The sequence below is a fragment of the Trachinotus anak genome, unplaced genomic scaffold, assembly GCF_046630095.1.
Source record: "Trachinotus anak isolate AG129_WGS33_773 ecotype Australia unplaced genomic scaffold, CSIRO_AGI_Tana_v1 ptg000012l, whole genome shotgun sequence".
Classification (NCBI taxonomy): domain Eukaryota; kingdom Metazoa; phylum Chordata; class Actinopteri; order Carangiformes; family Carangidae; genus Trachinotus; species Trachinotus anak.
In genome coordinates, this window is record NW_027273863.1 from 15367190 (window position 1) to 15436410 (window position 69221).

Below are 69221 nucleotides of genomic sequence, written 5' to 3' on the forward strand. Positions count from 1 at the left end.
AAGTGTGCATTTCCTGAAATCCCGAAACTAGCTGCAGTGACGGTGGAAAGTTATTTATTCTACTTCAGTTACTGTCTGTTCACCTTCATTTCAAACACCATCACTGAGGTCGTGGTAATTCCTCAGAAATGTGCACTATCAGCAGCCGTGTTCATCGCTGCTGGCAGATTACCAGTAATGGATCATGTAAATTCATGGATGCATCATTATGACAACTGTTTTTTTTTTTAATTTTCAAAAAAGTCAGTATGTTTTCTATTGTGAGCATCTTAAACTTAAACTCTCCCCACCCTCACATCATGAGGCCATTAATGCTTCACCTACAGAGACATACAAATGTGCAGTGGTTCCAAAGAGGCGGCGCAATGTTCAAAGACCCGCCAATAAAGCTGCAATGCATCAGTGTGTGTGGGAGAGAATTAATTTGTAATTGACGTCATGAATTGATCGTAGCTGCTCGTAGTTTGCGGGGACTGAAGCTCCGGATCATTACAATGAAGCGTCTTGCTTCCGTGTGTACACTGACGTACAGTAGCAGCCTGTATCCAACCCCTCTGAGCGCTGCTGAGAGAGACGTGAACATCTGTGGGACTTCAGAACTAGAAAAGACAGGAAGGTTTCCAAGTAATATTGGAAACTTATTTGGACCTTAATTGGATCAAGAACAGGTTTAGTCGATGCGGATTTAAGTAGTTCACCACTTACTCGACGAGGTAAGGCATTTTTTTTTTTTTTTTTTTTTTGGTCATAAGATAAGATTAAGTGGAAGGCTATTGGAAGAAATTTACATATAAATAGTCAAAGGCGCGAATGAAATTTATACTATAGTAAGACACCATTTTTCTTTCTTTAGATAGCTGTGTTGCATCCATTTTTACTGAAGCTCCTAAACATCCATCACCACAGGCTATAGTGTTTTCTTGGAGCTAATTAAGCCCGTGAAACAAAGCGTATTTGGAGGACTTTTGCGCCTTTACGCACAGAGCCTCTCAGTTTAATTAATCAAAATTATAACTAAGACAAAGTACACCGAAGACTTATGACCGACACATGCAGTTCTGTGAGCTGTGACAGTCTGTCTTAGGTAGATCTACAATATTGTGGAGTTTTTATTGCGATTGTTTATTTATGCTGATTATTATAATAGCGAATCTTTATCACTTTACTGCCTCATGTGAAGGAAATTAGAGGGTCAGGAGGAGGAGATTTTCATTCATTTGACTCTTTTATATTGGCAGACATATTAATTTATAGACATCTATATTTCTGCTGTTGAGCTCATGTTTTTGTTTGTTTGTTTGTTTGTTTTTTTATGTTGATGCTTGTAGATTTGTAGAAAATGTATTCACTCCATATAGAGTGATTGCATTGTTGGTTACTGAAACACCTAACCAAACACAAATGAGCATGCTGCTGGATTAAAATTTGAAGTAGATTGGATGTAATTTAAATATAAAAAGTAAGAATCTCAGAGTATCATTTTTGGACACATCCTACAAACAAAAAAAACTGAGAATTTTGTTCTATGCATTTTCTGTAGAATTGGAGGCATTCATTATTGTATGTAAAAATGTTTATGCAAACAGCTGTGTGGTTCAGCAGCCAACAGCTAATCAGACAGTGACAGATTAAGTCAGATAATGTAGAGAGGAGAGACAAGCATTGTACACACTCCCACACAGTCTCGCTTAATGCTTTGAATTTGTCCATGTCCATGTCCCTTCATAAAAGCAATGATAAGTGCTGATACACTACAGTGTTCATCATAAAGGATAATTCTCTGAATGGTTAAAGGATATTTATGCTCTATGAAGTATAATACAGGCATTATAGTAATAACCTGCCTCAATCTACAAGTCAGACATTTGTATGTATAAAATAGACATATGTATAAAAATGTCTTTTATAGAGGTCCAGCAAAATGTGGTTTCTGAACTGCTGCTTGAATGAAGAAAGCATGCCAAATACCAGGTAGAATTTGAAATACTGCGAGATCCAGGGTACTGAAAATGTAATAATGTGTCTGGCCACAGGAACAGCACATGAAAATACATTTTCCTGTTAACTATCATTAAACCACTTGTTCATTGACCCTCGTGTCATCCATTGATCCATGTCAGTCCGTCACCATCCGACTTTAGCTGCTGAAGCAGAATGAAGATATGGAAGCGGAGAGTGTTGATGATGTGATCACATCACATGTTCATGTATGACAATCACAAGGCAATCACAAATGTTCCAGATCATTGTCACATGTGAATGTGACAAGTTTCTTTTTTTTTCCACATGAATTTGAAATTTCACAGCTGAAAAAAAAGGAATTACATGGAATAACTTAGATTTCTCATGTGAACAAACCTTTTGACCAACAATGCTGCAGAAGATCAACCAGCAACACTGTCACTGCAAACAGCCGGCAATGCAAGATAGTTCTGAGTACATACAAGCACTTTAGTCTAATCTGCAATACTTTAAGGTCTCCTATACACCTATACATTAAGTAATGACGGTGAGGTGAAATGATCTGATTTGCAAAATGTTCTACGGCAAACAACCTGTTGTACATTGGCGTCTGCAGCAGTGTCTTTTTTGATTCGATCCCTAACATTGCTCTTGAAAATCTGCCCGTTTTCAGATGGGGCTGTTATATGAGGACACTGCATTCCTCTCCAACATACCTGTGCCAGTGGATATAACGGTGGCTGTGGTCTACTTTGTTTTCGGTGAGTAAAGTCCACAGAAATGAACAGTCCATTAAGGAGTAAATAATACTGTCAGTGAGTTTTCTAATCATCAACAGTAACCATGTAGCTGTAGGACACACTGTTTGAAGGAAACCAGAAAGACACATCTCTAATATTAGATTTATTTTGTGAATTCTGATTTTACAATACCAATTTAAAGATGGCAGTTTATTTCCTAATTACTTTGTTTTGCTTTACTTTAAACTTCCCATTAGTGGTTCTGAATTTTTTTTTACATCAAGGACCCTTAAACTGTCACAACTTAGACCAGATAGAAATTAGACCACGGGCCCCCATTCTGTTCAAGGTTCACGTTTATTCATGTTCTTTTTACCTTCAGGCACAGCCGGCTGTTTCCCTGTTTCTATCTCTATGCTAAGCTAAGCTAATTGGTTTCTTGTTTTAGTCTCATAGTCTCCGAGAGGTATCTTCTCATCTGATTCTCTGCAAGAAAACAAATTAGGGTATATCCCTAAATATTGAACTATTGCTTTAAAGACGCAGTATGACTCTGACAACTTGTTGAGACAGAACGCTGAAAAGCCAAAACTGATTCCCTGACACTTTTTACTCTATTTTCCTGCAGGAGTATGTTCACTGTTTGGCAACAGCACCCTGCTGTACATATCCTACAAGAAAAAGCACCTCCTGAAACCTGCTGAGTACTTCATCATCAACCTAGCTGTTAGTGACTTGGGCCTGACTCTGTCCCTTTACCCTATGGCGATAACGTCAAGCTTCTACCACAGGTACTACACCCGGCACCGACTGCAGCATGAATAAGTAGCAAAGCGAAGAAACAAAGACAAAGTGGTTGTTCTCACCACCGGAAAATGGGATACTTTCATGTGAAACGTGCGCTATAAGGAAGAATGTTCATAGGTGCTGCTTTTAAATCAGACCCTCTTTCAAATTTCATGGCTGATTTAAATATACACGCTTGGTTAGCAGTGTGACTGCCTGTGAGTTCACAGATACAGAGTGTAGTGCTCATGCTGCTCTCCTCTTTTCCCTCTCTCACCTTCTCCCTCATTGATCTTTCTCCTGTCTTTGCTTTGCACCGTCCTCTTTCTTTCTCTCACACCCACTTTCCCTCCCACACAGGTGGCTGTATGGGAAAACAGTGTGCTCCATATACGCTTTTTGTGGCATGTTGTTTGGCATCTGCAGTCTGACCACTCTAACCCTGCTCAGCATGGTGTGCTTTGTGAAAGTATGTTATCCATTCTATGGTAAGTCTTAAGATGATATTTTAACCACTGAAATGACACGAAATGACACAACCATCACATCCCTAATGACTGAATGTCGATTTATCTGTGGAAGAAAAGGAAATGATAATCCCTCTGTGAAGCACTGCTCATTAGCTTTTCTTTGATTACTGACAAGTCCAGGGGCTGCACTCGATAAGCATTACTTGTGATGCTGGTTGATGCAGTGCAATGGGGCCTTCTATTTGACCTCAAGGAGTGTTTCTATTCAATTTAAGCACCTAAACTCTATTATTCATTAAAAATAAAAAATAAAAAAAGTGAGAATTATGTTTATTATTTTTAAGCCACTTAATCAATCATTGTAGATTTTCTTTTGAAATGTGGACCGTCAAAAACATATGTCGTCATTGCAATTACTGCATTAATTTTAATGCCTTGCTGTGTCACTGGTTCTCAAATTCTCAAGGACCCCTAAACTAACACAAATTAGACCAGATAGAAATTAGACCACAGACCCCCATTTGATAAACTTTTGTCCCAAGTTCCCCATCTGATAAGATTTTTGCTTTTAGATGTTTTCATTACAGAAAGTGTTTGAAACCCATGACCAAAATAGTCATACATTCTGTTGTTTTACTTATGGAAGGAATTATAGTGAAAATAAATTATTCAATTTTGGAATCATTTATAGTAATTAATAATAATAATAAAATTATACATTTTTCCATTTCATTTTGCTGGGGCCCACAGGAACCCCCTCAGTGATCTCTGGGGGTCCCAGGACCCCACTTAGAGAACCACTTCTGTATCTGACTTTCTGCATATTCACAGAAGCACTCACTTCATTACAACTTGCAAAGAGTCTCAATGTCTACATATATTAGGATCACTCCTTATTCAATCACAGCTTCTTGTATCAGAGGCCTCTCACCTATTGTCTCAGACTAACTAGAGGCTCATGCTCCACCTGTGCCAGTGTGACAATTAGCAACTCCAGATAATTACCCATTATTCCTTTAGCACTCCAGCCAACTGGCCGCCAAGCTGCCTCTCACCATAGAGAAAAAGCTTCTGGCACTAGTCTATGCATTTGCTGTGACAAATCTCCGATCAGAAACACACCAGGTCTGGTCTGCTTGCCTCTGGCTGGAATATGCCCAGGCTGCAGTTGAAAGCCCTTGTGACGGCAGTCGACACAATTGATTGAGGGAGAATTATCCTTATTTCCCCTGTCTTTTTTTCCTAGCACAATTATGATTTGCCTGGACTGGATACACTCTCACACTGCCGGCCTCCTATTCTGCTACAAGCTTGCCTTGATTCCTCCAGCTCTCTCCAGGTCAAAGGAGTTTTATCTGAGCCTTACGATGGCCTCATGCATGTAGTAAGCAGAAGGTTTCAACACAGACATATTAATGACCAGTGCTTCAGGTCTAGTGTGAAGGTATCAATCATCTTCTCTCCAGCTTTCCTTTTTAAGTTTGTTATGCAACTGCAGCTATCTCTTTACACCAGCACAAGCAAGGGCAACCCCTTCAATGCCTTCCAGCTAAATGTCTGTGTTGTTATCCCTATTTGAATGAGTAGCCCATTTCCCCCTCTATGGGAGCAGGCTGTTGGCCTCCCTTTCAGTGTGGCCATTCAGAAAAGCATAAAAACACTTTAGCCTTTAGATGTGGTCAGACCAACACTGTGATGTGCTTCTGGGAACAGGTGGGGGAGGGCATTCATATGAAGAGACATCAGCAACTCAGAAAACCGGGGTTATTAAATTACCTGAAAAGTTCCATCACCATATATATTGAGGCATACATTTTCTGGCATACATTTTTTGGTTTTTGTGCCAGAAACATCCAACTACATGACCAATAAAATATAAACCTGATCTGTTTTCACGTTTTCACAGGAAACAGATTTAATTCTGTTCACGGCCGTCTGCTGATTGCCTGTGCTTGGGTCTACGCCCTGTTATTTGCCTGCTCCCCTCTGGCCCACTGGGGGGAATATGGACCAGAGCCTTATGGAACTGCTTGTTGCATTGACTGGCGCTTGTCCAATCAGCACACCACAGCCCGCTCTTACACTGTGGCGCTGTTCGTCTTCTGCTACATCCTTCCATGCTGTGTTATTGTAGCATCCTACACAGGCATTCTGGTTACAGTGCATGCATCCCGCAAGACTATGGAGCAACACGCATCGAGGCAGACCCACATGAGCAGCATCCAGACAATTATTGTCAAGGTAAGAGGAAAGTAAACTCAAAATATCACTTCCATCACGCCTAAGATATCATTTGGCTTATATACTATTAATTAGTATTAATTAAAACTTTTACATGCTCTGCTAGTCTGTATTCTACATACTGAGCTAGAGATAACATTTTCCACAAATAATCCTTTCAAGGAAGTCACTAGTTTGTGAGCTCCTTCACTTTCTCAATCTCTTTTCACCTTTACATGCGTCTTAGCCTTATCATTACCATGCCACAGATAAGAATAGTGTGACATCTGAAACTTAACTGAGAGTGAAACTCTTCTTTTACTTCACACTGTGATCACTGGTACAAATCTTATACGATTCATACATCCAATCTGTGTGAATCAGAAACTTTAAAACAAATAAAGATCAGTTGATCTTTGATCAGTTAGAGCCATAATTACACTGCACCGTTATGCAGATAATGTGGTTGGGGTTCAGCTGTAAATATCAATGTAAACTCATAGAGACCAGAGCCCTCTAGAGAGTTCCTCATTCCTCCATTTGTTGAAAAAATTGGCAGTGACCTCAATAGATCCTCTAGTGATGCAGCTTCTCATTAGCAGAAATTGGCTCTGGTTGTACTGTGATGGATTATAGGCTGCTTCTGCCTTAGCTGACAAATGGTCATCATCATATACTCTTCTCCGTAAGAGTCCCTCTGACTTATAAAACAATGCTTTATGCCTGTTGATGTAGAGTCTGCCTGATATTGGCCTTTCAGGTTGTGAAGATAAATGCCCAAATTCAGTGAGCCATACCAGACAGTCATAGTTTAGTTTTTATCTTATCCTTTCAAAAGATAAGTCAGGTGATATTCTTTATTTGTCTCATTGTCATTAAATCCAGTGAAACCCCCAAAACCAACAATGAATTAGTCCTACTAACAAGTATTGCTTGTGTAGCCAAAACATGGTACAGCTCATGCCTCTGTGCTGTAAATCTCAATTTCTGTCCAACACATCAGCCACTCTCCTGCAAATGACCATGAACATAGGCACTGTTGAATCAGTCCCATACCATATCCTGCTGCCGTAAATACTCACTAGAGCACCAAATGTGTATTGTTCCACAGCTGAAAATAGTCCCCAACAAATACACAATTTACTCTAGTTTGACTCATGTTTGATAAAAGCTGTAGTGCCCAGATGCTTTAGAAAGCTAAACATGATAATATGAATCCATGGCTGAGAGGCACTGACAGCCAGGGGCAGCTAGAATGAGAGACTTACTAATGCATGGTTTCATGGGATTGGTTGACAAATTGATAAATATATAGAATTACACCAGACTTATCCTCTGAATGTACTGTTATGTGCAAAACACCAAAAGTGGAACAGTTTTTCCAAAGTGCGTTTTTAAAGGTACACTTTTTTCGTCTGTGCTCTTTTTCCTGCAAGCTAAGTGTTGCTGTCTGCATTGGTTTCTTTGCGGCATGGAGTCCATATGCTGTGGTGTCCATGTGGGCTGCTTTTGGACACATTGAGAACATCCCTCCTCTGGCATTTGCCATGCCAGCCATGTTTGCCAAGTCCTCCACCATCTACAACCCAATCATCTACCTGATTCTGAGGCCGAACTTCCGCAGGATGATGCGCAAGGACATGGGTACTCTCTGTCATGGATGTCTGAAGAGCTTCCTCTGCTTCCAGGGCCCAGCAAGGTGCTGCTCTAAGCCAGAGATCAGGGTCAGACTTCGCACAGTCCACAGACAGACCAACCAGTTCCCCTCATCCAACTTCTCTGCTCAGCCTCCTGTGGCTGCATTAAGGGATCACAGCTGTGAGAAGTGCAAGGATGCTTTCGAATGCTTCAGACACTACCCTCAAATGTGTGGTGTCACTAACCCAGCTAATGGAGACTCATCTAAGGATCAAGACACACCAGTTCCCCAAACACATAAGCAGAACACTCAAAGTGTGTGCCACAAGAAGTCTCTGCTGGCCACCATGTGTGCAAAAAGGACTTCAGAAATAGACAACCTTCATATTAATTTAGAGATGGTCCCAGGGCATGCGAAAGTGGCTTGGCCCTGATTTTTCTCTCAATTTCTAGAATGATGTTTACAGAATAACTTGACATATTTTGCAGGTTATGTTAATTTCAGGAAATCTTATTCAGGAACGTATATGCCCCCAAAGTTTTTGGGCAATAGCCATATAATTTACTTTTTTGTTGCCCTCTATGCTGTGGTATGATAGAACAGCTTAGAGGGTAAATGCAGCTTTAATTTGAGAGGTGTTTTATTTGCAACCCAACACTTGTTATCTTAACTTTTTTAGGTATTGCAAACTATTGTCCACATGACTACTTTTCTGCTGCTTCAGACATTCCTTGAAGAAACACTAGCATCCTCCATCTGGAGATAATAGTGTCACTCTAAAACCGCAAGTATTTCTCTATATCTTTAAGTTTGAAGAAAAATGTTAGGTCTTATTTATAAACACTGAAAAAAAGAATCTAACTGACATTAGTTTCTGATTAAAATGTTGCTTAATTTTGATTGGTGCAAGTGCATCATACCACCTTTTTTCAAATTAGCCCCACCCACTCCAAATAACACCGAGAAAAACACAACTACAATAATCTGTGATGTGTTCATTAAAACTGTTTTAACATTGACAGAAAATAGCGTGGTCATGTTGGATCCATGACTCATTGTAATAAGCTACTTGAGAAAACAAGATTTCAGGGCCTTTGACGGAGCAGAATACTGGAAATATAACCATTATACTATTTCGCCATTTGAAACAATATGTTTTCGTGTATAAAAGACAAAAAAGTGAAATGCAAAAATATGTTGAGATTCAGAGTGTTTTTTTCATTCCTATGGCTAATGGTATCCTCAATTAAAGCTCTACTCTTTCAACATATTTTTGGATGAGTGCTGTGCAAATACTTGTGGATCTTATTAAGTGCTTGACATCATTTGTATTGGTTACTGAGTTAAGATGCATCTGTTGAAATCCTTGGTCGGGTTGAAATGGTGATGACTCTTCTTTGGTTAATCATTACAGCAACATACCCTGTACGTGTATGTGAGAACTGAGAGCCATTCATTTCGAATGCTGGTAACACTTCCTTTACTATGCCAGCCCAAGTATTGTTTACACTTGACAAATGCAGGTATATAGTTTATGGTGCTCGATCAATTATCTCTGTACACATTGGGCAGAATGGCAACACTGCTGCATAATGCCATTATTATGGCATTGCACAATGTCTGTCTACCTGTATTATTAGAACTTCAAGTCATTCTTTATTACTTGTACAATGAAAATAGAGTATTTCTTTGCCCGCTTAAGTAATAATACAACAGGGAAAAGGGACGAAAGACAAAGAAAACAAACCAATGCATCCCAAATGATGCAGCTGTAGATAAATTCATTCATCAGTGTACACAGACTTCTAAGTTCATGTTGTTTGTAATTGTTACTGTGTGTTAATCTGCTGTATAATGTGAACATGACTGGAATGTGATTTGGGCAAGTACTCAGGACCAAATCCATCTTTGACAACATCTCAAACTATTATTTCAGTTTCTCAGATGCTCAAAGAAATGTTTTCTTTGCATCAGCTGATACCATGGGCCAGCTGTTTCATTTAATCTAATTAAAATATCTGTTTCACCTTTTTTTTAATATCTTGTTTCTGTTGTATGTCTTATGTTGCAGGCCATACTGCTTTTGATGAACAGAAGTAGTTAATTAGATTTTATCTATCCATCAACAGGGAGCCAGGGTAACAGCAACTTTAAAATCTGATGGAAGATGGATTCAATTACTGTTAAGAAAACAGAAGTCCTGCCCAGAACCTTATCATTAATCCTTCATGGCATGAGGGGATTTATTTTCTTGTGTTCAGTGAAGAGATTATTAAACTCACCGGGTTAAAAAAAAACCCATGCCATTTGATTTACAGAAACATATCATCACCACATCTGTAATCCATTAAAACATTAATTAAAATGTGATTTCAAACTGTCTTTTTAATGACATCAGTAAAAGGGAATGTGTGTCTTCCCATTGAGAACATTTGGATGATTTAAAGATGATTATCTGGACCAAAAAAATAAAAAAAACTGCTTCTTAGATTTTTATGTGCAAAACTAAGAATATACATTGTTTGTGTATTCAGACAAAACTCTTAGTAATTATATGCAGAGCTTTTGTACAGTGCAGATTATAGTTTTAGTGTCATTTCTGACTGAACACAAAAGATGGGTCAAGCATTACACATCGCATTCAAACCTATTGCAGTAATATTGTGGGTTCCGACCTGTTTTTACTTAGTGTCGACTTGTGGACCCTGACCTACCCTAATCCGGTGGGTGCTAGTGGCTTGTAAGTGACATGATAGTATGACAGTATGAGTCTCGCGATGACTTAAAGCACTGTAAATGTGTTATGTTTTTAAAAATACAATATATTGATATCAAGCAACAAGTTGCAGGAAATTAATTATAAGATTGGCAATAAATGCTAAACTTGAAATAATAGTCAGCATGAATGAAGTTTAGCTGTTTAGCTCAAAAAGTTAAATAAATGAAATGCACATTTGGAGTTTTTGAAACATGTGTACACAGTTTATTCAAAATGTCAAAAATGGCTTTCCAGTAGATCCAGATTTGGCAAGGTCTGTGGTTGGAAAAGAGGGGGTTTACTTACTACTTGGTGATACTACATATAAGTGTTGTGTATTGTGAGCTACATCAAGACTGTGATGACCAGTATGTAAAGTCACTGAATTTTTGATATGAAAAAGAACAAGACATGACAAAATCTCTGCGATAGAAGTATCCTGTAATCCAAAATACTTGATACATTCAGTGCAGCCACTCATTCGCTTACATCAACAAGTCCACACACTGACAACTCAAATAAGTTGAACTCATGAATCCACCATCTACTGACCCAAAGGGACACGTGGATTACTACAATATGAAACACTGTACTGCAAAGTCTTGTACAATTGTACTTTTGTACAATTTGCATGGCATTTTTCCTATAACTCTACTAATGTTTTCAGCTTCTTTCAGACTTAGCTGTTCTGTGATTTAGTCATTATGTTTGTGTTTGGCTGGAATAAATGGTTACCACGCAACATTTGTGTTCACTATTCTGAACAGTCACTGTGTATTTCATAAAGCCATCATATAGAGTACAATTTCTGAAAGACAAACACTTGACAATGTTAAAAATATTCCTTTTGTAATAATTCTTGCTGTGATTTGCTATATTTAATGAAACAGGCATACGATTAAGAAAAAACAATGCTGAAGGGTATTTTGCAATACTTGCAAATTACAAAATGAGCAATTGTTTTTTATTTTGAAATTGCATGATTACAAGGACCTGAACCCTGACCCCTGTCAATCTCTTCTGCTCATAAAGATAAGCTTGTTAGAAAATCCTGCTGTAATTTGAAAAGGAAGCTATTAAACTACTATTGAGTCCATGTGATCATTTTATGAAAAAGAGTTACTACCAGAGAGTGTTCTGTTGTCTACCAAAGACAATTTCCTTATGGAAAGAGTAGTTCACCTCTATGAGGAGAGCAGGACGATATCTCAAACCTTGGCACATATGATTATTTTTTTTTATTTATTTTTTTTAACAATTTTGGTTGAATTAGCGACCAGAGTTATAAAGTCATTTAGAAGGAATGAGGCAAATCTTTCAGGTTATGAGACTGAAGAAGAAGAAGAACCACAGCTGTCCAGTATTTTCTGGATGACATCTACCTTTATGTTTCCTGTAAGAGCTCGACAAAGCTTCCCAACTGTACAGCCAATACTTCCCTCCTTCATTTTCCAGCGCTCCAGCATTTGGTGCACCATCTCTGGCAGGCCGTCACGGTAGTAGTCGTGCTCTATGGTCTCTATCTCCACACTGGTCAGACCCAGGAGCCGTGCACAACGCTTCCACTTGGACCCAATGTTGTCTCTCAGCAGATCCAGGTGCTCCTCAGTCACAGCATGGTCCTCTAAATGACACAGTGAAGATAAGTATATAAGGGTAGTGATAAAAGCGCAACTACAGAAAATACTGTTGCTGTGAACTACATTAAAATTCAGTGTCTGCACTGCTCATCTTGCCTTCATAATTGCATATTGCATTATCAGCTTTTGAACGTGTTTTTGCTTATTACTTAAAAACTACCAGAGCTCAAGCAATTTTTGAATTAGTAGATTAGTTGATTGAAAAACAATTATCAAACTATCTCGAGAATCGAACGCCAAACATTTCATTTCTGATTTCAGCTTCCTAAATGTGGGGCTTTGATGCTTTTCTTTGTTTTGGGATCTGGACAATTTTAACAGCCATTTTCTGTCATTTTATAGCAAAAGCAATCAACAAAATTGCGTGTGGATTACTCAATAATGACAATAATTGTGAAGTGCAGCCCAAAGAATGAATAATCATGTTTGCAAACTGAGTAACAACAAAACTGTACAGACATATTATCAGTTCCAACATAAAAACACATTTTTAAGGTTTACCATATTTCTGAATGCCGTCTTTGAGAGAGTTAGCCAAGCTGTTAGCAGGTGATAAACTATGGGAGGAATCATAACCTCTGATTGTCATCATGTTGTTGCTCCCAATCTGGATCCCCCTGGCATTCTGAATGAAAACAGATCCTGGAAGGAGCACAAAGCAAACACACTTAAACCACCTGAAACACCTCAGGCTGCCAAAATCGGAATTTGCTGATGAACTGCTCCATCTTGTACCTGGATCTTGTGGCAAGCAGCTCTTGGAAGAGCTCAAGAGACGTCCAGGAGTAATGTCAGAAGCACATGTATCAGACACTGGGTAGACTGGACAAGACTGCTGGCGGTCGTAGTGGGAATGTGGATGTTGCTGGTTTAACTGTGGTAGTGAAGGAGTGCTGGCAGACATTGGCAAGTGCGACTGAGGCGGTATGGTAGAGTTCATGGACTCATAGAGACCAGCAGTAGGGCGATACCATGCGTCTTCCTGGCTCATGGGCTGCACTGGCTCAGCTTTAGTCCAGGAATGGACAGAGGATACAGATGGTTTGTCTTGGTCTGGTTGCCTTGCAGTGTGATCTGAAGTGCTAAAGTGGTTCTGCAGGAAAGGATTTGAGCTGATGTGATGGTAGCAGTTAGCAGGGTCAAGGTGGCTCTCACAGTTGTAGCTACCATATTTGTGGTACTCAAGCTCCCGCTGCAGCTTCTCATCCAAAGCTGAATTGCTGTTACTCATCTTTGCATCTGACTCCACCGATGGCTCATACTGGATGTTATGCATGTCCTCAATACTGGCTTCAACTGGCACAGATACACTTCTGTCTGAACTCACCAATGGAGCTGGGCAATCTGCAAGGTGAGGAGAGGAGTAAAGCAATAAAGCTACTCAGTTCTTCTGAATAATAATTCAAGCATTTTGAACATTTAGAACATTAAACGTAATGCAGCACGCAAAGGTGGGGAATTAGAGTGTGTGTATTACATCTAGGCCATCACAGCTGTCAACAGTGCTCACCTGCTGAAAAACATTCATTGGTCAGTGATAAAGATTTCATCTTCTCAACAAGTTCATCCGGGCCTTCATATAATTTCTGTATAAACAAAAAAGTCACATGGAGGATCATGAAATAAAATACAATTGTATTTATTTGTCTGTTTTTCAAATCCACTGCTTAGCGTCTTCACCATGCATGTAGAACATAATTACCCCATCAAATCCTAAAACATATATATTTACCCTCAGATGAACTAAATCTTTCTCCACATGTGGTTCAAGCTTTTCCATGTAGAAAGGAAGGAACAAGTCGTAGCCCTCTGCAAGAAAAGGAAGAAGGAGGAGAAAGGATGACAAGAAGTTCTACATACTAAACTGTGGGGGTCAAACACTGAGTTTGAAATTTTAAGTTTACATCATGTATAACTGTACAACAAAGTGGCAAAAAAAACAAAAACAACTGAGAGCAAAAGTAATGCAATGGCGTCCTGAGAATCCTTAAATATTTGGGAGCTAAAATAACAAAAGCTCATGAAACTGATGAACCATGAGATTGGGTAAAACTCATTCGAGTACCCTTAAATGTTGGGCGTTGCTTTGGATCTTGACTCCAGCACTTCTTCATTAGCTGAATTAGTTCGGCAGGCATGTCATCTGGTAAGAGGTCCTCTGCTGGTCGGTCACCGTTACGAACACACTGGCTGATATGGTCTTCACTCCTGGCATCTGGACATAAAAAAAAAAAAAAAAGAGACTATGATTGAGGTTTACTTTGTGTAGTTAGGGGCCTGTTTTACTACTAAAGCAATTTATCAGACCTAACTGATTAATTATTCATGGATATAATGTGTTGAGTTATTAGGACTGGAGCATGTTTTGGCATCCCAACTCACTTGCATAGGGCTCTTGCCCTGTGAGAATGACCCAAACCACGATCGCAAAGCTGTAGACATCAGACTTCTCAGTGGAGGCTGTATGTATACTCTCCAGGTGCTCAGGAGCCATGTAGCTCAGTGTGCCGGCACCTCTCTTCCCAGCTGATGGGCCTATACGACTCCTCCTGCGAGACTCCTCCTTTGTGAGTTTGCTCCATGTCTGACAGGTAGCTAGGCCCAGGTCAGCGATCTTGATAAAATGAGGAATAAATACTTAGATAACCATTTGTACATTCATGCTGTAAGAATCATAAATGTGTCATGGGGCTTAGTGAGTAATGTACCTTAATGTGAAAATCCTTGTCCACTAAAATGTTATCTGGCTTGATGTCTTTGTGTATGACACGTCTCTCTGTGAGGTATACCATTCCTTCCAAAATCTCTAAAATGATTCGGCCCTTGATGGATATTGGCACAGAGACCTAGGATCAGGGAAAATTTAGTGCATTAATCCTTCAATTCGTATGAAAATACCTTGAGTTATTTGAGGTTGCAATGTGTGGATGAGAACTAGTGGCACCACAGATGTTACAGTGAATTAATCTTTCCTTTTTCAGCGTGACTACAGATTTTAAACCTGCTGACCGTTTCTAGCATGACCAACAGGTTGCCTCTGGGGATGAGTTCCATAACTAGTGAGCAGTCTCTATCCTCCATGATCACGCCCAGCAACTTCACCACTCGCTCGTGGTTCAGACTTGCCATGATGTTGCCCTCCTCCAGCAGTGACTTTTTGCTCTCCCTGGAAAGTATAGCAAACATAATGAGAACCAGATATCTGCCAGGCAAGTGGCATAACTTGCATCACTTTGAGTCTTCTAGTGGGTTTAGGGCCAGGATGTAGGGAAAGGCCGATCTGATATGCTCATACCTTTTTTTTTTTTTTTTTTTTTTTAAGCACACCAGATATCAGTCATGATGTGACTGACCCACATAAAATACATTGTGGTTGATCAATGGTTTTATACATCAATTGTTTCTGCAGTTAGTTACAATAATTCAGACAAGTTGAATCAGTTTTCATCACCACAGAAATCAACACCCCACTGTTATCCTACATAGAAATTATTACAAACATTTCCCTACAATGAAGTACAGACTTTACCATTTAAGAGGAGCACTTGTATTGGATCAGCACTTGGTATAAGTTTATAGCTACGTTTAGGTATTAGTATCAGGAAAGAAAAAGCTGGATCATTCCTTCCCTTGCAGTAGATATAGGAAATCAGAAAATGAAATCACATATCCCATGTTCGGCTGCAACAATAATATGACCTAGGGCTGGAAGATATGCAGAAAAAAAAAATTTAGCAGATATTACTATTACAGTATGAGTCACAATTTCAGTTGCATTTTTACTGAAAAATATAAAAAAGGTTGATGATGTGATTTTTGTTGGGTCTTGTACCAAAAATGCATGTTCCTTTACATGTGGAGACTATGATTTTTAGCCTGAGGCATCTCCGTAGCACCACAATTCTTTATCTATGGTATGTTGTGAGACATTTCACCTTCAACAAAAAAAAAACAAAAAAAAAAAAAAAAAAAAAACTGCAGCTCCTGCGATTCGATATTGCTCTTGGCCATATTGTGATTTTGATATTTCCGTTGATTGTTCAGCGCTAATATGAAGTGAGTTTCTGAGGAGATGGCCGGTAAATGTCAGTAGATTGCATAAACACAAAAGTTGTTGCTGACGTTGCTGTTGTTGTTGTTGTTGGCCTGGAAAACGGATGTTGGATCAACATCCGCCTTTCAGATGAACCAATACGTCTAGTCTATACAAAAAGGAAGTACTTAGAAATAGAAATCAGTGCATGCTTCTACTTTGCGCAAAGCACAGAGATCATAAGACACCCACTGCTACAACACCAAACCAGACTCACAATTTTTTTCCTATACAGTCAGCATTCTTCCATCTATGTCTTATAATCATACATTTATATCCTGTCAAAAAAAAAACATAAATCAGCCTCACTGAGCTTTACATGAAGACCCTGGTTATAGTCTCCGGTCAGACACATGACTCAAGTTACCATTTGGCGAAGGGGAATACCCAGCGTAGGAACAGATGGACAGAGGACTTACTCATTGCGAAGAGAGCCCGTATACATGGTCTTCAACACCACCTGGCCGAGGGTCACATGGTAGCACAGGTAAACATCTCCAAACCCCCCGTAGTCCAGGGGCTCTTTTTTGATGAGATCGGCCGACCTCATGTGGAGTGAAGTCTCTGGCGCCGTGGCCATCCCTGGTGAGAGGTCACAACAAACACACCTCGTCACGCCAGATAAACACCCGTGGCACAGTGGCCGACACCTGCGTGCGGGCCCGGTCGCGGGCGCAGCTACACCGGGGAGCGACTCGACCGTGCGCGACAGTCAAAACACAGCCTGCGGACGCAACTTCGAGCTAACGCCTAACATCTCCCAAACTTTCGGGCGGCAACACAAACTCTGTCCTTGTAACGCCAGCCCAACCTCTTCGCCCGAAATAAAAACAACGCTGTGCGCACCATCGCGTATCGCTATCGCCAAACAAGAGGAGGAAACAGTTACCTGAAAGGGCTGAAAAGTCCAAGTGAGACGCTTTCTTTCTCTCAGTTCCGGGATTTCCTCGATGTTCAAAACCAAAAGCTGATAGGCGACATAGAAACTACAAACAGCCATAAAAGTCGATATCAGAAACAGACCAGGACGACTAGTAGATTCAGATTTCTGTGGCCAAAAGGGCCTTAAAAAAAAAACAAAAAAAAAACACCCTCCATAAGAGGACACAAATGCATGACATGGGATAAAATTGTTCACCTTTAATCTTTTTTTCCCCCCCGTTTCAAATGGGTTTCTGAGACACAGAAATCCTTTGGAGGAGGACCATTGTGAATCTAGTCGTGTGACATTGTTGCCACCTGCTGGTAAAACGCGTTATTGCAGATTAAACAACCATAGCAGGGCCGCGGGGAGGCCAGTTCGAGATTTGATGGCGATTCTATCCCCACATCCAGACAGTTTTCATCTGTGTCTAAACAGCATCTGCCATCTGAGAGACCAAGACTTTTACAAAACCTAAGGCAAACTGCAACAAAGGACAACATACAAAAATTTCCTATCATCCTATCAAAATCATGCCTTAGTCTTAATTAAAAAAAGAAAGAAAAAAGAGAGAGGAAAAAAAAAAAAAAACAAGTTCATTGATAAAACAAGGTTAATGTGAAACTAGAGCGGGAAACCACCTGAATTGTAGCCTCAGCGTGGGCGATGAATGACATGTAAGGCCTACATTTTGGGCAGCCTATCTGTGAACACCCACACTAGAAATTCCTCCTTTTGCACACTAAAGCCACAACAAAGCAGTATCATATTTACCTGTCTTGTATCGCCTTGCTTTTCTGGTTTACATGTTTGTTTGTTTGCCTTTTTCCCCCTGTCATTATGATGCTGGTAATCGTTTGGTAATTTAGAGAACCTTTCATCATGAGGTTACAGTTTACTGCGCACCATAATGTAGTATTGAACAAATCTGTAATGCAGACAAATGTAAACTATATCCGATCCGCAATTAAAATGATTTTACTGATTTTGAGCTGAGTTAGATCAAGTATTCAGCCCTATTTTCACTCAGCGCCAATGATCATATTTTGGCAAACTATGGGTCCCTCAGTGGTAAATGAAACACAGCACTATCTACATGCATGCAACCGACTTTATTGCTAACAGTGTGAGTTTTTCAGGTAACTTAATGAGGCAAACACAGTTTTAGACGAATTCATTATTAAGCTACTCAAATGAAAGGTCGCACTGAAAAATCTCACAGGTGAAAGTGAGAGGAGGAGACTAAAGTGTGAATGTCAGCATTACTGATGAAGGAACAGGGTCAGTCCATGCACTTTTCCAGTTCACATCATGATATAAGAGGCCAAGTCTGCAGCAGACACCTCCTCCCATTCAGGCTGTAGTCTGGCAGTCACGCACTGACCCATATAGAACAACAACAGATCACCAGGAAGTTAAACCAACTGACACCTGTGGTGTAAATTTGTGGCCTGTGTAAATGTGTCAGTGTTGGGCAGTGGGTAGCAGTACTTCCTGTTGATGTGATGACTGTCAGAACAAGACTGCCAGGTGTCATACTTTCTCGGTAATGGCACCACTGGAGCCGCCTTTGCTGCCTTCCTAATGCCTGCCCCAGCCGTCTTGCTGGTTTTCTGTTCAGCTGACTTCAGAGGAGATGTTGAGGATGGAGGGGGAGACTCCTCAGGCTTGATGGTGTGCTGCAGAAAGGCAGTCTGGGTACCCTTGTCTTCCTTAATGACAAAAATACAAGCTATTCATCCAGCTGAGTCTGCAGGAATTAGCACAGCTGAACACTGTTGGCCTGCTGCCACAGATCCATAGGTCTTGAATTGTCTGCCATTTCTCAGAAGAGGCTGATAGCCCAGTCCAGGTGGTCACTTTCACTGGCGGCACCAGTGTCTGTTCCTTTCCCGGAGGTTTGAAAAGCTTCTCAGTGGAGGTTGTTGTCCTGATGTCCCTGTCTGGTAGTTGTTCTGAGTCTTTCCCAGGTCCCTCAGGCAAAGGTGGATCGTGAACAACCTTTTCCTGTGGTGTCAAGTCACAATTGATGTTCTGAGGGTAGAAGGGGTAATCATCCAGGCCCCATGCCCTTACTGCCACTGGAACTGTTTCCCTGCTTCTGAGAAATGATTTGCCTTCATTTGCAGTTGCAGACAAGGTACCGTGGACACAGTGGACGATTCCCCACTCCCCCTGGAACCGGTGAATAAGCCACTGTCTCTGGGTCTGTTGAGCATCTTCTCTGAGAATTAGTCACTTCTACTTCCACAAACACAAGTTGTTGTTTTATAATTATTTCCTCTTTTTTAAAAAAAAAAAAAAAAAAAATCATTTATGCCTATTTATATCTATTCGATTTTAATATTTTGCAGCCTAGTTTTCATCAAGGAAATATCCCCCAGGCCTTTTCAAAGTGAGTTCATGTTCCATCCCACGTCATGGTAGGCCTTGTATTCCTGATTAACTATAGGCTATGTATATACTGTGTATCCCCATAATATTCCCACAGGACCTGGCTAATTCTGCTCTGGTATGTAGGCTAGACAGTCAGATTCTAGGGTTAAGTACTTTCTGTCAGTGGGCCACGGGGCAGGGTATTAATACTTACAGCATCATACGGGATTACAAACCCAAAACTGAGAGCAGACCACACCTGTGTCCACGCACACGCAGCGAAAGCCGGTCTCCTTTTAAACCAGCAAACTACAACTCCCAGCATTCATTACCGGGAGCCTGGGCAGCAGTGCTCGGCTCACTCGGACGCGGAGCTGCTGCCTTTGCGTCCCTTTCAGCGGGATTAGGAAGCCGCGGAACCGCTGGATTCAAGCAGTTTCAAACAACGTGGAACCGCAGCGTGTCACTCCTTTGCCCCCCTTCTTTTCAGCGTGGGTCTGTCAGCATGGGTAATGGCATCAATAAGGTATGGTTTTTCATCTGTTGCATGCGCTGGAGTTCACACACGAGTGGCCATCGGTGTCATGAGTGGAGATAAGCAGAAGGCTGGTTGTTATCTTCTGTTTATTAAAAAGAATAATAATAATAATAATAATAATAAAAAGTTACGTCTCCTCATTTGTTTGATTCGGTATGTGTAGGCGTGTCTTATTCAAAAAAAATGAAACATGAACCCTCTGCACTTCAGTGGCGTAACTAAAAATATTTAATATATTGCTTATTTATAATTTTACCTGGACAGTCACATGATCTCATGCTCTGATTTGAAGCATGGGACATTATTACTAATTATCACGTCATATTTTCAGGGTGTCATTCAAGTCAGGTGTTTCAAGTTGTCTCAGCTGTTGTGCTGTTTCAGTATATCATTGATGCTTTGACCCTGCCTGCTCCAGTTGTGTACACACATGCTACATTTATTCTCTGTCCTTCTAGGTCCTGCCTGACTTATATTTGGGAAATTTCAAAGGTGCGTGTATTATTTGTCATTTTGAATTTGTTTCTCATATGGTTGCACACACTCATGGTCTGTGCTCGTGGTGTCATTTGTTTTTGTCAGATGCAAGGGACAGAGAACAGCTAGCCAGAAACAACATTACACACATCCTGTCCATTCATGACAGTGCAGCTCCTATCCTGCAGGTGAGAATCTCCATCTCCTTGTTATAACATCTCTGCCCTGGCTGCGCACATCTTAAGTTTCTCATGAAATTTTAAGCAGAGCGATCGAGCGAATGAGGTTTAACAGGTCTGATTGGCTGAGACCCTTTTGGTGTATTAGTTAAATGCAGATTGAGTTGTGCTCTGACACAGTTTGTAAACCAGTCGGTCAGGTTGTTCAGGAAGAGGTGCTTCGCCAGTTGCCCTGCTTCCTGAGCAACCACTTGTCAATCCTGAGCCAGTGAACTATAAGCAAGGGAGGTTCTTCCTCATGTGATTCTTGGAGTATCATGAGAAATGCCTGTCAACACCAGTTGGTTTGGACAGTGCGCTGAGTGGTGTGCTTGCGTGGGTTTGAGAGTAGGCGGTTGTTCTTGTTTCAGCCAGTGTGGACATTTGCAGTCTCACTTCATTATTATTATTTTTTCCTAGGTTTTTGGTTTCGATGTAAAGTATCTCTAACACCTGCAAGTACAAAAGCAGCTTCTGTTCATCAGTTTTGTCATTTAAGAAAAGACCACATGCACAAATGTGACTGCAAATCAGCTTCCTTTATTCATTCACATACAGTGTGTCCACGATCTGCAACACACAAGTATTGTGATAATTATTTCCTGCTGGTTATTGATTTGTGTTGAATGCATTGGAGGAAGTGACTGCTGACAGGTAATTAGTATACTTTGTCCCTCAGGAGATGACCTATCTCTGCATTTCAGCTGCTGACCTGCCCACACAAAACCTGTAAGTACCGAAATGTGCAGCCACAGCAACAGCTACAGAACAATGAAAGGCTAAGGCAAAGAGAGAGTATCACATCCATTTGACGCTGCACTGTGTGGGCGTCTGAGGTTCATTCTCTTCAAGCTAACGTGTAAATGATATGCTTTCACGAGCTCAACGTTTAACTGTGAACTTATTCTCTGACTAGACCACAGCAACACGACTGGATTCAGCTCTTGGTGCATGGATGTCTTTTTTTGACATGTCGTGTACACGTGCCTGCTGTTGTTTTTATGTAACATGTGAAAGTAGGGAAGAAAAATGAAAATGAAGGGTGGTGCATGTATCACAAAGGGATACCCTGGTTTATACACACGTGCAAACACACACACACACACACCTTCTATGGCCAAATTCATATTTCAGCAGGAAGGAAGTCTCGCAGCTCAGTTCTGCAGTTTTAGCACGATGGTTGGTGCTTAGCCTCTATTTATACACACTACCCCCTCCAAACACACACACACACGCACACAGACACGCACACATGCCAACTAATCCCCTTGTCAACCTTGTGGCCCCAGTTGTCTCATGCCTTGTACAGTAGGTTCAGAGTTTGTGGTTTTTGAAATGTGTTATGTGAAATATGACACTAAGTCTCTCAAACCTGAGATGAGAACACCCTCATCCTGATCTGTCCAGGACGAGAAATGAAAGGGTCTGCCAAGTCAGGTGCAAAAACACACACACACACAAACACACCATGCACACACAAAAAAAAAAAAAAAAAAAGACTCATGCAGGGGTTGTAAGTGTGAAGACAAAACGGCACGTAGTAGCACTGTTTTTCCTGCAGTTCTTGTTCTCGCAATGTGGTCATGATGCATTATAACAAGCATCATTTTCTTTCTTTCTTCTCCACAGGACTCAGCACTTTAAACAAAGTATAATATTCATGCACGAGTCTCGCCTCAAAGGAGAAGGCTGCCTCGTTCACTGGTGAGCACAAGCAAGATTGCTTGTTTTGTCTTTTGCCTGAAAAGGTCAAATCGAGGTCCATTCACACAGGCTGTTGAAATGAGAGATGCTGCTGAAGTAACTGAACTAAACAGACTTCCTCCGTCTATCTTGTGATACAATCCTAGCTATGTTGAATTTAAATGTACAGTGTTCATCTTGAGTTGAAAACAACTCGGCCAAGTGCACAAGTGAAGCCATGTGTATCCGCTGCACAGATGAGATAAAAGCGATAAGCAAACGCCTGTTCTTTAACTTCCTAAAACAGAGTACAGTAACAAGTCTGACCACATTTTGTGTTTGTGTAGAAGAGTAACTGACCATGTGCGCACAGGGGAAAGTTATATTTGGTTAGACAGAGGGTCTTCTCAGAAATACAGGGGAACAAGGTGCTATTTATAAGTTTTGCATTGACACAGGTTTGTCTACTAAATGCTTCTTGGCCAAAGAAAAAATTCAGACTCTTTCAAATATATATTGCGCAAAGTGAGTTAAGTGAAGCTAGTCTTCATGCTAGTGTCCTTGTTTTACCCCACAATTCCTTATCTTATTTTCCTTCTAGCTGTCAATGTCTGTGGTCTGGTTATTCTTTCCTTGAGTGCCAGATATTTAATCTGATATTTATTACTAGGAGTCTTTGGGCTAAGGTGAAGTGTTGTCAACGTCTTGCTCACATACAATATGTTTACATGGACATCATTACCCTGGTTCTGGATCTAGTTTTACTCACACTCTGAATATGATGTTTACATGGAACATAGAAAACCTAATTATTACTATCTTTCTGTATGCTTGATTTAGCTTCCACAGCTAATTTTTAACAACAACAGTAACAACAATAGGATTTATCCTCTATGTTATTTCATCATATAGATCATCATAACATGATTTTATCATGTTTTTTTTGCTTGTCTGTTTGCTGACTAATTGCTATGCAACTCAAGTAGTGGATACACTTGCGAATGTGACAGGAAATGATCAGAAATCTGGATAAAGTGTTTCTCATAACAGGGAACAAGGGCGTATATAGGTTTCTGAAACCAGGATATGATGTTTACGTGCACAATATACCGTAGAACCGATCATAACCAGGACGTCCATGTGCATGTGTTTCCCATGTCCAGTTTAAATGGAAAGTGCTTAACATCCGTATCTAAATTTTTTTTTGTGTGGGAGAATTATGCTAATAATGTTGTCTAACAGTTTAATCTCTTGTATTATACTGTTTGTTTTTCATACAGTTTGGCAGGCGTGTCCCGCAGCGTAACCCTCGTAGTAGCTTACATCATGACAGTGACAGGACTGGGTTGGCAGGAGGCGCTGGCTGCAGTGAGGGTGGTCCGGCCCTGTGCCGGCCCCAATCTGGGTTTTCAGCGTCAGCTTCAGGAGTTTGAGGCTACTCAAGCTGATGAGGTCAGTCCTAAGAACTGAGCATGAGAAAAACTGAGTAGGAGAGACTCTCGTTACATATTTATCAACAGACAAACCGTTTTTCTTTTCCTGCAGTTCAGAGAATGGCTACAGAAGGAATATAAGGACAACCCCTTCAATGATGAGGCTGATATTCGTGACTTGCTTGCCAGGGCGACCAGAGTCAATGGGGAAGAGGTGGGAAAACAGGCACCTACCCCACCTGGAGGTATCTGATCAGAAATTTTGATGAGATCTTTTGTAGCTGAGTCTGGAGGATTACACCACTGTGTGGTCTGTCTGGGAGTCTGATGTGCTTTGGAGCGCACTACTGATCCCCTAGATATTATGGACATGAACACCGGAAGAGACAGTTATTATGTCAAGCACATATTCATTTTTGGCATTGATTGATGTTTCTGGTGCTGTTTTTCTAATTTATAAATGTTGTAAACTGTGTACTAAGTAATTATCCTACTAATAAATGGAGAAATCTCTGTCTGTCCTTCTATTTTCTCAACAACCACTCATCTGATTGACTTCAAATTTTGCTGGTGTGTTGCTGAGGCTCCCAGGAAGTGCAGTGTCAACTGAAGTTTTTTGGATGAGCGGCTGTCAATACCTTAACCCTAACCCTGACTCTGCATTTATTTTAAACTGATCTCATGGTTAATGCATCACAGTCATAGACTGTACATAAACCACAATCATATCTTGCCAGTATCACTTATTTAAGCAAAACAACAAACTGAAGTTTTTTTTTCTCACTTTTCCTGACCTTTGATTATACTGAGTAGTTCATCTGTACAATTGCAGAAAAAGAACAGCAGATTTTTCCATTCATATTCAGACAAATTCTAAAATAAGCAACATGCTAATCCTGTGTTTACTTGTGGGCATTAAGTCACTAAAGCTGTTAGAAGACTTGCGCATTACCTTGCACCTGAGAGAGAGGGAGATAGAGATGAAGGAAACAATTTAGTGCCTGCTGGTTCCACTGACTGCCTGATTCAACTATGAGCACCAAAGTAGCCAATCCAACGACCACTGCTGGTCCAGAGCCTGCAGCTGTTTGAAACACTGCTGCTACATTGAAAGAAATGTGTACAACAGTACTGTGTGAAGAAGGGCTCTGACAATGTGGCAGAGCAAGATCATATTTATCCAGCAACCAGGACTAGGGCATGCTCTCCTGCTGCCCAATGTGAAAACTACTTATGCTGGAACTCTGAAGTGCCATAACATAAACAACACTCAAAGGCCAACATACCATACAAATAACACAATCTAGTGCAACGCTACCGCACAGAGAGAACAAGCTTGGATTTGCCCCGGCTTTTTCACAGAGGCTTTAATGTATACAGGAAAATAATTCTGGTGAATACTTGGGCTGTATATTGTCTTTCTTATGGCTCAACATGCATCCCGGTCCTGTGGCCCAAGTCTGGCCCACATACAGCCTGACGGATACATGCTACTTCCACATCTGCACACACAAAATTTTCCTGGCTGTCATCCAACACTGGAGGATACATAACAGCTGGAATCAGCCCTGGTGTGGAAGTATATGAAGTATATTCATCACTTGCTGGTCAGGCAACAGAAACAGTGTTATAACACCTGAAGGCAGCTCAGAGGTGCAGTGGTTAGCACTCAACACAGTCAGACTTTCTGACTGTCATATCTTGTCAGTGTCACTTGTTGTACTATGTTGTACTGATGATACAACTTTCTGACTGTGCCAGTCAGACATGTGTAAATGTATATTTCCTTATATATTTTTGGATTTAATTTTGGATATATGGATATAAAATACATGATGATAAATTCATCAGGCAGAAGTTATTCTGCAGTTACAGAAACCAAACCATTTTCTCATTTAAGAAAAAAGTTATCACATTCTCCTAAATTACAAAAGCAGATAAATCTTTCTGAAAACGTCAATTTCCTATCATTTCATCCCAACAAACAGAGTTATATATCATAAATATATTAGATTGTTGTCTTCATATGTAAATTTGAAGGGATACGTGTAGACAAAATTAACCTTGATACTAAAATCCTATATGCTTTTAATATCACTGACGTAAGGAATTTTTGACTAATTACCCATGGGGTTGATTTAGGGTGTCTTTTTGTGCATATGGTTATCATGTGATCACATGAAAAGCTGCTCTTAAAGAATACACTTTGCCATAGAAGTAAGACAATAAATGCGACTTGCTCACTTCCAGGAAGGCACTTTCTTACTCTGAAGTTAGCTTTTTCAGCACTTAAGTTTAATTCTTACACTGCAAATTCAGGACTTTAGTGGAATTTAACTCACCTTTTTTTTTTCATTAACTTAAACTGTATTCATTTTCAGATCATTCAAACTGAAATTTCTAGTGATTTCAAAATAATGAAATAAAGGGAGTAAAGTCAAGCGTTCTGTGAGTTTGAGTCAGTCGGTGGGCTGTCATATTGAAGGTGATAAGACACATTCTATGCTTCTATGCTTCTATTCTATGTTTACATCTCTGTTTCCTGGTTCTCTTCCTGTTTGTCTAATGTGCAAGGCAGGTCATGCATGATGGCATCAAAAACACTAAGATCATGTTCTTTTCTCACCCTTTCTGCTCAACTGTCTCGTAAGTACTATAAGGCAATAAAAACTCCATTAATTTCACCATGGTGCAATATTACACACAGTAATCTTATAGATACTACAGTTTGCATTGCATTAGCATAGACAGCCACTGGAGGGCAGTAAATAAAGTACTTTTAAAACAGATGTATTCTGGACTCAACCATGTGGTTCTTGTCTTCACATTGGCGCCTCATACCTCACCAGTCACCCAGTTAAATTCAGTCTTTCCTCAATAGCAAATTGAAGTATTTATAGACTTTATTGTTTCCAGTCAGCAGTTATGTAAGTGGAAATTAGGTAGAACTTACAGCCTTTTACAAACATAAAAAATATGTGGGGGGTGGGGTGGGTATTGTGTGATGGTAATGCATTCAGGTAATTGTTCCATTTCGTCCCAGTGTCTGCTCAGGGTGTCACTAGAGGGATTCCCCACTGCAGCACTAGTGTGTGGGCGCCGAGTTTCACAGAAATGAACGACTGACTGCTACGCATCTCCTCATGAACTTCTCAGAGCCTTAGAAGCTCCTCCCTGTTACAAATCAAGATGTGATTACATTTAAGAATAGGACACCGAGAGCTTCAAAACAGATTTCAGCTGGGGAGCTCACATGATCAAAGGTAAGCGCTAGCTCCTCTTAAATGAATAAAGGTATTTTCAACATCATAGTTCTTGAAAACTTTTAATGTATCTATTAAACCCCAGTAATTTCAGTCAGGAGAAAATAGCTGATCTCAATCATTTAAATTAGTCAAGGTTGGCAGGTAAAATTTCAAGGTAACATTAACTTGGAGTATTTAGAAGTTTGTCATTCAACTTATTTCCCAGGAAGTGCAGTGTCAACTTATAATTTCTGTTAATGAACTTGTAAGCACGAGTTTCAATTTTATGTAAAGTTGAGTTAATGTCCTACAAACTGATAGGATAAAGTTAAGAAACATAAAATCTCTCAGGAGTATGTGTTAAAAAACACATTCTTGTAATTTAAATATAGCTACGTGACATGTGAACATGTCTCTGTTCATGCATGTATCGCAAATGTGTCACATTTCTTTTTGGCCACTTCAACCCTTACCCTTACACCCTTCTCTTGCATATGAGTATAACCAAAAGTGTCAAACGCATCCTGAGACTACTCGTTAAAATGCATTCAAAGTGCCTGCTAGTATTAGGGCTGCAGAGTTAAGGCTATGTAGCGCTCAACTAACCCTGTTTTAATCTGAACCTGGTGCCTTAATCAGCTGATCTAATTCATCACACTTCTTTTCTCAGAAGTGTTAAAAAAAAAACTACAACCAAACAAGAAGTGCATCACCTTACTGTGCCCACAGTTCTTCCATGCACTGTGTTTGATTTTATTTTATTTTGCAGAGATGAACCTGGATGAGGACAGCGGCCTGTCAGTCAGTTGTGGCAATGGCAAACTCAGACAGTGGCTGATTGATCAGATTGACAGCAGGAGATATCCTGGCCTGGTTTGGGAAAATGATGAGAAATCAATTTTTCGGATTCCATGGAAACATGCAGGCAAACAAGATTATAACAGAGAGGAGGATGCTGCGCTCTTCAAGGTCAGACCATCACACCTGTCTTCTCACACTGCATCTGAAGCCTTGACTATTGCATTTTGAAAACACTACTCCACATGAATTAACCTTAAAAAGCAGATTTGGATGTGCATGCTTTATTTTTGCTACATTTGGTTTGAAATCTTTGTGCATGACCGAAGAGGAAGTTTAAATGAATCAATTCAATGATTGTTTCAGGCATGGGCAATGTTCAAAGGAAAATATAAGGAAGGTGTGGACAAGCCAGATCCCCCCACATGGAAGACTAGACTACGCTGTGCTCTTAATAAAAGCAATGACTTTGATGAGTTAGTCGAAAGAAGCCAACTGGACATCTCAGATCCCTACAAAGTCTACAGAATCATTCCAGAGGGAGCCAAAAAAGGTAAGTATTCAAATATTGACCATGCAAGATGCAATTGAGCTTTTTGTGAGTTACATTAAGTTACCTATGTATACAGTGATAGATGTAGCAAGGGGGGGGGGGGGGGGGGTGAGGGGCAAAATATAGATTACAGTTGGACTTTGATGACATATAGTAAAATCTAAGCCCATGCCATAACAATGATTCGTTACATATACAGTAGGCTACACTGCTACATTTCACAAAGCAAGTCACATTGTTTATAGAGTGCTGGCGCATTTTTCACATACATGTGCACCACTGCAGTTGATTCTATTGAGGCAGGAAGCACAAAGGAAGCCAAAGCATGTACCAAAAAGGCCGTAGTGCTTTTTTTAGAGGGCTTCGGTTACTAAGTGCAGGGTGCACACAACACAACCAGACGACCTCCAGCCTTGCATAACTAAGTCTGTGCCATAGCACAACAGTTTTTGTCACAGCAGAGCAGTTCTTTTTATCTAGACTAATGCTTGCTTCTCGAGCATGATTTAGATGTAGTTGCCTGAGTCATCTGTTGTGCTTGCTTTGCAAATCACCATGTCATATAAGTTAAAATAGCAAGATCTCACTATTGCAACAGCACATCCACAGTTTGCACCCGCCAAAAGGAATCAGGCTAGTTATGTCCACAGGATATTGCATCTCATACATATTTAGTCTATAGTTAATCTGTGCAGTGAAACCTAATTATAATCCTGTATTATTATTAAAGATGTTAGTTCCTTGTTTTTGGAGGAAGAGCTGTTATTATATGATAAGAGCTTTGCTTCATCGAAAAGCATGGCCAATGTTGTGGACACCTGTATTTTTGGTTTTCTACATTTACAGGAATGAAGATGAGCAGTATGGAGGAGACACCATCACATATGAATACCCTTGGATATATTCCTCCATATACGTCCCTGCACAACCAGGTCAGCATGTTTAGTGGCTGCTGCATTCCATAAAAAATGTGTTTGTTTAATGACATCTTCTCTGAGTGACCAATCCTATGCTCCCTTTTCAGGTATCGGGCTATATGGTTTCTCAGGAGAGAAGGGACTGGAGGGATTACCCACCACCAGAACAGCAACCGCTTCCTCCTCCACATCACCACGGGTCACATGCGGAGCTGCAGTATGGCCAGTGCCACTACCCGTCACCAATCAGCCGGGCTTGGCCTGGGCCACACTCAGAAAATGGTAAAATACGGCCACACACACATCATGAATGCAACATTCAGAGCATTTTCACACACATAAGAATGACTATAATGTCTGACTCAAATTTCTTTTGGACACATAAGTTCTAGATGTGTGACATTTTCATTGTTTCATTGTATTTTTTATTTTTTTATTTTCATAAATATTTTCCAAATTATGGCATCAGTTTCCAACCGCAGACACATAGCTGTGACATCCTGTCAGTCCTTTTATCAAACGTTAAGTCAGGTCTGAGATGGAATAAAGCTGTCATCATACTGATACAAAATAAAAAGAGCACTTATAATCGTCTCTTGTTTGTTTGATTGTGCAATGCTTTGATCCATCTCTGAACTGAGGCTTTAACAGGTTCGAAGGTCATGTCAGTGATCTTGTAGGTCATTCATTTTAAATGTCATAAATTACCATAATCCCTCACATTATCCACTGATCTTTAAGGTGGGAGAAAAACCCCCCCAAAAAACAAGTTCAAAGACTGTTTTGTCACAAATTTTTTTTTAAGCATAAAGAAAAGCACGAATGTTGTTGACACGTTATGTGGTACATCATATAAAATTTAAAAAACTTTTCAAGTAAGTAAATATAAGCAACATTAGGCTCAGGTGATAAAAAAAAGCCCCTGCATTTCTACTGATTTCATTGGAAAGCACTAATTACAATTGAGGAGGGTTCACATCAGTTTTAAAGTGTTAATCCTTACAGCAATATCAAGGTAGAAATTACTATAGAAAGTATGAATCAGTTGATTGCACTTTTTGTTAAAATTTACAGGCCATTATTAAAAAACGATATGAAATAGCAGATAAAATACATTCAGTTAAAAGTTAGATAATCTTGTCTGTAACATGATTATGCTGAGTACCACACTTAAACAAGGTTAATGATTATTCAAACACGACAATACAGTATACTGTACTTGCACTATGTCAGATTTACTGTTGCAAAGTTGATGTCCTATCAGACACAGCAGGCTTGTGATGGCTGTATTTACCATAGATTGTATGGGCAGCTTCAGGTGAGAATGTGCACAGTTTTGTGGGTGTTTGGTGTTGCTTGTGATGGTCAAGAATCCGAAGTAAAGTCTTGGAAACAAAACTGTGAAATTAATTCCTATTGAAAGGACAAACATGCGCAATCCCCATGACTGGAAATGCTAATACAGTTGCAGACTAGATAGCTGAGAAAAAGGCAGTGATGGATCCATCAGCTACGCACACTGTTATCAGTGGTCTGCGCAGAAACAAGAGCTAACTTTGTTTATGCAGTCGGCCTGGTTGTTTGAATTAGGTTATTGTTGCATACAACCGCTGGGTTATTGTTACATACGACTATTCTGTGTGAAACGTGTGACTTCTGTGCTTGACAAGCAGCAAAGCTCCAGCACATTCTTCAGACTTGCTATTGTTCCAGATTAGACTACAATTAAAAAAAAAAAAAAAAAACTTCCTCAAACATGCAAAGAAGTGGCCTAACGCCCTTTCACATGTCAGTACTTTCACATTCAGTACTCCAATTATGACCATTATTTATTTAATTTACTCTGTGCAGGTTTTCAGCTCTCCTTCCACACCTACTTTTCAGAGTCGCAGCCACCCATGTATACAGTGGACCACAATAATGCAACAACAGGTAAAGAATTATCTCAGGCAAACTAAGACGTAAAAATAGACTCACATACTTCATTCAGTTTTCACTACTTTCTATTATTTATTTGCATGAATTGTTAGGGATTTTTTTTTGGCCCATTTCATGATAGATTAAGAAAAGGTTAAAAAGATGCTTAGAATGATAAAAAGAAGTGAGTTATTAGTCTACATAGCAAGATTACTGAAGATTAAGTTTCTTTTAAGATTGACATTTCATAATCTACATCTGATCAAGCCGAGAGCCTCAAATTATAATGCTAATGAAGTTTCTGCTAAATGCTCATATCTTTCTTCCAGATTTCAGCCTGCATGTGTCCCTATACTACAGAGAGTCTTTGGTGAAGGAAGTTACCACCACCAGCCCAGAAGGGTGCCGGATCACCTCTTCCTCCACCTCCTCCTCTCCCCCGTCTTCCTCCCCCTCTTCCCCATGCCTAGAGGACAAGTTTCACAGTGGGGCAGAAATCATCCTTTTTCCATTCCCATACCCTGAGTCTCAGAGGCAAGGTGCTGAGATGCTTTCTAACATACTTGAAAGGGGGGTGCTTCTGTGGATGATGCCTGATGGGTTGTATGCTAAGCGCCTGTGCCAGGGACGAGTATACTGGGAGGGACCTCTGGCTCCGTATATGGACAAACCCAACAAACTGGAGAAGGAGCAGCCATGCAAACTGTTTGACACCCAGCAATTCCTTATTGGTAAGCACTAATAGGCTGCCGTAGTGTTGTGTTCACACCCATGAGTTTGGAGGTGTACCTGATGATGCAATCCAATACAATATTTTTGCAATAAAAAAATACGTTTGTGACATTTATACTTAAATGTTTTGTTCAGTCTGTGTCACAGACAGTGTGGAGGAAGTATTCGGATGCGTAACTTGAGTCACAAATCAGAAAATTGGCCTCAAAGGGCTTCAAAACCTCTAGTGAATGTCATCCTCTTTCTATAGATACATAACACAGATAACGCAGATGCTCCACCACAAGTAAAAGCCCTGTCTTTAATTTTTTTTTTTTTTATAGCAAAAGATACAGAATTATAAACAGAAAAAATATATTTATAGCTCATTACAACGCAAAGCAAATTTAAGGATATGGTTAATTGTCTCTTAATGTATAATATTTGTCAGCAATTATAACTTCTCCTTGAAGAAATATTCAATAAGATTAAATCAAGGTGTTTTACTATATTGCTATTCATAAGTGTGACTTATACAGTTTGGTAGTTTGATCTATAGTGATGCATCATGTTCTGTTAGATGATCATATGTTTGTATGTAAAATCTGAGTTTGCATAGTAACTAGTAAGTAACACTTTTCTGATGAATATTTTGGAGTAAAAACCACAATATATATTAAGTACAAGTGCTTTAAAATTGTACTGAGTTCCATTAAATGAGTAAATGTTAGTTAGTTACCTAGTTATTTTCTAGCACTGGTCACAAAGGTTTTGATTCAACTTTGTGGTAACTTATTTGTCCAGAGATTGAGGTGTTATTATTGTATTGTGAGCATTCGCAGTATCTTGTCTACCAATGTTTGTGCAGGGGGTTGAACTCTAACATTGTGACAACTGTGAAAAGCAAATGTAGATTTTATAGAAGGTGTTCAATTATTTTGAACAGAATGATTTATCAAATACTGTAAGTAAGAAGAATAACTACAATGCACCAATAACCACGCTGCTATAGCCATTTACAGTGTGACAATGGATGTGGTCATGTTGATAAGGGCTGTGATGATGTTGATGTTAATGATGAAGGAGAGGCTGCAGGTGCTTGAGCTGGGTAAGTCCCTCTTTAGGTAGCTCTAAGAAGCTTGTCACATTTTCAGCGGGGGGCCAAAGTATGTGGAGTCCCCACCCACCTCCTGTGGGCCACCAAACAGTATGACAAGATGGTGTTTTCTGTGCCATTCACACCAAAATTTCCATCATTCTCATCACTGGTTTCCAGAAAATCTGACTTAATCAATGAAGATTTTGTGAACAACTTAGGTTTTCAATGTTTATTTACTGTTAATTCTGCATGCTGGAGTTTATGATAAGTAGAACACAGTGAGTTTTTCGTAATGCGTCCCCTCTCTTTTCTTGCTCTTGTTCCCTCAGAGCTTCAAGATTTTGCCCATAACGGCCGACATGTACCAAGACACCAGGTGGTGCTATGTTTTGGAGATGAGTATCCTGACCCACAGCGGCCAAGGAAGATGATCACAGCACAGGTACCCATCTACTACAAAACATTACCGAGTAATTGCAAGCAGTCCTTAAAAAGCATATTTTACATTCTCATTCTCATCAATTATTTATCTAGCTAACAGCCAAATTTGGCTGACACACAATATATATATTTTTCAAAATTAGAGACCTCCATGTATTATACTACAGATGCAAAACACAATGGCAGCATATTTGGAAAATTAAAGACAAGTTTAACAATATAAAAACATATTATACCATAGAAATGTATAATTTGTGTGTAGACACCCTTTTCAATTTGCACTAAGTACAAAAGAGCCAAACTGCTTTAACTGTCACAAATGCAAAGTGGTGACATAGTCACCACTAGCTTTAGACAAAACCAGAGCAAATTTTACTTGATTTTACCACAGATTCTATTATTAATTGAAGTACATCCATTTCATTAACACACATGTTAGTTGTTCAGTTAGTTATTCCGTAACTGAATGAGCCTGTAGCTAAATTCAGCAGTTATTGAGGAAAACAAAACAAAGCTAATGTAAATAGTTTTGAATGTATTTATGTATGTATGAATATGTAAATTAATGAATTAATTTAATTCAACTTAAATATTACTAGTAGTTGGTCAGACACTTAGCAAACACAGATACATTTAACAGAGTGCTGCAGGAATGATGTATTTTTGTAAGCTAACCCGGAAGTTCGTATCACCCTGGTTCCTTTTTCCATTGGCTTTTGAACTATTGCAGAAGCTTTGTCACAAGCAAAAGCTTGTAATATTTACATGTTGGAGTCAGAAAGATTATCTTCACAAATTAAAGTCATTTCTATAATTCTTGAAGCCTAAGTACAATCGCTGAATGTAAAAAGCTAATGTTAGGCTATAAATGCACTGCATGACTTCAGCGTCACCACTACTAAGCTTTTTTATGTCTTAGAATAAATTGTGAAAATGTCTTAAGCTTCTGTTAACTACAGACCTTATTTCTGGCATTTAACCAAAAACCCATTAACTTCGGGACGAGGGAGCCAGAAGTGCAAAAATGCGAACTTATTTCCGGGTTTGAGGACTCATTCCTTTAATGTACTAGTTGTAATGGACAGGAAATGTGAAAATATTGCAGTATCTCCATATTGTAGGTTCGTAATGATTTATTTTGAAAGACTAGCCTAATCAGCCAGAGGAGGAATAAAATGAAGGCATTGGCCTTTGCTATGCAGTTTTTAGCCAACCTAAATAATTTAAACACCTTTTTCAGGTTTGCTGCTTCTTTAGATACTGCTCTTTGCCTTTGTAGGGGGCACAGTAGGATAATGTGATTCAGGAGTCACAGACATATTTCACATATAGACATAATTTCATTTTAGGTGGAGCCAGTGTTTGCCAGAAAACTGGTGTATTATTACCAGCAGAACAATGGCCATTACCTGCGGGGCTATGATCATGTCCAGGAGCAGAACACATCTCCAACAATTGACTATTCCTCCCAGAGACCTCTACAGCATATTCAAGAGTGACAAGCACACGCGCACACACACACACACACACACACACACACACACACACACACACACACACAAACGCTGGAGGGAATGAAGAGAAATGTAAACAGCTGACCGTTTACCACGTTTTGTGACTGCAGTGCTGTGTACTGTAAATGGTAGACACTGGCATGCTACTCAGGGGTAGAGAGGGGGAAGACCCTGTCGTTTTCACTTGCACACCTATGCGTCGTAGTCTTTGTGTCTAGGCCTTTAGAGTAATGTCTTTTTTTTTTTCACTAAAAGTATTATTGTGACAGTGTGAAGGATGCGGTTTGAGGGTGGGGGGGATGAGGGGAGCGGAGGGCGACTGAGACAGGAAGTACTAGCACAGGTGCACAGGAAGAGTGGCCCCTAAGACAAACACTGATACGCCAAAGTAATAAAACAGAGTATGAATGAATACTTTATGCATTTCCACTGGTAACAGCTGACAATGTCACTGTTGCACTCACATACTGAAGTGGCACTCAAGACAATTACGGACTCAACTCATTTGATAGAGCTCTTCCTGTGGTTCAAAACTTTTATCATCTACAGTACATGATGTGCCAATTAAAAAGTTATGCTTTGATGAGCAATTGAACAATGTCACTTCTAAGGCCTCACTTGTTTTCATTGCAAAAATAGATTAATTGTTAAAACAAAATAATACAAGATGAATGTGACAGAAATCACTGGTCTGGTGGTGTAGTAAAGGAAGCTGTTATCATAAATCGTTTCCCTCTTGGCTGCAGCGTTTATTGCAGGATGTGTTTACAAAAATCTGCTTCTACTGAGCTTGAACAGCTTTTAAAAACATCTGATTCCTTTAAATTACATCAAAGTAATTAAATAAAATTAGGAAAAGCAGTTCTCTAGATGGTAATCAAGATAAATGCACTATTTTGATTGCGGTGGATAAAGACTGAAGTCCTTATGTCGACTTTATAGACATGGCAAGTTACTGTATTGTATTATATTTTTAAGCTCACTTCAGGTATTTTTACAGCAATTGCAAGCCGTTCAGTGTTTGTTTACATATTGTAAATGGTTGTTAACATTAGAAATTAAACCTGTGAATTAAGCTATGAGTACAGACAGTTATGGAATCAGTAATCAAGACAATATATTGTGGGACTGTAGAGAAGTGAAAAGGCAAAGCATAGGATTGTGTGCAATGGTGAAAGCAAAAAAGGTTGGGGAGCAGTGGCGACATAATCAGAGAGCAGAGTGGGGCACAAGGCTTGTGTCACCAGAAGAGACTGGCTGAGATGGGTGGTTTTGACATGACTGGACTGTAGGAAGTTGACTGGAAAAATCACACTCATCCCGTAACTTGCGAGGAAACCGTACCTGTTCCTCTTGACCTGAAACCAACGGCCTCACAAATGGGAAGGAAAACTACCTTTGTGGTCTGTGTGCAGCTTCAGCCAGGGAAGAGCTCCCTGGTTCCCATGCCCAAGACATTGCACAGGTTCACTGGATGTAATGTCCACTAATATCTACTGCAAGAGCTCAACGAAATGTCTGTATATGGCACAAGACACAAAGACACAAAAGTCAGCAGTGGAATTTCTCATTACATTGAAGTCCTAAAGGCTGATGCAGCAGTAGGAGGGATAAAGGTTGTGTTATGTTTTTCTTCTGTGGTCCAGAGTTTCGATCTCTGCATTTACTTCCTTCACACTTAAACCACATCACTTTCACAATGGCTTCAAAAGTCTGACCAAAATCACAGGCGGGAATGTTTTTCTCTTTTTTTGTGTGTGTGAACCCCCCCCAACCCCCCCCCCCACCCCACCCCCCCCACCCCAAACGTCCAGTCAGTACCTCAGATTGTCTGTTGGGTGAAATTTGTGTTTCGCAGTACTTCACAATCAGACATTTGACTCAGTCAAAATCAAATCCTAATAGTGAAAACGATACCAGGTGAATATACAGTGTGCTGTTGTGGTAAACACAGTGTATATATATATATATATATGTGTGTCTGTGTGTGTGTGCGTGTAGAGAAGGGCCATGTGTGCATGTGTAGGTGGGTTCGTGTGTGTGTCACACAGTTGCAGTATTACTGTTATCAGAAATTGACATTTGTGGACTCGGGATAAAACATGTGACTCCCCCACCTACAACATCAGTGACTCAAACACAGACATGAACACACCCATTTCTTATTACAGTTACAGTAAAACATCCAGAGCAAGCTACAGAGGAAATCACAAAAAAGTGTGCATACTGAAAAAATATTGTTGTTAATTTTTTTTTTCAATAACAATAGCAATCAGTCATTGATTAATATAAAACTGCCACATGAATAAATGATTTATTTTGAAATAAAAGTATCAATCTTCTGTTACAAGTCTGCTGTGCTGGTTTGTCTTTGAGCTCCCCTGATTTGCAAAGGGTGGAAGAATGAGTGTCATAAGAAAAAGAACAAAAAAAAAAAGAAAAAAGAAAAAAGAAAAAGAAAAAAAAGAAAAACACATTCACACATTTGCCATGGTGTTTCCCCCTCTGCAGGAAGCCACATCATTTGTAGTCAGACTTCAGTTTATCCGCCTATGTGAGCCGTTACTCCAAGCGACATTGTCTGAGCCTTTTGCTTGAAGCTTTGGAGCAGACTGTTTAGTCAACTAATCGCCCAAACGTTGCCAAATAAGTTTTAGAGAGAAACGAAACCACCAGTAGCATCACTTTCTCCTAAAGAAAGTGCTTCTGTTGGTTCCATCTTGAATCAGTGTTGATGAATTGTGACTGATTGGGCTGGTAGTAACACATAATACTGAGTTTAAATCTTTATACTCAATGTTTCCCGCCTTAGAAAATAAGTATCCCTCACATGTGGATCACCTCATGTTTTAGGAGTTTCTCTGCAGTTGGAGCAACATTGACACTGATCACACTTACTGTACAGCTTCACCTTTTTCTGACATCATTTGTACTTTTACATTGAACGTCTCAGATGTTCATTTTGATATCATTCTGTTATTCAGCTTGTGAACTTAGAATACGGATTGTATCAAAAGCACAGTTGGTTTTGTTTTTTGTTTGGTTTGTTTATCTGTTCATTTAGGCCTATTGGGGATCGACGATTTGAGGCAAGAAAAAAAAAAATGGGGTTCATCACTTGGCAATGTTTCGCTGACATCTGCTGGTTAGCTGCAGCTAAACAAAAAGATTTTGTTGTGACATACAGAGGATGGATGTTCTCATACATCCATGATACAGAAACACGGGTTATCCACTGGGCCGATGGGGCTTTTTTTTTTTTTTTCAAAATAAATTGAGTTCATAATAATTGAATGAATTGTTGAGTGTGTGTTGAAATGCAAACCAATGTTTTTCTTTATTTGCAAATAAAAAAAAAAAATTATTATAATTACTTTGCTGGCTGGGTGTGTATTATGTTGATGACGTGTCAGGTCAGGTGGGCGACCGTGGGAATTTAGCGGCCAAACCGAACAGGTGAGGAGGACGCGCCTTGAAACATCATGGAAAACAAATGCTGGCGAAGTGGAGAAGCAAAGGGAGAGGCGAAAAACGGGAAAGGATATCTGAGAGACTTGCAATTCGGACGAACGCATCATCTCTCTCGACTTATTTCAGCAGCCGCCATGCTATCGTAAGCAAAGGGCCTCAAGAGGACGAAGGGGAGAGGAAAGCAGTGACTCGGTGTTGTGTCCAGCTGTCCCCCCGTCGATATGTGTTTCCGGGAGCATCGGCATGAAACAGAGGCGGAAGGCTACGACCCTGCGCCATCCACCTGTTCAGCTGCCCCACCTTCCTCTCCACCTGAGACCCACACCCAGAGCAGAGCAGAGCAGAGCAGAGCAGAGCAGAGGCGCGATAGCAGGTAGGTGAGCACGATGTGTCTATCACTTTTCACCTGTTTCAACCACACCTAGAGACTGAGGGGACTATTTTTTTTCATAAAAGGAAGTAAAGCTGAATAGTGAAGCTAAATCACAACCATAAAATATCCAAACGGCGTTTTTCTATGGCAGAAGAGTGATGGCAGGGCACTGGGATGAAGTTCAAAGAAATAATGACGTTATAATAATAATAATAATAATAATAATAATTTATTATTATTATTATTATTATTATTATTATTATTATTATTATTATTATTATTATTATCAGACTACTCGCATAATAAGGTCTGCCTGTCTGTAGTTAGGCTGTGCTATGCAATAGTATATTATTAACCACTTGGTTTTAGTCGTAAACTCTGTGTCTATTACCATTTCGCTGAGCCATAACTGGCAACTGCATCTTTTAACATTTTATCACGATCAACATAATGACTATTGCATTTTGTAGCTGGTCTCCATGTACCCAAAGATGGTTGTGGTCAGTATGGCTGGCTGTGTTTTGCTGCTTCGTGTTGCTGGCATGGGTTTTATTGTTGCTGTATCATTGTACCGATGTTTCACTGTTTCCTGTTGGCTCTGCATGGCTTGTGTTCTGTCTTGAGACCAATGGATGTGAGAAAATGCAAATGATGAATGTGTGATAAATTAGGTTTAAAAGCTATCATAACAGTATTAGTAGTGAAATGAAAAATAGAAAAAAATAGATTAAAAACACAAGACAAAATAAAAATGCAGACTAAAAAATACAATAAAATACACTGAAGACCCTTAATAATAAAACAGAGGTAGCCTGTGAATAAAAGCTAGACTAAAATAAACTAGTTTAAAGAGATTAAAAAGACAAAACAAAACATGGACGAAATCGATAAGAGAGAGATGAAAAAATGATATAGTATGATACCATTCTGCTTCACACTACAGGCAAATGCATTGATATAGTTGCCGCTGGTCCGGGAAAGTATTGTTGCAATCATGTGGTGTAAATCCTGTATGATCGAATATATCTACAGGCGCTGATATTGTCCTTCAGGTTGTGATCTTAGGCTGTAGCCTGTGGTGTAAATCCTGTATAAGCTACAGGTGTTTCCAACAGATCACAGCTTCTGCTGAGATCTCGTAATTCAAAACCTTGACTGCACAAGTGTGGAGAGCAGAGCAGGGGCGGCCAAGATATTGTGCACAGGGGCCTCAGCATTCTCCCATCCGGCTCTGAAGAATAAAAACTGCTTCATAAAATGATGTTTATTTTTTTTAAAGGGTATTTATCTGTGCTTGTTTTGCTGTTAAATACTGGGTAGCTTTATCTCTTCAACTGAAGGTAAAATCACTCTTGGATGGAAGGTGCTCAGAGATCAGAGAAAGATGAAATGTTGGGTGAGGGGTTGTGACTTGAGTTTGTATTGTTTTATAGTGTCACAAGCCAAATGCTGGAAACAATGGCATAGAGTGCAGGGGTCTTCCCCTCTTCCCCCACGGTTAGGGTAGAAGTCAGGCTTAAGGTTATTCTCCAGATAACAAAATACTGGTGATTGTTCTGGGTTGTCATATATGGTTCTAGGTGTTGTATCCACAGTACAGTGGGTGGTCATAGCAGCTTAAAAGAACATGACAAATTGCAGACATATGATACTCTATGCCAGACTTGAGCTGGCATATGGTGTCAGTCAGAGAGAACAGTAAAACTGACACACACACACACACAAAAAAATAAAAATACTCCCCCCTGCTGGCATGAATGGGGAGCACTTCTGGACTTTTTCTACACATTTTAAATCTGACAAAAAAAAAAAAGTAGCTAGAAATTGCAATCACAACTCAATGTGCAAATTCTGATGAACACCATAGATTCCCTTACTATTCAAAGATAAAAAAAAAACTTCTGCCTGAGAATATACCTGTGGTAATTTTACACTGGACTCTGAGTCGGTGACCCTGCTGTGTTTAGGGTCAGGGATTACTGAGACCCCTGCCCAGCATTTGATGACAGTGCTGTTTAACCCTTGTCGCCAAGGGCTGATCGTGCTTGTTGACCCCCTGGTTAGGAAGGTGTTGACCTCATTTTCCTTTTTACACGTTCTGACATCGTGACTCCATCAATCATCATCCACCGGCCCACTGATGCTGATGAAGCTGTCGGTGATGGCAGCAAATAATGTCAAGACTTTTGTAATGGCAGAAGACAGAACATTAAAACTGACCTGTGTAGGTGAGATGTAGTGTATACACATATAAATACTGTCTTTGCATAATTTGTTTTTAAAAAAAAAATATTTTATACATTTTTATTATAACCTATTAATATAGTTAGATTGGTGTGACCAACAGGAGGCATGAGAATTGCTCCCCATTGGCAGTAAATAAAGTTTTTATCATCACAATTAATCAGCTTGAATTGTGTTCAGATGTCTGTGTTTATCTAAGACTCCTCAGATAACAATGTACTTGACCCAATACATTACGATGGCAGGAAAGCAAAAACAGTTGTCGGATGAGGAGCAGCAGAGTAATGGAAAACAATCAGATGACTTCGGGGACGAGTGTAAACAGATAAGGGTTGATAAGCAGAACAATATGGTGCGCTACCTGGCACTAATGCAAGGGCTTGGCTGTCTGTTTAGTTTGAGTGGCTACTGGCAAAGAGAGAGGGGAAAGTAGGAAATGCTGATTTGTTTATTTTTTTTAAAGCCATAAACTAGATTCCCTCTAGAGATACATTACACACCAAGAACACAATTTTCAAGTTTAAACCGTTGAAGTCACTGTGTATGGATGTAGGTGCAGTAAGATAAATGGCCAGCAGAGAGTGATGTGTCATTAGTTGGTTGCGAAAGAGAAAATGTGAACGGATCTGCAGTAATCAGAGCATTCACAAACTGTTTGATCACTCCTAATGGCCCAGGGCATGATTCCCTGTAACACCCCTGCCTCAAAGACAAACATACATCCACACATGTGGGAGTGTGCGCACAAACACGCACAAACGCATACGTACAAGTCATTTTAGTTCCTTAATTAATTTGGATTCTTGAACACTATCACATTGTACTTTTTTTTTTATTTCCAGTAAACCATTTCCTGTAAAAAGTAAAAGACTGGGGTTCCACTTGTTTCATTTTTCCATCCCTCTAAACACAGATACTACTTTTTTGTCTTTTTGTGTGTCAAGTGACACGCAGAAGCGGCGCTGACAGAGAGACGGAGGTGGTCGGAGTGACAGCTCTTGGGTCGTGTTGCGTGAGAGTGACTCGGGCTGTTCTCAGACTCTGTGTGGTCTGGGTGTGTGGTCTCCAGCTGACGGGCAGGGAGGAGGACGGGAGAGCCCTGTGAGAGTGTGTGTGTGTGTGTGTGTGTGTGTGTGTGTGTGTGTGTGTGTGTGTGTGTGTGTGTGTGTGTGTGTGTGTGTGTGTGTGTGTGTGTGTGTGTGTGTGTTCAAGTGTTTACTTTATCCAGAGTCAGGTCCAGGCTCTCTGTAGCCATGGCTTGACTAGAAAGCTCTGCCTTCCGCCACTCAGCAGCCCCGGTCTGAAAGATAAACACACATTGCCACCACTCTGACATGGCTCATCTAAGGATAATTTTTATCCATGTATACACTTATGGGACCTGAGAGACCTTTTAGGTTAGAGGGTCTGGTGTGTAATGTCTGAAACTATAGCCTTGTATAGAGTAATCGTTATAGTGCTTCTCTTAACAGCACTGGGTTAGAAATTGACAGAACTCCTTAACCGAACCTGAACATTTTGGACTGAAGTTGCGTACTTGCGTTTGTGACATATGTCATTTTTGTACTAATTTACATATATTTAAAGATTTTTATATTGAATTTTTATCTTTTCCAATTCACACTTGTCTTTCAGCACAGCCTTGGCAGCAGGCCACATTGCATTTCACTAAACCTATTATGTATATATTTGATAAATAAACCTTTGAATCTTGAACCTTTGACTTTTTTTTTTCATTCATGCTCTTCCTTTACATTTTAGACATGCATAAATGTTGTCTGCATGACTCAACGCTATGAATGGTGTCATTTTTCATTGTATTTGAAATTTTTGCCCCATATTGAACGAATCTGGGTTTTATGATTTGGTTATCTTCTCTTCTTCTTTTTTCTGAATATTTTGCCAAGCATTTTATGTGTATATTTATGAAAAAAATCGAATCTGCTATTTAGAAGTTTACATTTATTTTTTTGTGCTGTCTTATTCTTTTTCATTTAATCTGCAGATGGACCCAATTAAAGTAATAAGGCCAACACAGGAAATGTAAGGGTTGTACCTCAAGATCGTTAAGTGCACATTCACATTGAAGATGAGACCTCATACAACCTCCATACTCTTCTCTCATGCGCGCGCGCACACACACACACACACACACACACACACACACACACACACACACACACACACACACACACACACACACACACACACACACACACAAACACAAACATGTTCAGCAATTGGGCTAGTCTACACTCCTCTCCCACTCCCACAGCGATCTCAGGGGAAGGCTATGTAATGCAGCACTGCTGAGAACGCGCCATGAAAATATAAATACAACCTCGCCGCATTTCAACCATGTAAATAAACAGGGCCACCCAAATTTCCAATTAGAGCTGGTGTGGAAGGCAGGAAATGGGGTAGACGAGGAGACCACACCCCCTACTCTATCCTCCACTCCTGAAAAGCGTCCAGATCCAGGTCCAGGTTAGGGATATGGGACAGCAGCAGTGGAGACACAGTGGAGAGCAGCACCCCAGCTTAGGCTGTTTTGCACATCCCCCTCCAGCTCCACTGCGCTCCTCCTCCTGTTACCACTCATGGATGCGACTCACACAAACTTGCACAAAAATTCAGATATGGGCATGGAATGACTACATGGGATTTGATACTTATACCTATGAAATCACTGTAATCTTAAAAAGATTTTTTTGGTCCATAAACATTTCATTTGCTTCATTTCGATAGACCGAGCCTTCCACCAGCTTGCCTTATCAGCCCCATCAAAGTTATGAGGCGATTCCTATCTGGCTGAAATGAGGCATTCTCGCTGTATTCCACGTCTTCTTGGAACAGCGAGGCATCGTTGTTATGCCGCTAAGCCCGAGACCACCCAGGAACTGGGGTCCAGTTGTGCAAGGCAAAGGCAGGGTCTTAGTTGTGATAAGAAAGACAAGTCTTCTCTAAGGAGAGATGGTGCTTTGATAGTGTAACGAGGTTTGCCCGATAGCTTCCGGATCAAAGCCTGATAAACTCTCCTGGCACTCAGAGTCGCACTAGGTTGAGTTCCTGTGCCTGTTGGTCACTGCTTCAGCTGTGGTCAGTCAGCAAACATCATGGGGCCTATTAGTTAACATAAACACACAACTTAGCATAATTACCCCAGAGAGTCAAAGAGCTGTGTCATGAAAGTCACTTTCACTCCAGATATGGCTGTGAGGCACATCACCACATTTCTTAATGACTATAATTCACCCGGAAAGGGCAGTGCTCATTTAGATAAAGCCTAAGTGAAGGGCCTGAGGTCATGGTTTATTCTCACTGTGTATGTATTTATATTATGAATAGTTAGACAACCTTGACTCTTGAGTTGTACTTGCACGGCTTGAGACTTAACTGTGTCCTGTCGACGATAGAATATGATCTGACCTCCGTGACTGTCGTTCAGCAAACGACAAACTGAACCGACTGCTGAGTAGTGACTAAAATGGAGTTCATGTGCTGTTGCTATAGTTACTATCACTCAGTGCGACCTGAAATGTTCCAGTGCAAAAACTCATAACACTGGTCCTTCTACCCCCTCAGTCACGGCTTGCCGGCAGGACCGCACAAATATGAGCCAGCCGAGTGGGTTCAAAACCATAGCGCCCAGTGAGTCCAGTTTTCCACTGTAAGCAGTAGGCGAAAGACAACAGGAATCTAGTCTATTTATCAGGATAATGTATAGTGTTGTTTTTTTTGGTTTCATCAGAAAATCTAATCACTCATGCTCTTTGTCATCTGCTCAGATCTGCAGAATTTTATCACAGAATGATCCAAGGAAGAAAAACTACTAAAATTAAAATATGTTGGTGTTGTATTTACTGTTGTACTGTCCAGTCTGTACAGATGAAAGTGGAAAAAGAAGTAGAGTTCAATGTGCCACTTTTATTTCATGTGTTGTTCAACAAAAATTCATTAATTAATCCTCTGTTTGCTGATTAATGTGAAGAGCGACACAGTCCATATGTGGTCCTGATGGGTTTTGGTGGGCCGGTTCTAGTGCGGGCCCAATTTTTTATTTTTATTTTTATTTTTTTAAATTTTTTTTTTATTCCCACTCCATCCAATATTAAGAATTACTAAGAAATACAGACACTAATTCGGGTTATGAGGAGCAGAAACGGGACCGCAGCATCTATCCATATCTAATTATAAAGCAGGAATCTCTTCTGTCTGTGTGATGATAGTGAATGTATGTGTGTATGATAAAAACACAGTACAGACATAACATTCTGATCTTGGGATGGTTTACATTCACGGCTAAAATAGTTTTATGGGGCGGTGGTGAAAAACATTACTCTGGAGCTCTGTCTAGGATGGCACCAGTGATGATACCCCTGAAACTCTGTCTTTGGAGCAAATCCTCCTCCGTCCATCATTCATTGTTCAGTGTTTATGTTTGATTGGTCTCTGACTGCAGTGTCTCTTCCCTCAACAGCCACACAGGAAACAGACAGTATAAACACAGGGCTCAGGAGATCGTCTCTTGCCTTGACTCTGAGCTGAAGGACCTCAGTGTAAACAGAGACTCATTTTGAGAGCATTTCCAAAACTATCGGCCATCTCTCGAGTAGAATTTTGACCAGCCTCTCTTGAGATTAAAAGTTTCGGGAATATTTGTTCCATGCGTGTTAGTGGCTCTGCGAGGCTGACACTGCAGTCTCTAGAGCCATATGCCTAGCATAGCTAAATTGGAGGAAGATGTTCACATCAGAAGTTAGACATGGAGATAATTATGAATCAGAAAACTATGTATCATCTCTGAATGCACAAAAACCACAAGTCCAAGCTTTCTTCAGTCATGGAAAATTTACAGTCTGTGATATGCAGTCCATTGGGCCTCTCGCTTATGTTCGTTTCAGGATCCAGACTGCTGGACCAAATTCAGAATATGGGAAAACACAATAAGGCAGCATTAATTCTTAAGTGCACCACTGCAGTTACACTCTTCAAGGTGTAAAAACGAAAAGGACACACTGCAAACTTTACATCAATATTGACCTTCCATTAAATGGGACTTAAAGCTTTCTGTCCTGCTTAAATGTTAAGTCTTCTGCAAGCCCTCTGGGGAATGTATTTCTAACAGCAGCATGGTTTTAACAACCTCGGTTAGAACAACACGCTGAAGACGGGTAGAGCAGGGAAACACCTCGGTATTGGATTAAATGGCCTGGAGAACATCAGTGGGAACAACATCAAGGTGTATTTTCCTAGAGAATATTCATTTGCTGTGTGATAATAAAGATTAGCGACAAGCTGGTCTGTCAATAGAATATGAATGGACCTCTTGTGTGCTACAGTTTGAATAGTGTTTGAGGAGTTGTGACTTTGCCTCATGCAATAAGTTATCTAGTCTAGACACTCAAAGCAGAATTTTTGAGATTTAAAAAATATGCAGTGTACTTGTAATTGTGTTGTGACCATAGAAGGCAATACTATGGTGTAATGTAATTCCACTTAGTGTAAGTTTATAAATTCTATTGCTCACAATTTGAGGCTGTAACATGCCAATATGACTGTAAATGCTACTTTAATCATTTTTATTTGCTATGTTCTTTTGGCATATCCAGAATAAATGTCAGGTAATTAATGGTATATTTCCTCAATTCATTACAAGACAATAATTTACAGAACACATTTTTGAAAACATTTTGCTATTATATATTATTATTTTCAACACAATTTGATGTGTTTTTTGATGTGATTTTTTTTTTTTTTTGTTGATAAGTTAACATACATGAATAAAAAATGCACCACACTTAACAGAATATTTCCATGTGATTCAACACCATTCACACTAAATTTCTAGGGAGCCCAAGTTTCATTTTAAAAGGGAGAGAATTCATTTCAATTGTAATACTGCAGTGCTGCAACTTCCTCAAGCGTGGAGGCCCAAATAAGCCTGAATGTTTAAATGAGAATATAAATCCATAGCAGCCACGACACACACTCCCATCAATTATTGTCAAACCTTATCTTAATACTTTCCCACTATATTTATTTGTGAGACAGAGTCCATGAAAGCCGCCTTTTTTCTTCCCCCTATAACTAAAGGAAATCGGCTGGAACCTGATCACTGTGTGGCTTGCAACATCATTTATATTTCTACACATAATCTGTAATATTTAGGAAAAGGACAGCAGGTCTGATTTTTTTTTTTTTTTTTTTTCCAGTCTGTGTATTATTTTGCTTATAGGTGTATTATTATAAAACACATAAACAAATAATAAAAAACAGAGCTAACTCCCAAAGAACATATATATATGCACAAACCACATTTTCTACACTTTGACAAATACAAATCATCAAGCATTTCCTGCATTATATGTTCAAGAAAGATGCCCTGGGCTGTCATGTCTCCTCTGCCCAGCAGAGGGCATGGTTGAACGCACTCCTCTGAGCATTTTCAAATGACATTTGGCACACAACATGCTAATGTCAATAGTTCACTGAAAAGGTGTGAGACTTCCATGTACTGTGCTCTGCTGGCATTCAGAGAATTACTTGAACTTCTCTCTTACAGAAGGAAGGGAGTTCTGTAGTGGGTCTTTTTCTAGGTAGGGTAATTTTTTTTTTTTTTTTTTTTTATAGAATAGCACAAGTTTGATAAATATAGCCTACACAATAAATAACATTGTTCACAAAATATAGGATGTCTATTCTACGTATACAAATGGAACCAAAAGAACACATGAATTTTATCGTTCAAGCAGTTGATTTGTATCAGCTGCCCTCTGCACACCTTACCCTCCCACTTAATGTTCTTTGGGTTACGTGTGTGTGCGCGTGTGCGTGTGTGTGTGTGTGTGTGTGTGTGCGTGCATGCCATGGCATTTCAGTTTGGACAGTATCAGACCTTTGATCCTCCCACTGTGTGCCTTGTCTTGCTTTGGCGCAAACAATACTTATCAGGTCACAAATAACCACTCCTTCCATTAGCACTTTCAATTCAGTTCAGTTTTATTGAATTTATATAGTGACAAATTCAAATTCTCAAGGCACTTTGAAAAGTAATGTTAAGACCTTACAATATTGCAGAGAGAAAACCCAACAGTTACAGCTGTCACAGACTGGACACTCAGACGTGACCCTGCACTTGTGCAATGTTTCTCTATTATCCACGTTTCTCCCAAACTCATCTCCACAACATTTCCTCAAGTCCTTTTTACAGTGACCAATAGCTAAAGTCTCTTTATAAAATCTGAGACTGAAAAACAAACATATTCCTGCCAGTGGTTTAAAAAAAAAAAAAAATTGCAGTTCATCAGTGGAAAGAAAAATCACAGAACCGATCATGAGAAAGAATATTATATTAACATAACTCGAGCTGTATACTTTGTTTGCTGCTCTGACTATAAATCATTCACTTTGTAGCTTTTATCCTTGTGACGGTATCGGTCATCAACACCTCCGCATTTGCAGAATACTTTTCAGCAGGGGTCTGGATAATGTACGAGGCGATGAGTACAAGTATGTTTTCTTCTGAAACATATTCTTAGATTAACGGGATGACTCAGTGTTTTCCTTCACCTTGCCTGTCTCCACTCTTGCCTGTGTGCATCTTTCTCTTCATTATCTCTCCAGCAGAAACAACGACACAATATTTTTCTTGTTATGCTAACTAATATATTGTCTTTGGACTCGGTTATCCTTCACAGTAAGGCTGGAAAGCTTTAACGGGTTTAACCTGACACGACATTTTTCAGGAGGCTACACGCATTTGTCGAGTGACTGTTAACCTGGCCTTGTATAAGCCACATTCACTCGATGCAGATGAAATAATAAAGGACAGATAAAGGCTGGCTCAGCATGGTTTGATGAAGCACCAAACAAAAATCAACAAAATGTGCACAGAAACATTATTATAACTTTGAGATATTGTATTCTCTGTTTTTGTAAAGAGATGCTGCTGTCGAATGTGTAGATGTCATTTTTTTTTGTGTATTATTGGAATCAAGACGGTTATTTGATAACCTGGCCAAAAAAAAGTCTCTGCAACTAGGGGAGAGTGAGAATATTTTTTTTTTTTTAATAATTTGGGTGAACCGATCCCTTAATGCCTTTGGCCGACTCTGGCTAATTTTTAAATTAAAAAAATATTAAGCCAACTATATAGCCAAACTATACAGTTCATGAATGCAAGTTGGATCCAACATGTTCCTTTCAGTACTTACTGTAAACATTATGTCCTGAAAATGCTTTCCTGAAAAAGTATATTTTTAAAGCTAGCGAGCTTTTTAAAAATATGATTATATGACCATAACAAAATGAGCAGTAAAAGCATAATTGTGCATTAAGTAAATACAGTGATTAATCTAATATTATGAATTGCTACTGTGCATTTCCAACCAATCCTAAATCCTTATCTAACATTGTTCATAAAAAGTTCATACTTTTTTTTTTGTTTTTTTTAAATCTAAACATCAATACTACAATGGTTGAGAAAGCTGCACCCTCCAAGATAAATATGCCAATAATTGGTAATTAATTGATCACTCGACTAAGAGCATAGTATCGACATTATGTAAATGGTGCTGTAAATGTGTGAACAACCCACACCCTCATTACAAATAGAAGCTGTGGTAATCAAACTTCATTTTTATTCAAACCAAAAAACCGAATTTTTTTCCTTCTTCATTTGCAGGGAAACACTGCTGCTGATTTCACTCTATCAGGCTAAATTCTGTGATTGATAACCCAGTTAACAGTTTCTTCCGAGGCCTCCGTTTGATTGCTGACTGTAGTTTTCGCTCGTGTTTTTTCTCATTGTCTGGCAATAATACATGCATTTCTCCACTGATATCTGGTCCAAAAACTTAAGAATGTAACTGTGAAGCCTGATTTCTATCTCTGATGCCATATTCAGAGATATTTATCCCTTATGCTTTGAGCTGAGAAAATCTCAGAAGAAGAAAAAAGAGGAAAATCTAACGAAAAAGCATTGGATTTGGTTTACATGTTTTTTAATTTAATTTACTATTTTCCATTTTTAACCAGCTTTACAGTCTCCGTGCACCTTCTCTCCTCTCACCCTCTCTTCCTGCCTCTGTCTCTCTTCATTCTCTCTCCACTACATTTTCTAACTTGATAAAATAAACAGCCGCTTGCTTGCAACAGAATGATTAATTGCTGATTATTAATCATTATTGGTCAATCATGTAGCTAATTCAGCCAAGTGAGGACAATGAAGGAGCCTGGATCATATGAATCACATTATCAAATGCATTGTGCAACAAGTAGGAGTGTCACTTTTGCACTGACCGCTTTGATATGATTATAGCGATAATTTAAAGTTCATTAAGATGACATTGTAATGTGGGCATTATTACTCAGCACAACCTAGCTTATGACATTTTAATTGAAAAGAAAATAAAGATACTTTACTTTCATATCTGAAAGATATGAAATATATATATATATATATATATATATATATATATATATATATATATATATATATATATATATATATATATAATTTAATATATATTATATAATTTAATATATATAATTTTTTTTTTTTTTTTTTTTTATCTGGTGAGTTCCTCATCTGAGAGTGAGGCGCTTTGTATCTGTCACTTCAACTCTAGAGGGCCCTGTAGTCAGAGGTGGAGACCACTGCTGTGCCTCTATAGCGTGACTGGGCAGAACACAGCTGTCAAGAGGTGTGGACAGGCCTCTCTGCTGCTCTCAGCTGTGAAAACAGTTAAAAAAGGGCCCTTAACCTCACACACACACACACACACACACACACACACACACACACACACACACACACACACACACACACACACACACACACACACACACACACACACACACACTCACTCACTGACACCCACATAAACAAATGCAGACACATAAAGGTTTATTGCTACGTTATACCTTGTGACTTTTATCCGTTGCTATATAAAGAAGTATTTTTGCATCAACAAATTAAGAAACAATGCGAGACATTGCTCGACTCTATACTGTATGTTATGTGCTTTCTAATCTTAAGGTTTTTACTGACAGAGGATCATCTCCAGTCTTTAAGGGAGTGAATGACATGTTTTACATCATCACTAGAGTCTAACCAGGACAAATACCTCATTAAAGTTGAATCATATCTGTCATAAAGGGAATATTGTTTCACCATCCATTGTTCCACACAGTAAAATGACTCCTCCTCCATTAATCACCACTATCAAATGAATACGCTTAAAGTTTAACCAAGGCGCGGCCTAAGTGAAGTCATTTAAACATATTAGGACGGCAGCCTTATGTACAGAGAGGGGAGGGAAAGAGAAGAGGAAAAAACAATCATATCATGTGCCATTAACCGGTGATCTTATCTCTGGTGTTCTGAGAAATCTTGTAGAGTAAGAGTAATCACCTGAGCTTGACAAGCTATTGTCCTGACATGCTCATACATGTTGCTCATCTAGGCCATCTTTATACACAATAGAAAAAATGTGAGCTTCAGGGATTCAAAATAAATACAGCAAATTTATATCATTGTATTCACATTTTTTTTCAAGCAGGTTAAATCAGTTTTAATTGATTATTTGGCCACTTGGGGTAGCAAAATAAACTGTGAACACAACACTGGCATATTATCACCATATAAAGATCTTATGTTGAATGTGTTGGCGAACAGTTGCCTTACACATCCAACAAACAGAATCGGTAAATATGTGATGTAAATCCAAATCCCTTTAGATCTGTTTTGGTCTCCATCAACTCCTCCTTTTGCTCCTAAAGGCTCCACTATGTTCACCAGCTAGTCGCTAACTGATTGCTGTTTGGTGTATACTTAACTCTTTAGCTGAAAATGGCGAGAGAGAACTGAAACGATAGAGTTGGGAGCCGTAAAAAACCGAGGCAATGAAGTGAAGATGATAATTATCTGTGGGTTCATCACTATGAGCAACCCCTTTCACATTACATACAGCTATTAAATTCTCTGTTCATAAAAGTATTGACAACTGCAGCTTTAAATGAAGATAAACTTGTATACTGTACGATTTATAAAAAAAAAAAAAAAAAAGTCATAAGTGAAAAAGCACAGACTTTGTACACTATACAAAAAACTTTTTTTCTCAGCATGATTTCTTAGCAGGTACAGCAGAGTCCATTTTTCCCTAAGATGGATCAGAGATGTTTTCCTCTTAGTTTTATTTAATCTGCCTCTCCGTTCTCATTTTTGAAAGGCAACCAAAGCATAGAATCTTTGTCTTTTAGTAGATAGGGATTTTGTGTGGATAACCCTATGTGGTATATCTGAGCCATATAGTGGACTAGAGGTCAGTGGTCCATGAATTCAGGTGGGCCATACGTCTCTATCTGGACCTGGCGCGACATTCCTGTATCAGGAAAGCTCGGCATGTGAGCCCCAGGCAGAACCAGACACAGGTTTGTTTATGCCCTTAAGCCCACATCGCGTGCCAGACAGGAGTCGCCCACGTCAACACCAATCCTGAAGTATAGAATTCCCTTGCATGGAGACATTAGTCATTACTGTTTACTATTGACAATGTTTGTGTCATTACTTTGTGTCTTACTCATCAGGCTTATTAAGTAAGCTTTAAAATCCCCAGAAGAATAACACTGAGGCATCTCAGGACTGTTTGTATATGTGTGCCTCACTGCTTCTCCACAGATTGTTTAGATATGGGCCTCACCCCAACTGACAGCTCTCATTCAAGTAATGCTGCTTTTATTGTGAAACTATTCCACTGTCACCACTGAAAGCATGTCTGTGTCCAGGTGTTAGACAGGCTTTGTTCTCGTAACTGACTTCAAAGATCCAAAGTGTGCACACAAAGAACGTTATTTCACTTTTTCTCAGCTTGTACAAGAAGGTAAAACCTGCAACAATGACACAGCAAATATAGCTTTGCATGCTACAAGGGTGCGTTTAATGCCGTCAGACTTTGCCAAAATCATAATGAGGTGTTCATAACTACCGTTAAGTTAATGTCTTTTCAGTTCAACTAAGAGCTGTTGCTAAGCAGCACGTGTTTAACTGTGTATGTACTCAACCCAGGTTGAAAACAGTAATAAAATATCATTCGCTGCTCAGGCACAGCAGTGATTAAAGTTTCCAAAGAGCCGTGATTACATAGACAGCAATGCTGTACAATTACAGGCATCATGTTTATGGGAAGAAAAAGAATCCGACTTGCTGTATACGGTAAATTTTTTGCCTATATTCAAAGACGAGTGTCACCTTTTGCAAATACATCTAAGGTATAAAACACTAGTCGATGTACTTATTTTTACTGCAGCATTGAGCTGCAGTGTGTCTGTATTATTTTATTTTTATTTATTTTTGAACAGAAGCCTGTTTATTTACAACTTAAGTCTCATTGTCATAGTTGTGGACATCATATCACCATGAACACAATGTCTTTATTCCAGTACAATTTCAAGGGCCAATGAGCACAATCAGTCAGATGATAAGAACCACTTTGTTTGGTAAATAAAACTGAAAGAGAGCACACCCAAAGGGTCAGTAAAAACCCTTGCACAAAAAAATGTGTGCATGCAAAACTGCCATATCAGTAAATATTGATGAACAGACACTTTGGGTTGTAATTATGTTGTTCACCTTCATTTCTCTGGTTAACATGGAGGTGTCTTTAATAACTGTTTTGTCATCTGGCTGCTTGTGTTTCTTTCCCTGTTTGACTTCTCTTTAGCAACGTTGAAATGTTCAGATTTCTGGGTGATTTCACCCATTTGTGCTGTCCCTGCTAATTTGCCTTAAACAGCCCATGTGCCAACTGTACAGATGTTAGCTATGAGTGAGCTAGCTACCAACTGTGTGTGGTCGAGTTTGTCTCAGTTCGTCCATCCACTCAGCCACTTAGTGATCTTGGAACTCGTCATTAACTCTGGTACTTTCTGCCACTTCCCTCCGCTCTTTTCCTTTTTCCACTTGTCTTTTTATAGAGCAGACTCATAATGTCTCAGGATGAGTGCAAATTTTTTCCCTCAAGCTGAGCCATCTTCAACTTAAGTGGTCTGTTTCTTCAGCCCCGGGTGAATTTGACCCCCCCCCCCCCCCCCCGTGTTTTCCATTGACTTGTGCCACCTCTTAATTTTGCTTTCTGTTGGAACACAGTCAGAAATTACAACAATTACAATTAACAATGTTATTGTTTTTATTTTTATTATATTTTATGCCCATCTTGGAGCTTACTGGATCTGAATTTGTTTTATGATCTGCTCATTTTGCAGTTTATTGCCTTGTGTCAAGCACTTTGTAACATGGGTTTACAAAAGTGCTATATAAATAGAAATTATTATTATTATCATTATTATTATTGCTATTATTATCATTAGCCTATTATTATTATTATTATTGTTGTTGTCATTACAGCTGAAAAAGTAAAGTGACATTATCCTTTTAAAGACGTCTTACCTGCTCGCTTTAGTCATGCAGCTGACATGTGACCTAAGAACTTTTTAAAAGCTCTCTTAAGACATGTGATGCTTGTTTTCCTCGGGATGCTGGCGCTGTGTTGTACCGTCACAATAATGGTTAAAGTGGCACAACAGAAGTAATAATGTGCAGCCAGACAATGCTACCTGTTGTTATGTGATAGCAGCTAAAAACAGCTTCTATTCATCGCCATGCATTTTCAGTGCTCTTATTATTCCACTGTCTTTGTTCTCTTCTCCTCTTGTGTCTCAGAACAACAGCCTTCCCCATTATACCTGACTCGTTTGCTTACTAAGGGAAGCCGCAGAGGATTTATAAAAATGTTTTTCTAAAGCTGACCTTATGTGTCATGGTGAGTCATACTTTGTTTATGGTTTTCTGAATGGACATTCCAGCCTTCCTATGCTCAGGTTTTGCTTGCTTTGCTTTCCCATTTTGATCTTTCACCGCTATAAAATCTCATCTCCTGAATCGCACTTGTTTATAATGTCATAATACTTACATAACCTTATACATTTTTTGCAGAGCCTGAAGATTTTCACTCACAGTTTGCACCTGTGTTGTGAGGAATTCCAGCTATTCCACATGTCTGACTGTCTAGCTCTCTTGTAACTTGATAGACTGTGTTAATTGTTGGTTCTCTCAAGTGTTTTGTACTGTTGTGGACATTTGATCTTTTAATTGCTATTTTTTTTTTCCAAATCATTTTTGGAATGTGCTGTTCGACCTACCTACGATGAGAGATTATATACAATTTATTCACCACCTGTAAACAGAAAGGCAAAAAGAAAGCAGACAAAATGCCAGTCTCCAATGACTCTGTCTACAGTTACAATGTGATTGTGTTGTGGCCCTTTCCTTGACTATTTTTGTGCCCTTTTGCCTCATTGTTTGTTGTTTTGTTGGTAGTGGTTGTTTGATGCTGCATGAGGATCAGATTACAAAGACTTTGTTTTGATCTCGCTCCACAACACAGCGGGCTTGGAATGACAAGAGGTCAGTGGACGGGAAGTGCTTTCATCGTGCCTGACTCTTTGACTCCGGCCCTCCATTGTGTTTATGGGCTAAGTTCACGCTTCTTGATGGAGTTCCCAGATTAGGTACCAGGCAATGTATCACTTTGAAGGACATCTTTACTTGTTGCTGTTCACAAGAACTAAGTCATGGATGTTGATAATGAATGTAGTGACATAGACATAAATATACAAAACTGCAGTGTAAAAGACAGTTGCTGATTTATAGGAGAAGATCATTTAGGGACTATAAATCTTACTCAACTGGTTATATGAAGTTTTGCAAAAAAACCAAAAAAAACCTGGGCAAAGACGAGGCTATTACGTTGAAAATTGGGCATCACAAAGGTGGGATTTCCTTTCTTCTCCCTCGGGCCTGTTTGTATGCTCTTCTTCTCTGATGTCACTGTCTGGGTTAGACAGACCCCCAAAAGGATTGACATCCACGTCCTTCAAAGGGACTGAAATAGAAATTACAATTCACCCAAGCTCTCCATCGACCTCATCATAACCCACCTTCCCTCCACAGACCTGACAAACACTGGGTGTAGTAAAGAAAACATCCTTTCACAAGTTGTCCCACTGCCAGTTTCCTGAGAAAAGGTAGCATGCCCAGTCTCTTGCACAGTGTCTCAGAACCTGAACTTCCCCGTTTAGCAACTACAGCTGGTGAGTCATCATAGTGGGCTGTGATTCTCACCAAAGATTATAAACCTAGAATAAACCTTTGGTGTATAAAACAGACCAAACAATATTGTTTCTCAGCTTTTTTTTTTATAGCATAAGGTTGCTTTGACAAAACAGATTTACTTTGCCAAGATTCTAGTGTTAAGCAGAGGAGTTTAGTCTCTCAGTGAGGTGACTGTATGTTTGAATGCTTTTTGGGTTTAGTCATCATGTGTATGTGCTTTCCTTCATTTGTCTGCTAAATGCCTTTCGAAGGCATGGTCATACCAGAAATAGGCACAACCAAATTCATCAGTGTGTCTTTGCAGAATAGGTGGGGGCATAGTGATTACTTGCAGGGCCTGTTGGTGAGCTACTGTAGCTGGTGTGCAGACACTAGTCAGCTGGGAACATGACAGCCAGTCAGTGACAATAGGCTACATATCTTTGTACAATGATACAAAGAATTGTTAGCTCGCAGATAGCTAGCTAGCTAGCTAGATAGCTTGGAGAGCTGTTCCTTAACGAGCTAATAGATATTTGTATCATCATCTCATAAGCTAGCTTTCCATGTTTTGGACCCTTTTGCTCTTCGTTTCCTCGAACTTCAGCATTGTTGAGATGGTTTACCTTTAGCGCGTGTGGTACGTTTACGCCCATTGACTCTCCTGTCCAGATGAATCCATTGACATGATGCAAAATTTCACCGTTTTAAATCCTGGTTTCGGCCAGGCCTTTAAGACGGGTGTTTGGTGGCAGATAATAAGAATCAACAGCTGCTAGCAAAGACAGCAAGGTCAGTACCACTTGTAATTTGTTATCCATGTTGCATTCTCCACTGGTAGGCAAAAGTGTTTGTTTTCATCCAGAAAAGGAGCAAACAACTGGGGCGAATCAGGGAGGATACGCCGTGAATGACACATCAGGGAGCAGGGAGTGAATGTGAGTGTCATCATGGTTTCCAAAAGTGTCTGTTTCTGCCTGTCCACGCTAAAATCCAACCTTAGAGGTTACAAACTAAAACGGGATCAGCAGCGTTTCCAAAAGTCTGCATTTTAGGGGCTTGAAAACTCCAGAGTACTATGGAGGCCGGGCATAAATGTAGCGATGTGAAGTGATACTTTTTAAAAGTATTAGTGAGGTTGTACCTTGAGGAATGAGGCTTTGTGGTAGTTAATATTCTGCAAATTTAACACTTATTCATGGGCCAGGCACTTGTTGAGAATGAATCCCAGTGACAAAGCTGTAATGGAAACTTATGGATCGACTACAGCACCAAGGTCACAAGAGACTTTGTCTTCACCAGTTGGATGCCAGCTCACCAGATCTTGGGTGCAAATTAAATTAATGAATCAGACACTTGGCTCATTTTCAAACACACATGTTCACCAGTCATCATCAGGAATGTTTATATAGACAACTGATTTATGTTACTTTATCTGACACAACTGATCAGATAGATGATGAGTGATTCATGAAATAGGGTGGAGCAGAGTCTCTCACGCACTTTACTGGCATGGGCTGATAATTGTGCAAGTTTGTCCTTGCAACATTTCCTTCTAAGCCCTACTGCCCAGATGGCCCAATGGCTTGACCTAAGTTATCCTTAAGGTGCAACAGCTAGTCACCTGCAGGAAATAATGATAATAATAATAATGATAATAAAAAAAAGATTAAAAAAATATATATGAGCCTTTACCTTTATATCAGGTACTCAAACTTATTAATTAGAAACCAGGTGAGGCTGCTGAATCACTGCTGATGACTTCAAACACTGTCCACGCTGCACTGATCTCTCAGATGGGATCACATTCCAAGCACAGTTTACATTCTCCTCATTGTACACATACCACACACCGAGACACATACTCGCTTTGCTGGGGAGTGGAAATGTCCACAGCTCTGAAAGAATTAAGTTTGAAAATGACAGGATTTCTTAAAGGGCAGGGATATAGTCACATTTTCATTTGGAGCAGAATTCTCCTGTGCGGGAAGGTGCTGCATGAAAAAATCTAAAATGTGTTGTTTACACGTGTTATGTGACCGCCTCCTTTTTGTCAGATGCTGTTACACAAATTCATGCTTGGGTGAGACATCTGGACCAGTGACATTCTTTTATATTACATCTGCAGTGATGTCTGCTGCCTGACAGACAAACATGATTTTCCAAAGATTATGAGGACAGAAGGTGTGGGATGGTTCTTTTCACTTACTCACAGGGAACAGTTGTTTTTAAAGTTTTGTATAATACATCCTCAAGTCTAATCAATGCTGAAAAAGGCTGCCTTATCAAACTGAAACGTAATCAAGTCTCACCTTTTGCCTCTCTTTCACTCTCTGTCATACGTATACTAATTTTTCAATCATGATTCTTGCAAATATTGTGTGAACTTATATTGACTCTTCAGCAAACTCCAGGATTGCTACTGGACACAATTATTCTTTCTTTGAATCCGTACATGGAATCACAGCTGTTGTCATTGTGGTTGTTAAGACATATGTACACACTTTATTCCTGTTTTATGCCGTAACAAGAGATTTCTTGTGCCATACAGAAATCCAGCATACTTCCTGTTAAAGTCAGTCAGTTGGCACGCTGTGTAAAATGCAATGTAGAGATATATTTCAATGTCTGAAAAGTAACAAATGATTGTAGATCTCACTCATAAAATATTTAGATCAACCAGTGCTAACTACCAGTTATTGGACCATATGATGAAAGTCGACCTTGTAAAATGATAAAATTCATCTTACATCAACACAAGATTGCTTTAGAACACCCACACACCCAAAGATTATTGTTTTATATGCAAGGACACAAACTATGATTGCATCTTTTCCATTAATAGTTAACTAATGTCTATATTTAAATGTGCTTAGAAATCAAAATCAAGAAATGCTGTAAGCCCGTGAGGAAATTACATGATTGTACCAGTTTACTGTTACTGGCGCAGGTCGCTTACATCACCCTGCCAATGACACTTTGTACACACATAAAATGCCAACAGGAATGCCATGTTAAGATACCACTGTCATGTCACCACTTAAGCCACAAAGATGTTCCCTCTGGAAAATTTAAATGATTACATTAGTTATAACATAGTGAATTGTTTCAGTGATCACATTATGTTTATAATAATGTTGAATATCCCTGAGGCTCTGATAAAAGTCAGCTTAGGTTCACTGCGGAAATGTTCATTTTTGGTAATTTCCACTAACAATTACTTTTCCAGGAGGATGAATAAATAAATAAATAATAAATAGATGATAATAACTCCTAAGTTGACCCCTAAAATAAGTTCCTCATTATGAGTCTACAGCCACGCCATGCCATTCTCAAAGTTACAAGTTGATCCTTAGCAGGTATATTATGGTCACATCTTAGTTTAGTCTATTAGCATGTAAACCTTACAGCTGATGCTGATGGGATTCATGTTAGTTTTACTGGTATTTAGTCATAAATCTAAGTGTTGGACATATTCAAATTTAACCTGATGATGGCACTTTATAAAAGTCAGGGGATTAACAAAGTTATAGATATATATCCTGAGAGGAATGTGAATGACCAGCTGACAGTGAATGTACCAAATTTACAACCAATCCATCAAATAGTTGTTAAGCCATTTCACTCAAAACCACAAATATCAACCTTCCTAGGACAAATCCTCTGGGGACCATAAATGTCCATCCCAAATTTGATGGCAATCCACTAAATAGACCTGAGGACATTTCACTAATACAACAAAATCTGGCACCAGAGGAAAAATTAGGGGATCTCACTAGATGTTGAGATATTTCAATCTGGACCTGAAAAGGGCAGCTGTTGCAGTTTCATTGTAAGAGCTTGGGCCTGCTTTGGTGCTACCTGCAAGACATAGTCTAAGCTTGTGCTAACATTGAACATAGGGCTGATCTGATGCAGCTCTGCGGTGGGGCCGAAAAAACAGAGAAGCGTGGGCTGGAGCCGAGATTGTTAATCTCTTTAGGATGGCAGGTAGGAGCAGGCTGATACACCTTGAGGAGAGTTTGTGTGTATCCAAACTGCCATAAAAGATCCATTACTGCTGTCAGCGTGCGTGCAGTCACACTCTTACAGAGGCTGCATGAGGAATCAGAGCGCATACAGATAGGAATGCGCGCCCATACACATGCACTTCATCCACACACTCATCAAACATGCTGTAAACATTCCTCATTCACAGACATTACGAGTAAACTCGCACCAGGTTTGAGGCATTGCACCGAGCTCAGGTCCAGCTGAGAGAACAGATCCAGAACAAGTCTGGAAGCGTGTGGCTTGGAAATAAATATCATTAAACTCAGCTGTCAGATTGCATTTGGCTCTGGTGAGAGCGCCGCCATCCATAAGAGCTTGGCTATCCTCCACGTGAGTGCTGGTTTTCTCTCTTTCTTTCCTTTTAAACACACATACACACACACATGCTTTCTAACATGCTAAAAAAAAGCACCACTCACAAAGAAACAGACACAAGTACATCCACGCACAAATACACACACACACACACACACACACCCTCTTAGACCACCTGGGAGATCTGTTTATGGAATCCAGCAGAGACCACACGAGAAACAGACGTCGCTTTTATTTCATTTTAAGCGCCTAAGATCTAAATAGCCTCATTCATTTACATCAAAAATCTAGTTTTGTCACTGGGGAACAAGGATTACAAAGTTATGCTGTGATCACAGACAAAGACCTGCTGTTGTAAACACGCACAAACCCACTGGAATTTGGTTACTGGTAAATATTTTTTACAGCTACCTTGCCTTTGTGGTGTTTTACTGGGACAGGGTAATTAAATTAGGAAAGACAACCCTGGCAACATAGCAACAAATACATAGTATGGCAACAAAACACTAAAAATAAACAAGACGATAAAGATTATCATTATCCACAGAACATTAAATCTTCTTGACTAGATGGCATTTGCCCTCTGATTGACTCCTATTTGAGTAGGTGTAAATAAGGTGTGTGCTGGTGAACCTGTGTTGGTTTCGTGCAAAGCCAACGTTTTACAGGCACTCACCTAAAGGGAGTTCCTCCTCCCATTTGCACGCATTGCCCTTTGTTGTCTACGCTGTGAGCCTTTTTTTTCACCCTGTCTTCTTTTCTCTCATTTGAAAATAACCCAAACAGGTCCTGTAGACGTAGTAACAGTGATATTATCTAAGCATACTTCACCTGAAGGGGATCCCATCACAGAGAGTTTTTTTTTCTTTTTTTTTTCCCTGCCTGCACGAATGAGGCCTGGAGGCCTTAAGGCAGGCAAAACAAGTTGAGCATGGTTGGGGCAGGCTAAGCCCTTTTTTTTTTTAAATTTTAAAAAAAAATTTTTTTTTTTGTTTGAACAGGTTGCTGTGAATAGTCATATTCTTTGGATTGTACGTCCAAAGTGGAGCTGTTGGTTTGTACCTGTTAAATGAACAGCAGGTAAATGATATTACAGGGTCTGTAGGAATTCTTACAATTCTGTGGTTTGATATCATAATTAAGTTTTTGTGTCACTAATCGGCTTGACATGACGCTGCACTTCTTTAATGAAGTTGTCAGGATGCAAGACTTGGAAAAACAGACTTCAAATACAGTATGATTAAAATGTTGATAACATCAGAGCTCCCATCAAGATCCCACATGTCGATTTACGAAAGCAGCCTTAAATGTTTAGGCACAGGGCAGCAGAGCATGGCCTCACGCAACTGTTGTTCTTGGAGATACAGGCTGTAGATAACTGGTCAGTCATACTGGCATAGGCACTTGTTTGTAACAAGAAAAAAACATCACACCTACTCCAATCAGTGTTAAGGCTACTATGATCCATGCAATTCACAGTCAAAATCTGGCATTCCTTTGCTACTGTCCAGTTCATAAACAAGGGAACAGAGCATCATATGAGCTGAAGTGTGATGGATTGTACTCAGAAGCATCACACTTACTGCTTGGAAACATTCGATCCTATTTACAACTACAGCAGTACTAGCTTGGGTTTCGTAATGAGCTGAGATTATTATAGTTTGTGTGTGTGTTTTGCTTTTGTGTCATTTTTCACATTTCCAAAGCTACTTTCATGAGCATATTTCTTCGGGAGGATTTTCAATATATTATATCATCTTTTTCTTGGGATATTTAGGGAGCTCTTTGCACTGCAGTTATCCAGAGAACCATTTGGAACTACTCTGGACAGCATGCTTTGTTGTTTTTTTTTTTTTTGGACATGCTAAAAATCAAAGTTAGTGTGACATGAGAACCAAGAAAATCCAGGCAATGGCACAAAAAAAAAAGAAAATTAACATTTGTGATCCTAGTGTGACCACACATTGCAAAATGATCAAAAGTAATTGAAGACAAATGTACAGATTATGTAAATTTTATACATATTACATATATATACATATTAATGAGGTCTCACGTTAAAGAAATAAAACTCATACTCCTTTAGTTTCCAGTCATAATGAAGAATGTCATAATGTTTACGCTGTCTGTTTTACATTTGTTCCTCTGGTGTCAGTTTGAATATAACCAGCTTTGTATAAGTCGTCATGATCAGAGAGGGAAATGAGGGCAATTTGTTGAGCTGTTTGAGTCTAACAATGATTCAGCTTCATGCTGGTCCCATGTAACTGCTGACACGGCAGCACCAACATCTGACAAGTGACATGCCAACAAGAGAAACAAACAGATGAGCGAGATCTGCTGGTGTCTTTAATAACACAGGGTATGGAGCAAACTAATACCAAAGATGTGAAGTTGAATATGGATAAACATATTTCTAGCTGTACAATATCCTCTTTCAGTTTACACAAGACGCTGACTCAGTGTAAAGATCCGCCCAGTTACGTTGATATTTTAATTCCAAACTTAAGCTTGTCTTACAGCCGTGCTTTGATCACTGTGGTTACATATGGCTTCAGCTTCCTTTTTGAACATTTGTATTTCATGTGAATGAATTTTTACTGAATTTATTTGTTGCTATTGGCAACAGAAGTTAGAAGAAGAAAAGAGGGAACATGCTTTTGCTTGTTTACAGCTTTGACTTGTTACTATTTTAGTTACAGTATGTGGTGCCATGTTCTGAAGCTTTGGACATGAAAACAGATGGAAACAAAATGTTTTAAGAATATGAAGAAGTGAGGTTACCTGCAGGGGATCATGAACCTGATGTCCCCACAGAGCAGAAACAAAAACAGAAACATTATGGCCCATCATTGACTAACCTATCTGCCGAATAATATATTCATTAGATCACTTGACTATAAACGGTGTCTTCCCTCATTGGTTGAAAGCATAGATATGACCATGAATTCCTGTAATGATTAAACCTGCACGGTAATCAAATCACACAGATTTCATATCATTGTTCTCATCTGGATTAGCCTGTAAAACTGCAAAATGTAGCGTGGACACTGTGAAACAGTTTGTTGTAAAAATGTAAGTGTGGGGGTTTGATGCATTTGTATGTGTATATATGTATATGTATGTATGTATGTATATGTGTGTGTGTGTGTGTGTGTGTGTGTGTGTGTCTATATATATATATGTTTATATATATATATATATATATATATATATATATATATATATATATATATATATATATATATATATATATATATATATATATATATATATATATATATATATATATATTAAAAATTTTAAATAAAATGAATGCATGCAAGGAACAGTAGGAAACCATTTATGAGAAGATTGTAGTGACTTGTAGCCATTTAGATGCCAATTTCTATGAAGAGGTGTAAAAATGTAGTAGTAAAAGTAGAAATAGGAGCCACTTACTAATAGTTGCCATACATACGACTGTTTTGTGAAGATGTTGACGGTTTTGTAGCCGTGCTGCTTGTCAGTAACAGCTTAATGTGACTTTCTTCACTTACTTGCCCGGCCTCAACACAGACCTCACTACCCAGAACCCAGAGGAGAATAAGGAAAGGATCAATCTTGTTTTTTTTTTTTGTTTTTTTTTTAACTCTTTCACTGTCATCACTCACACTGTTATATTTTACCCCCATTCCGTGTGGAAATTGTTTCCCCCATTTCCTATCTCAACCCCACCCTCAGTGCTGTGTCTTTTGGCATTCCCCGCTTTTTGTCCAAACATGCTAGAGGAGTGAAGTGGTGGACTCACACACATGGCTCCCATGAAAGACACATCTTTACTTTTACACCAAACCAGTCTTCTGCACCTCACAGCAGCACACGGGGGACCAAACCGTGTCCCAGGGTGCCTTTTAATGGTAGTAACTGAAATGGCTTGTGATGCAAATATGATAACAAAATAACAACAGCATCAGTCAGTTTCCAAACTTGTTCATTTTTACAAGTCTATTTATACTGTTTTCCAGTATACAGACTAACAATGTATGCTAGTTTGTGATTTTTACTATAATTATCAGATGGTCCTGTTTTTGATTAATGATTGATTGAATATTAGAAATACAGCTGATGTGAGTGATGCTATACAGACCAGACAAAACACTTTATTTATGAGTGGAGAAGCTGGGTTAATAAAATGCAGTGCTATACTAGACCATATTTAAAAATGTGTTTTTGATTAATATGAAAATATAGGAAGGATGTATAATAAAATATTCAGAATGAAACAATTTTTTTTATTTATTACATATACATATTATTTGCTTCATTACAGATTTAAAAAGTGAACAATGTAAAATTCTGTTGTATCAAAAAATAGTTGATAGCACATCTGGAGAGAGTTACAGAGGGAAAATATACTTGTGCCGTACCAGAGTCTTTTACAGTGTAAGTCTGGTTTCTGAACTGATCCTGGTGAAATTGCAATCGGAAAAAATGCTATTCAATACATTTTTTTTTCTTCCCATTTGTTTGACAGCTCGATTGTTTTACCTCCAATTTGACACAATGAAGACAGACACTTCCCAGACCAGCAACAAGCAAGGGCCTGCTTTCTCTCATTCTTTCATTGCTACTTTTCCCAAACACGAGATAAGAGAACTTTGTCTAGTGTCATCTTTAAATGTGTATTTCACAGATTACCTATATTTAAGCATATTTAAAGGTCAAGAAAATGACTGCGCTTGTAAAAAAAAAAAAAAAAAAAAAAAAAAAAAAAAAAGTTATGTAAACAGAAATTTTCAGGAATTTTCAGTTACACCTGAAAGGACAGAACATGTGTATGAAGCGGGTGGGAGCAGATATACATGAAGACACAGACTCTACTGTAAGCTGTCTGATGATGACTCAGAACACACAGATGTTTGTGCAAAACCATAATGCTCCAGTTAAATACTGAGACACTGGTAACGTGATTTCAAAACACACTTGTCAAAATACTGTAATTAGTGGCTGATGAAATATTTTGAGGTGAGATGTATTGTTCAGCGACAACAAACACACAGCTGCCATAAATAGCATGAAGGAATACATGGAATCAACATGAAATGCTGTTTCTATTTTGAACCACCCTGACTCTGAAGCCGCTCAGTGAGCTTGACGCTCTCAGCTGCATAATCTCCTTCAAAACATCTGAACATACAAAACCTAAAGTGGAAGTTATGCAAAGGAACTCCTCCTCGGGCTGACATCTTCACAGGATTATGTTTAGACATCTTTTGTAACTGTTTACATTGTTGAAATGCTGAGCAAGGTTTACATATTTGTCTCATATACATCAAAAAACGTCTCATCTGTCACGATATTGAAAACAGTAATTTTATGCGTTAGAAAATGATTAAACAGATTTACAGCATATCAGATCATCCAGCACAGTATCAAAAAATGAACAATTCTATGTCTAGTTTGTTTTATCTTTGCAAACGTGACATTATTTTCCTGTTAAAGTACATGAGCCACTTTGGAAAGGACAAGCATAAGCAGACGAATGGCTCTATTTACAACATCAACTTCTACTGAGAGGCTTTATCTTGTCAACAGATCGTATTGTTTCGGCTCGTATTTACAAACCTACGGTGCCTCATAATTTCGTAATGCAGCAAAAACTCCCAAACTGATCAAAAAATTTTTATTATGTGAAGCTGAAGCGTGATTGAGAGAGTATTCGGACACGCAATTCGTTGATGCTAAATCTACAGTCACATCACAAAGCATTTAGTGTTTTCCCTCCTGTTCTGTATTTAGCCAGACCTTTGTTCTTTACACCTGCAGTCAGCTAAGAATATTTATTCTTTTCCTTGTGCTGTCCAACAGATGACTGGAAAAGTATTTTCCTCCACAAACAACTAGACAGAGGGAACTTATTAGAAATAATGGGCTCGTGACTATGTCTCTGTCATGAGTTACCACTGGACCAGCAAAGCACTGTTAAACTGGAGCTTAAAGCAACTGCAGAGCACCTATATATTATGTGCCACACACACTAAACTGGAAGTGAGTCCTAATGCAGCTACTGTCGGTATGTAGACTATGATATACTGTATTCATAAATCTGTGCATGCAGTTAATTATGCTGGCGTGAGTTTGTGAGTCTTGAACGTTTATAAACTGAACTCGGTGCCAACGAATCACTGAACTGTATTAACAACAACCAGGGCGCAGGTCACTGAAGTCTGACTACAAGCTTCCCTGTGTAGCATATAAACGAGTTACCTCAAGGCCACAATCACAGCTATAGTGACAGTGTAATGCACTCAAATACACCTTTGCATAAGAAATGTTAAAATCAGTTTTAGTGTGACAGGAAATATGGAGCTTGTTTGGACAAAGTCTGTGTGCTGCTCAAAGATCAGTGTCATTATTACACTGCTCCAACTACAGCATTCTTCATTTTCATGTCTTACAGGTGTGTGCTTTAAAAACCGAGTGAATGAAAACTAAAAGGCCTTATCTGATCTACTGTCTACAGAAAAATACCACACTGTGATCTAACCTGCTCATAAATCTGCCCACGCTGACGTTGTCAGAATCAGAGAAAGGGTAAGACAATAAGAGCAGGAGCCTCCAGTTCAAATTATTTATGGCAGTATGTCCTTGACTGAGGAAAATGTAACTACTGTATATTGACACATTTCCAAACTCAGGGCTAATGTTTTTAAATTTACTGTCTGAAGTTAATATGCCTGCCAAGCATGTGAGCTTTCACATATATTTCACCTATATTTTTATATTATATATGTCGTAGTAAGTAAATTAAGCAAGCTAATTCAGTGCTGTTTGTTGTGGATTGATACACATAGAATCTTTAAAATCATTAAACAACAATATATTTATGTTGGTACCACTGTCTAATAAAGGGACTTTCTGATGTAATGGCTTGATCAATAATTACTTTTATTTTTTACAATTACTTATGCTTCATTAATCAGTTATAAGCCATGATTAAAAACTAATTTGGGGATTCCAAGTTTTTGTAAAAACTCAGTAGCTGGGGTTTATCTTTATTTGGTAAGAATCCAGTTATAATTGTAATTCATATATTTCAATTCAATGTCAGCAGTTTTCCCCATCCTACATTTAAGTGGTCAAATGGTGATTCATTTGTTGATTCAGTAACCGTTAATGAAGCCAATTAAAAGAGGTGCTTTATTAGAAAGTGGTACCTTCCTCTTCTTTCTTTCTTTTTCAATCATACACTTTTGGCAGTATATGAGGCACACATATTCCTCTCCTGTGAACCCATAACAGAAAGGGTTGTTATTAAGTAGATCTGATGTATACAAGAACTCGATGGCCCCACAAGCTGCTACATGCAGTGAACAGAATGAATACATGGTATTTGAGCTCCTGTCATTGTGTGGTGAGCTTACAGGAATCCATCCTTGACATGCCACCTTTACAAAATAGTGACTTCACCAAGGATTGGGTGTCATACTCAACACAAACAGATTATTACCTGAAAATCAAAACATTAATGCCAAGCACAAACATGTGTAGCCTACATGCAAAAAAAAAAAAAAAAAAAAAGTTTGAAAAATACACTTTGCATAAACAAGAGTTAAGCCACTTGGCGCAGAGACAACGTGTCAGAGGCCATAGTGTAATGTCAACAATGGTTTCCAGGTGGTGTCAGAGGATATTATTTTTTTCCATTTGACTGTTTGGTGACAGCAAAACCAGTGATACCAATGATTTGGTCTGATAATTTGCAGGAAGTAAGACTACCAATTACACAAAGATAGGTTGTTGAGTTCAACAAGACTCCCAGATGAACCTGAGGGAGTGAGAGGGAGGGGATCCGGCCTGTGGAGTGGTGGCACTAAATGAGGATGAAACACTGACGCAAGCTATTAAAGGCATAGTATAGACTTTAGAAGTACCTTCAATGGGTCTACTCACCTGTTGGCCTTGTTCTCATTATTGAGCTGCTGGAACCACATCACAAGTGACTCCAAAGTCTTCCAAGACCTTCAGGCAGTTCATTCAGGGAGAAAATAAATCACAATAAGTAATTTGCTCAGAGCAACAGGAAGGACCAGACCCACTATTTGTCTCAAGAGCTAACAAAACAGTAACACCGGTTTCTATGTGGGCTGTTAAGCTGGCGTGAACATGTAAAGTTCACACCTAAGCAGGAAGCTTTGACATGAGAGAGCACCTGTACGTCTATATCCTGCTGACATATTCAGCATCTTTTCTCACAGACTTTAGTGTAAATGCTACACTCCAATCGAGAAAAACCGAATTGTTTTCACCACAATGGGGACATAAAGAATTTCAGTCTGTATGCGAAAGTATAATGTACATTTTTGGCTGTGATTACAGTGCAGCTTGAAGAAACTGAACTACCTGCAGGCACCGCGCCTTCGAAATACAAAGGAAACATACGCCACCTGGTTGTCTCAGGTGAAACAGTCCCAAGGTG

The 69221-nt window shown here is 39.3% G+C and overlaps 3 protein-coding genes across 5 annotated transcripts; 2 read left to right on the forward strand and 1 right to left on the reverse strand.

Moving 5' to 3' along the window:
* The first annotated feature begins 234 nt into the window (after window positions 1–234).
* opn7a (opsin 7, group member a) lies at window positions 235–10217 on the forward strand. The gene is made up of 6 exons (XM_071490649.1): window positions 235–713; window positions 2636–2723; window positions 3331–3493; window positions 3849–3976; window positions 5865–6199; window positions 7615–10217. The coding sequence occupies exons 2-6, from the start codon at window positions 2636–2638 to the stop codon at window positions 8248–8250; spliced, it is 1350 nt and encodes a 449-aa protein (XP_071346750.1). The 5' UTR covers window positions 235–713; the 3' UTR covers window positions 8251–10217.
* Window positions 10218–11773: 1556 nt separating this feature from the next.
* Window positions 11774–17333, reverse strand: ripk1l (receptor (TNFRSF)-interacting serine-threonine kinase 1, like). 3 transcript variants are annotated; one of them, XM_071490647.1, is made up of 11 exons: window positions 17198–17333; window positions 16728–16890; window positions 15225–15381; window positions 14924–15061; window positions 14598–14829; window positions 14281–14430; window positions 13948–14024; window positions 13726–13801; window positions 12951–13559; window positions 12792–12857; window positions 11774–12199 (listed from the first exon to the last, which is right to left on the reverse strand). In XM_071490647.1, the coding sequence occupies exons 2-11, from the start codon at window positions 16886–16888 to the stop codon at window positions 11898–11900; spliced, it is 1968 nt and encodes a 655-aa protein (XP_071346748.1). In that variant the 5' UTR covers window positions 16889–16890; window positions 17198–17333; the 3' UTR covers window positions 11774–11897. The 3 variants fall into 3 exon arrangements, with proteins under 3 accessions (XP_071346748.1, XP_071346746.1, XP_071346747.1); XM_071490645.1 differs by having other exon boundaries at window positions 12717–12857; XM_071490646.1 differs by lacking the exon at window positions 17198–17333 and having other exon boundaries at window positions 12717–12857; window positions 16728–17191.
* Window positions 17334–19626: 2293 nt separating this feature from the next.
* On the forward strand, window positions 19627–37492 carry irf4a (interferon regulatory factor 4a). Its single transcript, XM_071492318.1, has 15 exons — window positions 19627–20132; window positions 20603–20636; window positions 20727–20809; window positions 21519–21568; window positions 22469–22543; window positions 23803–23974; window positions 24068–24200; window positions 27970–28169; window positions 28365–28551; window positions 29398–29483; window positions 29576–29750; window positions 31320–31400; window positions 31715–32116; window positions 33525–33637; window positions 34986–37492. The coding sequence occupies exons 1-15, from the start codon at window positions 19686–19688 to the stop codon at window positions 35133–35135; spliced, it is 2388 nt and encodes a 795-aa protein (XP_071348419.1). The 5' UTR covers window positions 19627–19685; the 3' UTR covers window positions 35136–37492.
* Window positions 37493–69221: the final 31729 nt, after the last annotated feature.

What these genes read in the sequence shown, in the direction of transcription:
- opn7a (XM_071490649.1), top strand. Translation starts at nt 2,636, where the DNA reads ATGGGGCTGTTATATGAGGACACTGCATTCCTCTCCAACATACCTGTG. An exon ending in TGTGGTCTACTTTGTTTTCG is followed by an intron (nt 2,724 to 3,330) that starts GTGAGTAAAGTC and finishes ATTTTCCTGCAG; the next exon opens with GAGTATGTTCACTGTTTGGC. An exon ending in AGTATGTTATCCATTCTATG is followed by an intron (nt 3,977 to 5,864) that starts GTAAGTCTTAAG and finishes ACGTTTTCACAG; the next exon opens with GAAACAGATTTAATTCTGTT.
- ripk1l (XM_071490645.1), bottom strand. Translation starts at nt 16,888, where the DNA reads ATGGCCACGGCGCCAGAGACTTCACTCCACATGAGGTCGGCCGATCTC. An exon ending in AAGATTTAGTTCATCTGAGG is followed by an intron (nt 13,802 to 13,947) that starts GTAAATATATAT and finishes TTGTTTATACAG; the next exon opens with AAATTATATGAAGGCCCGGA. An exon ending in AGACGGCATTCAGAAATATG is followed by an intron (nt 12,200 to 12,716) that starts GTAAACCTTAAA and finishes TGTGTCATTTAG; the next exon opens with AGGACCATGCTGTGACTGAG.
- irf4a (XM_071492318.1), top strand. Translation starts at nt 19,686, where the DNA reads ATGTATATACTGTGTATCCCCATAATATTCCCACAGGACCTGGCTAAT. An exon ending in ATACGTCCCTGCACAACCAG is followed by an intron (nt 29,484 to 29,575) that starts GTCAGCATGTTT and finishes CTCCCTTTTCAG; the next exon opens with GTATCGGGCTATATGGTTTC. An exon ending in CACCCAGCAATTCCTTATTG is followed by an intron (nt 32,117 to 33,524) that starts GTAAGCACTAAT and finishes TTGTTCCCTCAG; the next exon opens with AGCTTCAAGATTTTGCCCAT.